Consider the following 70775-nt stretch of genomic DNA (forward strand, 5'->3'; position numbering starts at 1 on the left):
GCAAAAGTTGTTAAACTATAGATCTTTAATTGGTACTTCTCATTGAACTAAAAATCACTAATTTCCAACAAAATTTCCTCAGAATTTGACCAGTCGATAATATAACCCTTATCGACAAGTCAAATTCTTACAAAATATATGTCGAAAATTTGCGATTTTCTAGTAAAGTTGTCTAGTTGTGCCTTGGTGGGTGATGCCTAGGTGATTTATAATCTGCTGTAAATGCAACATATTCAGCATTATCTTTGCCTCCAGACTGTGAGAGTGGACGTCTGCTCAGAATTTGTTCTCCACCAGTATTTGCCTATGAAAATTCCAATAGTAATAATTAAAAGAGATTAAGTTCTACGCATTGTGGACGCAAGAAAATATTTACACAATCAAGTCATTTATCGTATGCTGACAAGTAAATTTCATGATAAGCATTAATTTGTAATCATGTAAAAATGTAACAAATTTGCAACACAGGTTAAAATTCATTGATCGTATAAAAGATTTTTTATACCATCAATGTATACATAATAAAAATGTTACTAGTGTATTAAATCATAATTAAGTATGTACTTTAATCTAAAAATAAGTAGTAGATGATATGTGTTGGTTAGGTCACTTATAAGGTATATAATTGCATGCAAAGAAATTCTATGGCATTATTAATTATTAATCATTTTTTTATTTGGTAAAACATGATAACATATTAATAGAGCTTAATATGCATCATTACAAGAGAGTAGCAGAGCAGTATACCCACTAGTAGAGTTTGGGGGAGGATTATTACCATAATACAATATTACATTTATTCGAGTCGGGAGGTACTCATTTAAATCTAACAAAAAGAATTTCTACTTTATCTGCTTTTATCTTTCCGAAAACAAACAATGATGAAACTAACACCTCCTACCATATGTTAATATATATATATATCCTATATTAAAAGGACACAACCGAAATGAATGTTTTTTAATTACAAACGTACCAAGGCCTCTCTCTTTAGTACTGAATTGCGTCTTTTGGTTGCAATTTTGCCACCTACAAATAAAATTTCAAATAAAAATATAGGATATTAACACCACAAAAGAACCACTATTTTCCTACTAAATTTCTGATTGAAAAATGTTCAGTTCCACGCATATTCAGATTGAATCGGTGAGACAAGAAAAAATAGTAATATTTTCATATGGAAAAATTAGAAAGTTTCTCACTATTTCAATGAGAATCTGTTTTTCACCATGAACTTTCCTACTGAGCTAATTCAATGGAAAATGAGTGAAAAAAACCATATATTAGCGCGCACATATATTTCCCACTGATTTGCGATGAAAAAAAAACTTTATTTCTAGTAGTATAAGTCATGGACGCATTGAATATTAGTTAATTAATGATACATACCTTGGTAAGAACTTGTGCTTGGCAGAATTTGAGCAATTAGGATTAGGATTAGTAGTAAGCTTAAAATCCTACTAGGTACCAACATATTGTTGTTAACTAACTTAATTTTTTGGAAGGGGTATGTTTGTTTTTTGAAGCATTTAAAGACAAGAGAATGAATGAATATAAAGTGATCTTTATAATATGAAGGATATACAAGTCAAAAACATATGTTACAAATACCAATAACTTTCCACGTTTGAACAAATCCCAAGTCAAAGCACAAGACTAGTAGTCCAAATTTTTACCTTCAAATTTACGTTAACAAATGAAGTGTGTACATTTAGAAAAGGGGACCAAGTTTATTTGCATGAATTCCAATGATAAAGTTTTTTTTTTTTTTTGTGAAAAGTTGTGATGATCCATGTGTCAGTGCAAGTTATGAGTACTAGGATCTCGAAATTATTGAAAAATATTTTGAAAAATTCTCTTAAAATTCATCAACAATAATATAGTAGCATCCTCGTAACAGCAAAATCAAAAATTTCATCAAAGATGTTTAAAATCTATTACATGTATATGAAAATAATTTTTAACATGTAATTTTGTATACATAGTATAATTTTTCAGCGAAGTACCTATGGCTACACACCACTTAGCACCGACTATATATGCATGGTCATCTCATTTTCTTTTTCATTTAGAGTGTGTTAATTGGTAAGAATTAGGAAAATACTTTTCATCATAAAAATATTCTTTTTGGAGAATACTTTTCTATAAAGTATAGTGATTCTTTTGTATAAGTATTTTTTGGGTTTTATATATAATTAAAAAAATTATTTTAGAAATATTTGTAGATTAAAAATATTGTTTTAAGGAAAATTTGTATATAATCTACGTAAAATATTATAGAAGGTAGAAGTGTGGGTAAATATTAGAAATATATGTATCTTCTTAGCCCTCTAACCATATAATCTACGTAAATATTATACATGGTAGCTATGACGGGGTAGGGATAGGATATTGTTGGAGGGCAGAGAAGATACCGTCATTTTCCTCATTTTGAAGAAACTTATTTTCCTACCTACCAAACACATCCTTAAGCATATTATATTATATTATATTCCGCTAAGCTCAATTAATTCACATTCATATCGAAAAATCGCACTATACATGTAAATTATTCAAATAAGATTCATAAATAGTCACTTTTCAAACTCCTAAAATAGTGAGAATAGAGCATCACATGCGTAATTTTAAATTTACGATAATGACTATTTTTGAAAGATAGAATCGAACGAAGATGTATTGAAGTTGGAATGTGGAACCGTTATAAATGGGGAGTTGAAAGTGTTGGGGAATGAGAAATGTTGTACTATGTACGTGCAAAGAAAGTTACAAGTGTTTCGTGCTTGTCTGCCGCCATGCACTCAACGAGAACAACTTTTCTCTTTTCTCTTTGCCAATGTCTTGATTGAATCTACTTCACTTTTGTCATGTGTTTATCTTATTCTTAAAAAGGAATTTTGTTTCTCATTCTTCTTTGCTAATCTACAAAATTACATGAACTAGAGACAAAAAAAAAGTGTGTACAATGCAAGTGGACTAAAATTCATCATCTTGTTATTTTAGTAACGCACCGTTAACGCTCAGGGTATTTGAGGATCGAAAGATGGACAGAGGATAATTTTGTATCGGTCTAAATAGTTAAAAGATATTTTAGGCCTTTATTATTATCTTTTTTTCATGGGTTAAAGTTGAAACGTTGACCGAAGGTTAAGTTTATACGAGTTTGAGTATACCCTTCTTCTACTTTTGAATCTAAAAATATCCTTTAACATTTGTTTTTGGACTCAAACAAAACATACCCTTGAAACTATGTCTTTCCCTGAGGCGGACCCACATGATTTGGTGGGGTGCACGTGCATCCATCGACTTCGATAAAAAAAATACGTATATCTAATATGATATGATTAATGAAAATACCCTTGTGCTGCTGGTACAAGCTAGAGAAACCATCCGCTAGATCAAGATTTGAATTCAACTACTGCTCGATTTCACTGTTTTAATTTTAAGTGCACCCAAGTGGATTAAAAGTTTTGCGGGCTTAGGCAATCCAAACCCATTGACATCCCTTGTCATTGGGCTACATGTTAGATTGAAATGGGCTAAATAACAGCTATAACCCCACTCACGTAAAAATTGTTTTCTTACTGTTTGTTTAAATACCTAACAAAATTTTCTTTATGCTGTCTATAAATAAGATATCAAACAAAAATAATGTCTTTCAAAAATATTGTAAGAAGAATTCACATCGATAATTTCAAGCCCAAATCTTAGATGGGTACTGAGTCATTAACTAGCCCAAACTTAAATGGATTGGACGAATTATAACTTCACGGACTAATTTCATCACCTCTAATTCGAGTAATTTAGAGGAATGACATTCAAAATAGTAAGATGGTTTTCAACATTTTACCCCATGAACAGAACTTCAAATTCAATAAGTTTCGCTCCATGGACAACACTTTTGGTGTTTGCTCATGAGCTCAACGCGAATCACAAGGTCAAGACTACCCATTTTCAACGTCATTTGATGTCATTTACAATGAGAAGTTCAACAGTTCATTTTTCCACGAACATACTAGTTATATTAGGATGTCACTAAGAGAGTTAACCTGTGCCCCTTTACTATTACCACGGGGCATCGAAAAATATGTACAAACCAAAATCATATCAAAGACAACATTTTACTTGTTGCCTTCCAAGTCCATCCCCTTCAGAAACTCAAACATATTTTCGTCACACTCTACGATTAGACATTATGGATTTGACCAAGTCCACTATCCGAACATAGTCATAAAATAGAGAAGAATCTTTACCTTCGAGTCCATCTCGAGTCACTCTGTTACTTCCAGTAAGGTTGTTGCACGGGCTTCCTCCAATTACTAAATCGAATCCTCCAAATGAATCGATCATTTGCTCCAAGTCGTCTCCGTTCAGCTGCTGTATATCATTGAAATCTATAAGATTCCCCTTTTGATTTGTTTGCTCCCACCAGCTTCTCAGAATATTCCTGTTGACTTCAGCTATCTCTACGGAAACCACATTGTTCAATGGAATACCGAGACGATATAGAGCAACTTCAGCACCGCCAATTCCAGAAAATAGTGATAAAACATTGATACCATTTGGATACAAGTCTTTCAACACCGATAAATGGTATGCCACTGTGTCGACCTAATAAAAATATTTCGATCTAAGTACCATGTTAAAAATTATTATAACAATAAACTTTAAGAAGGTTAAGGCTTATGGCTAACCTGGAACGCGTTACCAAGCGACTTGTATCTATCGGTCCTACTTATACCGCCTCCACGGGTATGATTCCGTGGAAATCCCATTAGCATTTCAAATTCATCAGTCTCCAAAGGAGAAACTTTGTTTCTACCAACCCACAGCAAATTCCACTTCCGACATTCGTCTAGAACATACTTTTGCACCATCAACGGTGGCTCATCATCAAAGTTCTCCATCGCTTTCATAGCTTTCCTGATTCTATCAGCTAACCTTGCACTCCCAATAGATGTTTGCAAACAATTTAACTTTGTTCGTGTATCCCAAGATGGCCACCATTTCTTCGTTAGAGGAAACGCCTCATGAATGGTACGTGGAGGAAGTGGAAGTAAAGGAAATCTATCTTCAATTGGTAGATTATGAATATATCCCCTTTTTCTTGCGGTAGCGCAAAAATATTTCGAGTCAACAAACTCAGGCTCAATATCGTAAAGGAATCTTGACATGGTGTCCCACACACCCTTTGGAGCTAGAGCAACATTTTCATAATAGAAAAAAGGGGGGCCAATAGCTTGCTCTGGCAGAGTTCTTTGCACAATAGCTGGTAAGGATTCCGTAGGAACCCCGAATCCAATCATAGGTCTGGGCAAATGAATTGGCTCTTCATCTGTAATCGCCTTTTGCTTTTTCCTTACGCGAAGTTCATTATACATCTTCCTCTTGTATCCACCACTATTTAGTTTTGGCTGTCCCAGTGAAAGGATGCATCAATTCAACGAGAAATGATATTGCTAATATGTAGTTACAAATGCGAACAAAGTAAAACAGATTGTTACATCACACGAGTCCATTTAAAAATACTGCAAGAGGAAAACAGACCTTTTCATCTTCGGGCAGATAGACGTCTTCTTCTCTTGCCATTTGAGCAGCACACATGAAATCTATCAACTCCGAAAACGATGCTTCTGGACCTAGAAAGTTGTGCAGAAGACATTTAATAATCTGGAAATGAAATCAAAAATAGGTATCGCGATTCCAAAAAGATATTTAGGTATATTGCAGAGTTAATAAGCAGATTTTGTCCTAGATACAACAGAGGACAAAACACATAAAAAATTATACGAACCACATCTCTCCATCGCTATGGAAGCCTCCTCCGCGGGGTATCCCATATTTGCTAGGAATAATAATGAATTCTCGTTTTCAGACAAAGAACTGTTGTCGTCATTCAAGTAACTCTGTTTAGCAGAATTCTATCACACATAGTACACGGAAAATGACAGAAAATGTTAGAAAACTCATAACAGGATTCAGGACCAGCAAACATCCTTAATGGTAAAAGAAGTATAAATTAGTTGATGAACAGATGCGCGGAATAAAATGACTAGATGTATATTTTTGAAAAAAAGACAAACCAGATTGACTATTTCTACGCCACGACTAGACAGTGAAAAGTACAATGGAGAGTAATGATTGAGGATAACATACCATACAATTGTCCGAGTCCGAGGACCAACTATCATCTTCATAAACATCAACCAAAAAGTTCTCGTTGTATTGAGAAGAGCTATCATCAGAACTAATGCTGGGTTCCATCTGTGCGCTCGTACTAGGCTGTTCTTCAGGAGAATCTTCAAGTGCCTGCTACATCCAAAGACAAACAAAAAGTACGATTCGTGGTACTAAAGTTTATGCAAATAAAGATCATAATTTTTCTATTTTTGTTTCCTCTTCTATTCTAGTGAAAAATGAAACGATAGAAGAAAATCGTCATTACAATGAAGACAGATAAAAGTTCAGCATATTCTAACACAATTGGCATCATACATTGCACAGTCACCACCTAGGGAAACGTTCAAATGACAGAATATCGTCATCGGTTAATAGCCGTCCATTTAAACCGCTGACTGATCTAAGAAAACCTTATGCAAGTGGCGGAACGTATAGGCAGTTATAAGTAGAGAAAAAGGTGGTTGGCAAACAATGAGGCAGATACTACACACCTTGAATGTCAAAAGAGCATCTAGCACCAAACCTTCATTCTCTCCTGTGTCTCAAGTCCAACAACATCAATACGACAATTGAAAAATCAATTCTTTAGTTGTATAAAGACACTGACAATTGAAATACCATTTTGCTCTATCGCTTTTGCAATAGATTCTTCAGGAAATCCCATCACAATAAATTGTTGAATGAGCTTGGATTGACAGGGTACCGATGATGAGCTTGCCTTCACGTACGAGAAGACCAAAAGAGGCCATAAATTGAGATGCAATGACCTCGACAACAAATATCGCTAGGTATCGAATACAAGGATTAAAGCATATACCTCCCCATGACCACTAACAGTATTATGTCCAACATTTCTTAAATTTGTGCACGAGGAAAATGTTGCATCCGGTATTTCTTGTATTTCTAATTCATCTTCAGTATCCCAGTCAATGTTGTCATTGTCTTCTCCAGAAAAGTTGTTATCCTGAACGCGATTGAAAAAAAAAAATTCAAACAAAGAACAAATGTCGCTCTGCCATTTACCAAAATATGAATAAACAAGGACCATAGACTTTCATTTCTGATCTATATGACCAGAATGAAATTAAAAAAACTGCAGTGTCTTAAAGAATCAAGAAACGAGATAGAACTTACCATTTTTAAAGGTAATTCCTCAAAAAGAACTCCGAACTCTTCGGCGACAAGAATAAATCATCACCCTACATAACACCAGAAGGTACGTAAACGTGAGCTACTGACATTAAAGTTCCACAGAGCAAGAAAATCAAATCTCACACAAAAAACTCGAAATCATTTTTCTTCATGTCTTGATATAAAAGCAGGATTCAGGAAGACATAACACTTATACACTACATCAAAAATGATCTCTAACAACAATTAATTGACAACAATAGTTTAATTGCTGCTAAATATGTATTTTTAGTGGCATGTAACACTCTTTGTAAATGTCCCTAAAGCTTATAACGACATTGAATCTAACAGCAATTAACTAATGCCGGTAAAAACTTTATTAGCACTCTTTGTTAATGTATACTTATTACCACTAAAAGTTAGTTGTTTTTATTGTAGTAATACTGGATACATTTTCTAATAAATTAAACATTAACACAAAATCAAATTATTAGTTCACCACAAAATGGCTTCCACAAACATTTGAAGAAAATGAAAGAATCTAGTCCAAAATATGCAGATTATAACCTATACACAATTTTCTCTAAACTTGTGTTTGCTTCAATTTGCATTTCTTATCCTCCAACTAAAAGTCGATGCATTAATAGACACGAGGGAGTTGCTCAAATGGTAAGCACCCTCACTCCCAACCTTAAGATAATTCAGTTGAACCTTGTCGCACGGTTATACATTTGAAACTTGAAACAATCTAAGTTTCTAGCGAAGAACAAATTTTGTAGTTAAACAGCAAAATACATCACTAATCCTACTTAACCACAAATTTTCGTTATCGATAGACCAGCAACGAAATTCATAGCTAATTCTAGTGTTTCTAATAGTACGACTCTTCACTTTAAGGCGTTGCAAAAAGTCCTTGAGGTTGTGTGTTCTAGTCCTACTAGCCTCACAACTATATTTTTACTACAACCATTGACACCCCTTAATGACAATCATGGATCCGCTGCTGATCATGACAACATGGTTAGTGTAGGTGTGGGATTCATACGGGATACAGGGCAGAGCTACAACAAACTAATAAAACTCTCAAAATCCGTAGGACTACATTATACATGTTCTCAAAACCCATAGGATTATACACTATACATGTAACCAAGTTATAAACCTCTATTTACAAAGTTCTAAACCTGTTATAGTAAAAAATAACTAGCCAAATATTGAAAAATTGTAAGAAGAACTAAATCATCACAAAATTTTCCATTGCATATCATTTAGAAACTAATTAATTAACACAAACTATATAACAAAACAGATGCATGCAAATATTTTTAAAAATAAACAAAATCAACCAACACTTACCAAAATTTAGTTGTCGAGATATACTTAACTACCTAATAGACGAATTATATTGTTATTACATGCATTTTTTTCAGAGTAGAAGTGTAGAAAGTGATGAAAAAAATCAGCTTTTTTCACAAAGCAAAAGAACAAACAGAGGATAACCAAACATGTAAGGACAGAGTAGTCATTTGAAAGCACCACCTGTTTTAATGCAGGCACACGTGTCTCCTTATTAGCAAATGAACTTTTTTTTAGTAAATGACACATGGCTCGATTTGGTTCGATTTTTATTTTTTTATCTTATCTTCTATACATGAATAACAACATACTTCCACGTAGTTCAGTATATAAATTTTATTTTTATCTTAAATAAAAGTAAAAAGATATTTTTAATATATTTTTTATTTAGGTTATTTAAGATAAGAAAAAATAGGATTTACACTTTTAATTAAACTAGGTAATGTTGCCCGTGCTAGGCACGGGCACGGGCCCAATAATATAAATGGTATGTTTTGGGCTAATAACGGAGATTTTGAAGCGATTGTTTGCGTGGATAAAGGAATAAGTTTTTTTATCACAAACTTGTACTTTATTTGACGCTATTCAAGGCACAATAAGACTATCCACATACAACATTTTTGAAATATTTTATGTTGTCAATTATCATGATTTATAGTATTTTTACGATAGATTCACTTAAAGAATGAGTGGAATTTTTTCCCTTTTTTTTCAAAACATATTTTATGTTGTCAATTATCATGATTTATAATATTTTTACGCATTTTTTAAATATAAAAAACCCAAAAAAAAAAAAGACAAATAAATTAAAATTGACCCAATATATGTTATTTTTGTTGTCTCAATTTATGTCACACAAATAAAATTTGGAGAGTCATCCATATTTTAATTATTTTTTTTAAAATGTTTTAAGTTATTAATTATTGTGATTTATAATATTTTGATGTAACTTTCAAATAACCAACATTACTGGTCAGTTTGTCCTAATTTATGTGATATGGATAAAAATACAAAATTAACCCTTTTAAAATGTCTTTCAAATATTTTAAGTTGTTAATTATTATTATTTATAATACTTTTTTGGTAATTTTAAAATGATATGTGTTATTTTTTCTATCCTAATATATGTGAGCCTGAAAGAATTCTGAGAGTGAACTTATTTTATTATATAGCTTTTAAATATTTTAAATTGGTAATTATTCTAATTTTTAATGCTTTTTAAGTCATTTGTAAATGATATATGTTGCTTCATTTGTCCCATTTTATATAGTATAAATAAAATTCCCGAAACCAACTAAATTTTTAATATATTTTTTAAAATATTTTAAATTATTAATTATTGCGATTTATAATATTAAAAAAAAAGTACAAAACTTGTATCAGCCTAAAAAATGACCACGATAATTCGAAGCCTACAGAAAGCAATATGGTTGTACGTAATTTTTAAATACTTAATATATATTACTCCACTTGTCTCAATGTATGTAGCATTGATAAAATTTCAAGATTCAATCAAATGTTGTTAATTGTTAACATTTATAATACATTTTACGTAGTTTTGAATAATTTCACATTAAACAATACATATTACTACTTTTGTCTCATTTTATGTGACATTGATAGATTAATTTTAAGAATCAGTCAATTTATTTTTTCTGTTTTTTTAATAAATATTTTAAGTGGTCAAAATCACGATTTATTGTATTTTATACATAATTTTTAACGATAGATTAATTTCAAGAATTAATCAAATTTTTTTATATGTATTTATTTTTGAAATATTTTATGTTGTCAATTATCATGATTTATAGTATTTTTACGCAATTTTTAAATATAAAAAAAATTAAGACAAATAAATTAAAATGGGCGCAATATATGTTATTTTTGTTGTCTCAATTTATGTGACACAAATGAAATTTGAAGAGTCATCCAAATTTGCATTTTAAAAAAAAATGTTCTAAGTTATTAATTATTGTGATTTATAATATTTTTATGTAACTTTCAAATAACTTACATTGCTGGTCACTTTGTCCTAATTTACGTGATATGGATAAACTTACAAAATTAACCCTTTTAAAATGTCTTTCAGATATTTGAAGTTGTTAAGTATTATTATTTATAATACTTTTTTGGTAATTTTGAAATGATATATGTTATTTTTTCTGTCCCAATATATGTGACCCGGATAGAATTTTGAGAGTCAACCTATTTTATTATATATCTTTTAAATATTAAATATTTTAAGTCATTTGTAAATGATTTATTATATTATATTATTATATATTATATTATATTTTTTTTTTATATATATATATATATATATATATATATTATATTTATTTCTACTATATAATAAAAGGGGTTTTATTATGATATTATATAATAGTAGAATATATATTATATAAACTCCCTTTTATTATATAGTAGAAATTACAATTACAAAATTAACCTTTTTAAAATGTCTTTAAGATATTTGAAGTTGTTAATTATTATTATTTATAATACTTTTTTGGTAATTTTAAAATGATATATGTTATTTTTTCTGTCCCAATATATGTGACCCGGATAGAATTTTGAGAGTGAACCTATTTTATTATATATCCTTTAAATATGAAATATTTGAAGTCATTTGTAAAAATAAGAGAATATATTATATAAACTCCCTTATAGTAGAAAAATAAATATATATTATATAGTAGAAAAAATGATTTATTATATTATATATTATATATTATATAGGGAGTTTATGATTGGACATCACAATGTCCCATCATAAACGCCCTCTTACATAATAAGAGAATATTTATTAAATTTATATCTTTTATCGCCTATATTATGTGAGATTCGACCTTAATCTCATTTGGGTTAGTATTGTGATTTGTGCCTATGATCGTGTTATATTATCTTAAGGTATAATTGTAAGCGTATTAATTATGTACGTACCCCTTATTATTTGTTGTACTCTGAATCTTTTAGATATTCATTGACAATTTGACATTATATTATTACTATTAAATTATGCAATTTAATCATCTAAAACAAAATAATCAAAAAACTATTACAAAAATAAAATCACTTTAAATAGCGAAATAATTAAATATGATAATTTTGAGACATAGGCATTATGATAAAATATGAAGATCAATGACACGAGAAGATGTAAAATTCAATTATATATTTTAAAAAGAAATCTTAAGTGATTATCCCCTCCCCCCACCCCACACCCCCACACGGTGTTTTTAAATAGTAAATATAGAATACTACGACTTGTTATTTGAGTTACTCTCAATTTTCTTATTTCTACATATTAAAAAGGCAATTAAAATTCATTCATTTATTAAGGAATTACAAAGGATAACAGTGTTAACTAGAGTAATTTGACACTTTATTTAAAATTATTAAGCGAACCTTAAGAATTGAGCGTTGAACGTGTTTAGGACATATAATATATCATCATCCGTGCAGCCAAAAGAGATTTTCATAGTATTTGTGGTCTAAATAATGGTATTAGGTCTAAAACCCCACTTGCACTGAGGTGAACACTTGAACTAATGTTTTATTGGTTTACATTTTCTTCAAAGTATTTGTTGTGATTGAATGATACATTACATATAGAAAAAGCATTATTCATTGTCATAATTTGTAATGTGGGAAATTAAGAAAAGCATATAGGTTGTTGGGACTTAATTTTTGATGAAATAAGTAACATGCATGAAGCAAACATGGAAATATTATTTGTAAAACAAATTTAGTAGTATAAGTTCTTGATTTGACAGGACACTGTACATACATTTTAATTAGCACTAAAACACAAAAAGAAATATATATAGGTTTATATTGACAATTTCTGAACAGTGACTACTAAACTATAAACAATTAAAAATGACTAATCCTTTTTTCTAATTAAATTGTCACTCTCACTCTAACAAAAATAATTTTTAGTGGCAATAAAAGTTGTTAAAACTTGAAAGATAAAGAATAATGTCATAACTTATAATTATTAGTTCTATATATGTCAATTATAAAATTTTCACTTAATAAAAAGTGTTAAAATCTTTACCGGCATTAATTAACTGTTTGCCTAATGTCGCTATAGTCTTTAGGAACATTTACAAAGAGTGTTAATTGCTGCAAAAAATACATATAACGACAATTAAACTATTGCAATTAATTAATTGCCGCTAAAAATAAAAATAAAAAATAATGATTGATCTCGGTGATAACTCAATTCAATTTGTATTATATTATGTTAAATAATTTCTATGGTTTATTACTTAATTTTGTCAAACATTCTTAATGCAGAACACTTATAAGATTAAAATAATTGAGTTTATGGTATAATAAATTCAATCGAGTAGGAATCTTTATTTCTGAAAAGACTAATTCCTACACTTGGAATTAAAAACTCAGTCAAGTTTTCAATAATATTTTAAAGATCCAACGAACCACTTCTTCAATTTATTTTTTTAATTTTTATTTTAAAAGGTGAATTTGTGATTTAGACCCCGAAACATTAACAAATTCAAGTTTTGGTCCTTATAATTAACTGGTTAAACACATTTAACCTTCAATTTATTCAAATATGAGGATAATATAATTCTAAAAATGTCATATCCCGTGTGTAAATGGACCAAAAATACTTACTCTGATCCCTCCGTCCTAAAATACTTATCATTTGTCGATTTGACTAATATTTAAAGCTAAATTGAAATAGATTAATTTACTATTTTAAAATTAAAATCTTAAATATTCGAAAACTACATGAAAAATAATAAAATCAGAAGAACCAAAAATAAGAATTCATCAATAATTGAGGATCGAAATTGCAATTTTCCTTTCTTAAAACATTTTCTCAAAAGGAGTAGCTTGAGATAGAAGTATATAAGAAGGTACTCCATAATGAAATTCACATAGAATTAATCAAACTTTTCCCCATCACATAAAAGTCAAAATATATTAGTATATATCAACCACTTTACATGCACAAAATTTAATTGAAAGACTAGCTTATTTCCTTTTTTTTCTTCTTGAAAGATGTCTAAGCCAAATGCAAGAAGATATGCATTAGAGAAATACAATAGAGAGAAAGAGCCAGTAATTAGCAATAATTATGGGAATAACTTGTTTTATTTATCCAAACATTTGAAGAAAGTTTACCCAATAGAGCTTCACAAAACTTGTTCACACACATTTATAAATGATTTTTCTTCTCCATTGGATCATAAAAAAAGAGAAATTCTAGATAACAATATTGTTGTTCCACAAGTTATTCCATGTCCTAATGAGAAAGAGCTTATGAGGTGTAGCTGGATAACTAATAGCACAGGTAAATTTCATCTAGCATTACTCTTTTTCTCATTTCACTACAAGAAAATATGAAATTTATCGAAAATTCCTAGCTAATTTGTCACTAAAAGGCTTCTAGCTAACTGAATTTTCTTATAATTCGTCGCTAATATGTAGCTAATTAAGGAGATTATTAGCATGAAAATTTTGTTGTTTAGTTATGAAATTTTATCGATCGTTAATTCCTTATTTTCAGATAGTATTTTTTTCCTTTGATTTTTGAAACTATATATATATATATATATATATATATATATATATTCTTTCTTTGAATCTACTTGTTTGGGATTGAATCATATTATTTTTTTCACATAATTTCCTATCAAAAGTGATTATATTCCTAGAGCTCGAACACAAGATCTATCATTAAGGTCGAAGAATATTTATCACCAGTATACAAAAATAACCTTGACTAACAGAATTTAAATACACCTTTGATCTTGCAATATGAGTGAAATACACCCCTAAATTCTCGTCAAGTTTAGGGTGTTTTCAATTACACTTCTCTCGGCTTTTTATTAATTAAGAGTTTCATGCTTCTACAAGAGTTTGAGACCACTTGCTATGTTATGTGGCAGATCAGGGTGTATCTAAGTTTAGTTAGTCAAGTAGAGTGGTGTTTTTAATGCTGTCAATAGTTCGGGGACAATACTAATAATTCGCGTCAAGTTCAGAAATGTTTTCAATACATCTCGATTTAATCTATTATAACTAGTTAACATTAAAAAGAAAATGTTAGTATATATACATATTACATATATTCTTTTTTCATAACTTAGTAGTGTGTCTTATATGCCTTGATAGTACATTATATTCTTGAATGACAAAACAAAATTGGGCATGAAAGTACAACTTAATTGGATTATTGATCCTCTTAAGTACCAAAGTAAATTTTGGAAACTAAAGACTCATTGAGTTTGCTATGTATTTATATATACAGATAAGGTTTATGTGCAATTCCATGATGAATGCTGGGGTGTTCCAGTCTATGATGACCAGTAAGTAATCTAATATATAATTCATGAAAGAATATAAACAGTTTTCAAATATCATTTTTCACTTAAAAAAAAACGATTTGCTTCTTCACAATTTTCATGATCAAACGAGACCTAATTGGCCAAGTGTGCACACACTGCAGTCAATTGTTTGAGCTACTTTCTTTGGCTGGCTTGTTGATGGATTTCAACTGGACTGAAATTTTAAAGATAAGAGAACAAATAAGGTACATACTTCTAGTTTGTTAGTAGCTTTTATTTATTTATTTATTTATTATTATTATTACTATATATACAATGAACAAAGCACCAATTATCCAGTGGTAGAAATATATCTTGTCACATTAAAGATGGGAGTTCAAATTCTAGATTGTGCATTTCAGAGAGAAGGAGTCTTGGCGTAACTGGTATTGCTTCCATGTAATCAGGAGATAACATGATCAAATCATGAAAATAACCTTTTGCAGAAATGGAGGATAAAATTATGTACAGTAGACCAATGATCTAGTGGGCCATAGAAATGTATCCTATCACATTAAAGTCAAGATTCCAATTTTCAATGGTGCATTTCAGAGAAGGGGCACCTTGGATTAACTAGTACAGTTGTTCCCATGTGACCAAGAGGTCACGAGTCCAAACCGTGGAAACAACCTCTTACATAAATGCAAGATAAGATTGTGTACAATAAGTCCTTATAATTCGATCCTTCTCTGGACCCCATATACAACAGAAACTTTAGTGCACCGAACTACACTTATTTATTCATATAGATATATACAATGTCCACGTACAAATTATATATTGTTCAATATTCCTTATGATATCATGTGATAATTATATTATGCAGAGAAGCCTTTGTTGGATTCAATGCAAAGCAAGTGGCTGAAATGGGAGAGAAGGAGATTAATGAATTGGTCTCCAATGTGTCCCTCATGTTGGCTGAAAATAGAGTTAGATCAATAGTTGGCAATGCCAAATGCATAGTCAAGGTAAGTCTATAGAGTTAGATCAATAGTTGGTAAAATAAAACATTACCAAGAAGTATGAAAAAAGGAAATATATAAATAGTAGCGATAACAGCAACGAAATAATATAAAATGAAGATCAGTAATACATAACATATGAAGAAAAGCCATTATAAACTTTATCCGCTATAACAACATAATATCACAAAACTATTTTCGTCTTTTAAAGTTACTAAATTATATAAGTGTAGTTTTGTGATTTTATTGTTATATATAGTGGATAAAGGTAAGATATTTTAATATGACAAAAGTACTTTTGTTACTTTATATTATACTAATTTCAATTACTTTAAATGTATCAAAAAATATTTCTGACTTTAGTGTTATAGTGAACAAGTCAATGACCATATACAAAGGTAAATTAAGTACCATCTTTACCAAATCAAGTTGGTAAACTTATATTCTACATTAAATTTAATTTGACATGGTAGATAATCGTCTGATTTATTTTCAAGTTATTATGGACAATTATATATTTACATTGTCAGTGCATAAAAGTCAAATTGATTAGTTTATTATTAAAATGCAGATTGGGGAGGAATTTGGATCTTTCAGTTGCTACATGTGGAACCATATGAATTATAAAGCAATAATTAACAGATTTAGAAATGCAAGAAATGTACCATTAAGAAGTCCAAAAGCAGAAGCAATTAGCAAAGATTTAGTGAAGAGAGGATTAAGGCATGTTGGTCCAGTTGTTATTAATTCATTCATGCAAGCTGCTGGAATGACTATTGATCATTTGATTTATTGTTTTAGACATAAAGAATGTCTTAATCTTGCTGAAAGACCTTGGAGGCATGTTTAAAACATATTATTAAATTGTAATTCCCACAAAAAAATTACAATTTTCGCTTTGTTCTTCTTTTTGTAAGTGTATTTTTAATATATCAAGACTTTTTTTTAGAAAAATTATGTGGTATATCAAATTTATACTCTGTAGCAAAAATTACTATTCGTAGCTACATTTTGAATTTTATAGCAAATCCCTTTACCTAAAAAGATAGGGGCATTGAGCCTCCTATGCTACAACTCAACCCAAGGTATTCATTTATGTTCCTCTATCTAGCTCCTATTCGGAGTCAGGGCATATCTAGGGAGGTTCTGCGGGTTCACATGAATTCATCTTCTCCTCTTTAGATTATATATAGATATTAGTATTATATTATTATTATTTTTTTTAAAAGTACTTAAATATAGATGCATGAAGTGGTTTTCTGGTGATGGTACAAGTAAATGTCATAAAATATAATTATGTTATATTGAAATACACTAATCATTGACTTGAGTTAAACTTGAACATCTACTTAATCACTCTCTCTAGCTTAAGTTGCAAGGGATAAAACAAATGTTGGGTGACAGCCTATATAGAAAGGTTGTGTTTTTGATGCAGACTTGCACCAAATCTTATCTTATCTGCTTTATCTCTTTTTATCTGTTTAACATCAAAATCTGTCTTTTCAACTTAGATTAGCTGTACGCACCAAATCGACAACACTTGAACAAACTATACTTTACTGTCCTACTTATCATGAGTTAGAAGGATTTGGTAGTATCTTTTACGATATATATTATCATCTTTATAGTGTTTTTTAAACAAAAGTTCTATCAACTTCTACGAACAATAATAATGATATACTCAATGTAGTTCCATAAATGAAATCTGGGGAGCTAAGATTTTTATAGTGTGTATGCAGCAGCCAAGGTAAAGGTGGAGAGACAATTTTTAATTTAAGGATCTACGGCCCAAGTAACGCATATAAAAAAATAACATAGAAAGGAAATACAATACTGGAAATAATGGAGAAAAAAACAAATATATGATAACCTAAACAAAAGGTAATATCGACTACAATAATATTTCACTAAAACAATCAAGTTTGTTTTTAAACCAACTTTCCTATTATGTATAATATTCTATTATATCAATAAAAAAAAAATCTGGTCAAATGAAGAGATTTGACTGCACTCCGATCCCTTATATTTCACTTTTGTTGATTTGAGTTTACATCTCAATATCAAATTAATTTAATTAGTAAGTACTACTTTATTATATGGATTCCACTTAATTTTTCTTCAATGATGTTAAGTATTAAACTATATCAATCATTAAAGAGGCAACTAGTTTCTTATAGGGACCCAACCTGCACTTTTTTGTTGCCTTTACTATAATGGTGTTGCTTAGCGTGTAACAAGTGTTGTCTTCCTTTTCCACCTGAAAGAGAATACAAATATACAACCTGGACTTACATGACAATATGCCAAAAGACACAACTCAATATATTTTATTCTTTTTATTACAAGAAAACCCGCAGCCGCTACTCTTTGGATGCGCACAGAATAAAACTCTCGCTCCTATGCAATAAATAGCTCACAAACCACATAGAAGAGGTAACCCGCATTAGGCAAGCCCGGTGCGACGAGCTCAACCCAAAAGGCAAACCCCTTGCTTTCGCTGGCAAAGGGGTTTCGAACTTGAGACCTCCAACATGAAAGTCCCAAGCCAAAACCACTGGGCCACCCCGAAGGGTAAGACACAACTCAATATATTGTTTGATGGAAACACAACACAAACCACTAAACAGGTAAATCAAAAAGAAAATCCATGTCTAAAGCAAGTTGAGGCATAGAAATCATAAGAAGGCATCCAATATGTACATAACTTGTCGTTTCTCGAATTACATTCTACAAATTATTTATCTAACAAAGAGTTAAAAAGGGGGGAAAGATTGAAGATAACAAGAAAACAGAAAATCTACAACCAATTCTACTCAGCCCTTCAACTCGGCTGTCTCCAAAAATATTTACAGCATATTCTAACGTTCCTACTCCCGCACTCTATCACAACTTCGTTCAGTCTTATTTAGGCATAAGTCATACTTAATATAGTAATACCTCGATTCTCAAAACTGGCAAGAAGTTCCAAGCCTTTGCATCTGCCTCTGACCAAGGGTGATAGACTTGCGTTTGGCAAAAGCTGGGTAAAGAAGCTCTTCAAACTTCTCTAGAAACAAACCCCACTCGACGTCATTCATATCTGATACCTTCACAAAGGTGACACTTGCAGGAAGCTGCTCATTTGCACTGCGATGTCCAGAGGAAGAACTAGACAGATAGCCGTTTTCTGGTTTTGTTCCTGAGATAGTAGGATATTTCAGTTTCTTCTCACCTAAGCTGGTGTTCTTGAGAGACATTGAAAGTTTTGACACAGCAATGTTCTTTGTTGGGGAAGGAACATAATTAAAGCTCTTCTCGTCTTCTTCGTCCCTTTCCACTTCCTCAATACTTTCATCTAGTTTAGAGAGTGGGAAGCAGCCATTTCCTCCAATTGGGAGATGAAATGGGTTTCTATTCGTGAAATCCTGAGAGATTAATTTGGGACTAGACTCATATCCAGAATCTTCGCAATCTATGTCAAACTGAAACTCGTTATCCACTTCAGTCTTAGGAGAAAGAATTTCCCTCTCAGCAGTCAGGCTTCTTGCCTCCAAACAAACAACTTCGAGCTCACTTGGTTTCTCCTCCCCACTGCGGAATTCCCTGGTCATCATCTCACCAATTTCCGCAAGACAGAGACCATAAGCAGCAGCTTCCTTGAGAAAAATGGTGGAAAGGACCAAGACACGAAGGCAAGCCTCGCGAATCATAGGGAGTTCACTTCGTAGCATATCAGAGTCTTGAATAGGATCAAGTTTCTTTATGTACTCAAGTTCATCATCTGTGAACGGAATAGATGCCTGGGGCCAATGGATCCACTCAAAATACGGATCTTCCAAGCTCTCTGGAAGACAGAGCCCATGATCAATGGGGATGAGCTCTACTTGACCAAACCTTCCAATACCGTCAAGCTTCCTAACTAAAAGATTCCCTGCATGTCTATCTGTGTTAAAAATCCTAATGTCTAATATTCCAATGCGATGCACTGCAGCAACGGCAAAATTTGAGGTTCCATGGTCACTAGCATCAAAATCATGGGGAACAAACTGTTGAAAAGATGCAATCTTGCTCACAAGTTGCTTCTTGCTGTGAGGCTTGTCTCCATTTACATCATCATTGACATTAAAGACTGAGTGAGTGATTTTCACCAATGCAGTAGCTGGCACATTGGCAAAATGATCATTGTCAAGAAGATATGCAGCGACCTCCCTATACCCTGTTTCCCCAACTCTGACTGATCGTTTTAAGCCTGGCTGCCCAAGGGCTTTGCCCACAAATCCTTTAGGATTGTTTGGAGCAAATGGTTCTTCATCTGTGGGCTTAACAATAGCAACACTCTCACCTCTGCTATTTCTGAAAACATACCCCCCTCCAAGTCCACCATGAACAGGAAGTGGATCTACTCCAGTCTTTATTGCCTTCACAATTTCCTGGATAAGTTGCTTTGTCTCAGCAAAGCGACCTACATTTCCCAGTATTTCAATGGGACCACTTTGATCTCTTGGTTGGATATGATCCTTCCCTGTGGGTAAAAGGCATGGAGTTGATGAACTTCGATGCATAAAGTTCCTTCTCAGCAGTAGAGGTGAATCATTGCGAACAGCACTAAGGTCATTATTCAACACCCTATCACCAAATGTCAAAGAACTTTCCTCAACTGGAAAGTTAAGTGCAAGCTGCAACCTTCTTTTCACAGTATGTGCATTGTCGCTGCGTTCTAACTCCATCCCCAGTACACAACCAGTCTCGGTTTGAACAAAAACACGTCTCCTCCCAGTCGATCTCCCTTCCATCCTACCTTTCCCATGGTACTCCCCGCCAAGTGGGCTCTTGAAGATTGCCACAGCCATCTGGGTCTGAACAGGACAATTATCCAGGTTACGAGACATAAAAGGTCAAGAAACACAGTTGGGCGTCACAATCAACAAAAGAGATGGCAGCAGAAGAGAGCTTTCCACGCACTCTCAGTTGAGCACCAAACTCAGAAGCGGATTGTTAGCACGTCAGGAAATGATTCAATCTGGAAACAATCATCAATGTGCAAACAGGAACCAAAACCAACCCAGATGATGCCACAGGCAACAGAAAATATCACTATCACATCAACAATGGGACAATAAGAGATCAAGAATCTCAAGTGTTACATTAGAAGAGCCATCTTATGATGTGGATAAGACAGTGCCAAAGATCTGCAAAGAGATATAAAACAAAATCAGAATACAACATGGATTAATTCATGCCATTAGTCAAGAAATGTTATAAGAGCACTACAAGGTTATTCATGTCATGGATGACCAAAACAACCAAATAGAAAATATAAAAAAGATGTAAGTGACATTCACTGTGACAGTAAGGAATTTATTTACATCAGCTCCCCCCCCCCCCCCCCCCCCCCAAGTTTGAGATTGAAACGCAGTTATGGTGGTGTATTTGACCAGTTGTACTAGGCTGGTCATCCATATTTTTCTAAGCTAACAACTCAAGCTTACTACAACTCTACCCAGTTGGACCAGTATAAAAGGTAAACCCAATACGAACAGATTCACTGATTTGCAGATGACACCAGTATGGTAGCACTAGGCTCCTGACCCTGTCACTGATTTTCTAATTCCTCAGCACTTAGGAAATAGGAAACATAACTAACACAAGGCTTTCAAATCTTGAAAAGCATCTATTATGTGCTAACGTCAATGCTAAGCTATAAACCACTTGAAACTGAAACTCGCTAAAAACACGTTCTACATAAAGAACTTAGTTAATTACACAGATGGCACTATCTCCTATCAAAACACGCTGCTTTATCGCTAAAACAGCGTGATTTTCGAGTAATTAGTTACACTCTTCCCTAAGATTACTAGTACTCAATCTCTCATTTCTAAAGATCTACGAAAAGATAGATTTTTGTACAAAGACTCGATCTTTTCTTCCTTTCAGGGATGACTGTGGTATTCAAACCACCTTGCATAAACCTCATATTTTTCCACCAGCTACCTGCTAACCTAACCTCCACCATCACAGCTACAAACACTTAAAACTAAACCTCATTTCAAACACATTAAATACACAAAATTCATAGAATCTAATTAATTTACTCAAATGACACTCTTTAACACTCTGCTATTGCTTAAATAAAGTGTTATTCAAACAATTAAGAGACATTTCTTAGCATTCAACTGAAGCACTCTCACATTCATTCAATAACACAAAAAAAAATTACAAATCTTAAACAGGTAAACTCAAATCATGTAACAAAACCTTCAAATACAACCAATCTAATTAATTTCTCAAAAATATAATCATTTATTACACTCTACTGTATTATTAATTCTCATTTTCATTCAATAACTGGAAAAAAAATCAGATAAAATGCGAATAAAACTCAGATAAACCAGAACGAACATCGAAGGACCAATGAATCAGGAATAAAATCAACATAATGAAATGAAGCAACAAAACAAAACCTTACCGGAAAAACAGATCTGAGGATAATGCCTTTCTTCTAGCTCGCCGGCGATGGAAGATTCAGATAACTTTTCAACCGTATGATTCAGATATAAAGAAGATTCAACGGCTACGATTCACTCCAAAATCACCAAAAAACCCTTCTATTCCTTATTGCTGTTTGTAGCTTTCAGCTTCTTCTTCTTTATGGCTATATATGCATGCGTATGTATAATGTATCTATATATTCATTTCTATATTTTTGTTAATTCCATTTTTACCCTTTACTTAACTATGGTTTGTTCTCCACCAGTGGAGACACGTTTTGCGGGAATCATGGTTTGGTTAGTTAATAACTATGGTTCAAAAATTTGGAAGCATCTGGAATAATGGATTTACAGCCGTTAGATTATAAATGGACGGTAGGATGAATAGGAGATGGTGACGTGGAGGTATGTGATTAGAAAGTGACGTGGCATGGTCAGCGGGAATGTGTGAATTTCCGGAAATGACCCTTATGGGGACCACAGAGATATTTTTATCTTTTACTTGAAGTTAAAAATTGAATTTGATTAGATTAATTAAATTAAGTTGATATTATTATGTTAATATTATTTCAAAAGAGAAGTGTATGAAGATTGACTAAGATACTGTCCAGATTCTTTTATTGAATATCAACTGAAAAAAAAATGTGTCTAAATTCTTTTTTCTAGAAAGTTAATGTATTTAGTAAGATAAATAATTTTTTATTTATGACTGTCAGAAGAAAATTAGAATAGTATCTTAGAAGAGGCGACTTTATTGTCAAGTAATTAATTAAATTTACTTTTGAATATTAGTGTGAAAGAAATTTCTTCATTGACTAAGATATTCTCTAGATTCTTTCACTGAATATCAATGTAAAGAAAATGTGTCTAAATTCTTTTTCTAGAAAGTTAATATGTGTAATATCATAAACAAGTTTTTATTTATGACTTATCTTACCAATAATTTGATATTATCTTAATATTGTTAAAAGAAAATATACAAATTTTTTATTCATTGTAAGAAAGAATTCCTCACTTATGAACACTGATAATTTTATATTATATTGTGTATAAGGATATAGTTGAAGAGATGTGTTTTTTACGTAAAGAGTTGGATTCAATTCTTGTTTAGAATTTATTGAACTATATATTGTGATTGAGTTATTATATTATGTAGGAGATAAAGTTAAAAAAAATTACTGCTAAACCGTAAAAAGTTTTATTACAATAAATAACAAGATATCTAATTCGCGCCTCAACCAAAAGGGAGCAAAATGAGCAGCAAATTGGCACTAGGCAGTAAAAATATAAAGTATTACAACTAATTCTGAAAGTCTTATCTATTTGTCTAACTTAAAGAATCTCAAACTATTTACAGAAACAGTATCTGGGGGATATTATAAGATTTTGTTAGTATTATTATTATTGTTAATTATTATAAAAAAACAAAGTGCAACATTTAAATTTAAATAATAAAAGATACTGGCAAATCTTTGTCACATGTGGGTAGTATATCAACTTTAATATAAACTGCAAGAAGTATATAATATACTATATATTAAACTCGATTCTTTGGATTTAGTCAAATTAACAATAAAGGTTATTAATTTCCTTTTCGTTAGACCTATTAAACAGCTATTAATAAGTCGATTTAAAGACTATAGTACATTATTTTTCTGTCTCAAATTATTTATCGTATTTTTATTTTACATATTTCTTTAAAAATTATCCACATTCATATCTCAAAATATCATTTTTTTTCATTAAAATATTTTATGAATCACGATAGATAATTTGAGATGGACGGTATATCAATTTAAAGCTTTTCTTTTCATTTATTTATTCTTGTGGGTGAAATAAATGTCACAACTACTGAAAATTAATTAAACTACCTAATATTGTGAAGAAAATTTACTGCTACTCTTCAGATATATTTTAAAAATTATCTTTCTCCAACTTGTTGCGATTTTTTTCTTATTTTTTACTCAGTTCTTTTTCCACTGTCATTGCCATATAGTGATATAAACACGATAAAATTATTTACAATTTTATATTATTTAAAATTTATGTATTATTAATTTATTATATGGTCAGATTCAGTGTTATCGTAACTACACAATTTGTGGTCCGCCATCTCTTTTTGGAGTATTTTAATTTTTTGTACCCCACATTTGCCCCATAGTACAAACAACTCCTTGTGCCGTTATGCCTCTAGTTTTGGGGAATAGTGGGTACCTTTTTTTAAGGAAAATAAAATAATTGAAATTGCATCTGATTAAAATTATTTTAAAAAATTTGGGATAAGGGTCTGAAAAATACCCCAATTAACTTTGATCGAATTTGTTGTTGATGCGATACTAAACTTTCATGAGGACCTATTACCTCCCTAGACTATTTAATATTGTATTTTAAACATATATATTTTCCCATGTGGACATAAAAAATAATGCAAAATTATAAATAGTAATGTGTCCAGGGCACATATATACCTTTAAAATACACTATTAAATAGTTCAGGGGTAAAAGTACGGTATTAAATAGTCTAGGGAGGTAATAGGTCCTCATGAAAATTTAGTATTGCAACAGCAAATTCGACCAAAGTTGAATATTTTTCAGACCATTATCTCAAAATATTTCATCCAGCACAATTCTAGTTAGTTAATATTTTGAATCTAGCAATGCAATGAGTCATTTTTTTTTATCTCTTGTTATCATTCCATAAAATAAGTCGGTTATTAAATCTGAGGGTAGCTTAATATTATTAGCATATATTTTTTTAATTTATCATTGGTATATATTAAAGTTTGATTAATTAAAATTTACATCGTATAAAATTTCACTTGGAAAAAAGTAATCCTATCAAAAAAAATAATATTTAAAACTTGTATTCAAGACTTTTTTTAATAAATAATTTAATTCACCGCACTACATTTAACGATAATAGTAATATTATTGGCATTTCAATGTGCACACACAGAAATAGAAGAAAAAAAAAGTGAGTGAAGAAAATAATTGGATAAAGACAAGTTCTGTGCATACATAGAGGCCAGAGCAGCAAATAGTAAAATAGCCGATTTTAAGGAACGATATAATGAGGATATCATAATTTAAGGATAGAATTTAATTTATTTATTTTTATTATTACTTTATATAACTTTGTAAGGGAGTATAATTTTTGACGTGTCCTCTTTAAAATATAATGGCCTAAATAATCGTACAATTCAAATAATTTCATATTAGTTAAAAACTTCAAATTTTCATCAAAAGAATATTTTATTTTCTTCAATATAAAATTATTCGTTTTTATACTGTAAATAAATTGACAGACTTGAATTTTTTTCTTCAGTCTTAACTCTCACTTTCATTACATTAACCTCGAAATATACAGACAAATATAATATAATATTCCAACATAAAGATGAAAACATCTTTTATAAAAGTGTACGATTATTATTTTTTACAAGTAAATGTCAAGAACTCAAGACGGTAGATAGTTATTTGAGGTATAATGCGATAATTAGTAGAATATAATGTGAATAACAGAACATGACCAGTAACAACATGAGTTATAAAGATTAATAATGACATTACTTTCTTTGATAAATTTGATAAAATTCAATAATTTTAATGTTATATTATAACTCAATAAATATTTAAAATTTATAAAAATTAAAATTCTGATTCCGCTCGCCAAATAAGGTAGGTATTTCAGTGGGCGAGGAAGCACATGGATTCTTCCTGTTTTTGTGCTTTTGGGGCCATTTAGCTTATTCTGTCTTATGTACTACGTTCGATAGTGGTTGGATTTTGTACATATTTATACGTATGCAGTGGCAGAGTTAGAATTTTTAATAAGGGAGTTTAAAATTTGAAGAAATAAACACACAAAGTAATTGAAGGGAATTCGATATCTACTATATATACCTAAAAAATTATTTTAACCATGTATAAATAATATAATTTTCCGCCGAAGAGAGTTCGGATGAACCCTAGCAATAAGGTGGGTCCACCACTGTAATATATATATATAACCTAGCTACGGATTAAATACAAGTTTTATCTGTGTGCCTGTCTGCCAATCATCCATTATTGGATTATCCTCTTCAAATCAGACCTATGTATCTAGACACTATATATGACTCATATCGTATTTTCGTAGAGATAGAAGTTTTTTTTACGTATAATATATAAATGTACCATTTAATTTAGTTTTAGTTAATATTTATATTTTGCAATTATGAATGTGCATAAGTAGGTAATAGACATTTATAAAGTTTGTATAATATTGAATAAGTAGACAAATACGTGCAGCAATAGGCAATAGTTTGTATATATATGTATAAGATTTTTGTATATGAGATGTTGGATGGTGCTTGCAAAAAAACAAAACAATGTATTTAAAATACGTGAAAAATATGTGTGCAATGCAAATGTATGAATTTTATTTTTTTTTACAAAAGTTAAGTAGTCTATATATTTATTTATTGAAAGATACAACACTTATTTTAAACAATTTGGCTATTTTAGATATAAATATAAAAATTCATTGGGTTATACTTATTGTAAATTAAGCTTGGGAAGTATACATGTGTATCTTTTGGGGAACTTACGTAAATGTACATTCCGATCATCTAGTTTATTAATCTGACCAAAGATTTAAGTATATACTCCTCTGTCCCATTTTATATGGCAACATTTGATCGGGTACAGAGTTTAAAAAATGAAAGAAGACTTTGAAATGTTTACCAAATTACCCTTCAAAATATAGTCCTATTAAAATTTAAAAGGAAAACATACAAATTCTATTTATTTTTTTTAAAAAAAGGTAGACTCCCTTTTCTCTCTCTCATCATAAATGTATTGGTGAAATAAAGTATATATATTACTATATTTTTTGGTTTCCCACACTCTTGTTCGGAGCCCATATTTGAGCTCCGATTAAATTCGGATTGCGCTCTGCAAGGCCCATTCGGGGGTGGCGCTCCCAACAAGATTTTCTCTATACCCAGGGCTCGAACCCGAGACCTCTGGTTAAGGGTGAAACACTCCCACCAGTGCACCACAATCCATGTTGGTCCCCGAGTTACTATATAATCCTCTTCATTGTTAAAATATGTATAAATAATACATTATTTATGGAGTACTATTAATTTTATATACACACTATTACACCCATATATATACAAATGTATATATATTGTATAAGTAATGTATATGCTTTATATAATTATATGTAAATACATCAAATTACTATAAATTGTAGTTGAATATTATTAGCTACATGTCCATTGTTAATATAAATTGAGCTCCAGCCTCCATATATCGATGAACTCAACAATTTAGGTCCATTTTATGCAATTAATTGAAGCTCATGCGATAAATAATTAGAGATAATTACAGTTATAAAATCTTCCGCAAATTTTCAATTGAATTTTGAATTCTCCTTTAACGGAGAATAGCCATTTGCATATTGCTTCCCTAATGTATCCAAAATTGTTTTCTCAATATCAACAATGACATTTATGAGAATTATCTTTTAATAAAAATGTTGACTATTAAAACAAAATAATAGTTTCAAATAATCAAAAAATAATAAAATGTAAAATAAACAATAAAGTGAATAAAAAATGACGTCCTTAATTACCCGTTCAACTATTTAAACACATATTAACAAAAGGGTCAAAAAATGACATTCTCATACCTCGACTAATACTATTTTCACCACCTCTAGCTAAAATATTGTATTACTTCCTTCCATAAAGAAAGGGTTGTGAGTGTTGTCAGTTCGAAGGTGTATTTGATGGAAATCTTTAAGTTTGAGCATATAACGATTCAATTTTGGAAAGAGCTAGCTATGCAAGTTTCTATCGTTTTAAACTTTACAAAAGAAGGCTAAACCAAGACAGAAAAAAGAAGAAGGTTAGGCTTTAAATGATACCCCTATTTAGCGACATTTTTGGTGGATGATTCGGAGATGTATCACCTAGCTAACCTAGAGAAGGAAGGAAGAATAGTCTTAGCCCCAACAAACTGATTCATTACTACTCACCATGAGGGCACCGTCTTGTACAAAACAACGATAGTTGACCCTTTATCTTCTTCTATCAGATAGACTTCGTAAAATGTCCCCAACTTATTTCTATAATTTGATAGCAATGCATTAAGATAAACATATATTAGGAAGATTGAGAAAAGTCTCTGTCACACATAAATATTATTAGTTTTAAAAAAATATGTTGTTCTGATCGGTGTTCAATAGCATGTATTGGTATATTGACACAATAAGCGTGCAAGACTATTTTCATAATCTTTTTACACCAATTGCAATGATTTCCTTATCAATTTCACTAAGATTTCCATCAATAATCGATCATATATCTTCATTGTTTCTTTAAGATGTCATACCTTAAAATGTAGTAGCATAACAATGAAATTCAAGATAGTGATCCAAAGAAAAAAAATAAAGAAACAAGCCACATGATTACTATCTTTTGGTTCTAACACGTCACACATAAAAAAGGAGGAGGAGGTAAAATCGTTCTCCATGCCACTAGACTTTTCAAAGGATTTTAAATGCAAAAATTATAGTTAAGAATTTTGTGAATAATTTAGGGTGGTTCTAATATATTTTTTCTTTTGGAATTATTATTATGGGAAAAGGTAGAAGTACCTCCCTAGACTATGACCGAAATCTCAGGGACACATTTTAACTGAACTAAGGTCCTATTACCCCCAGAACTCATTTTTTTGGTAATTTTGTACATCTTTTTGGCTTACGTGGCATCCAAATTTATCTCATGTACCTCAACTGCGTGGAGTCACGGGGTGTGCCATATAAGCCAAAAGGTGTACAATATTATATATAAAATGAGTTCGGGGGTAATAAGACCTTAGTTTAGTTAAGGTGTGTCTCTGGGATTTCGGTCATAGTCTAGGGGTACTTGTGCCTTCTCCGTATTATTATTACTTAGTAGAAATGATAAATTAAAAAAAAAAAAAAACAGGAAAAAGAACAAAAAGACAAAAAAAAGCCTCTTCACACTTAATTGCCTATCCTTTTTAGGGGTGTGCATCAGTCGATTCGGTTTGGTTTTATGTATTATCGATTCGATTTATCGATTTTAAATACGCTAAATCAATAACGAATCAATAAGATATTTTTTTATCGATTTTCGGTTTATTGATTTTGGTCCTTAACGATTCAGTTTTCGATTTAACCAAAAAGGAAAGGAAAAATTACAAGAATATACTATTTAAGAACTTAATTAACAATATATGTATATACTTCTTTTTATTTACAAAAAAGTTAGGTTTTTAATTACAAACATGACAAAATATTTAATTTTCGTTTTTTTAATTTATATATTTTATTTTTCGATTTATTTCTTTTTTGGGGGGGATTATGTGCTAAATTTATGGGATTGATAATTACTGTTTACTTTTTAGTTTCCAACCATAATTAAACTCTTTTATATTATTTTTTTGCCTATATATTGAATTTTTGATTTTTTTTAAAAATATATTACTATCCGGTTTATTTCCTTTTTTTTTTTGGGGGGGGGGGGGGTTATGTGCTAAATTTATGGGATTGATAATTATTGTTTACTTTTTGTCTCTCCAATCATAATTCCTAATTATACTCTTTTATATTATTATTTTTTTGCTCATATATTGATTTTTCTCTCTCTTAATATTTTATTCAATCAAATCAATCATTAATTGTAGCCTTCTCTCACCTCTTTAATATTGTTTTCATACAAATATCATTTTCCTTTATTATGACCAAAATTTTTTAAAAAAATTGAAATTTTGTAAGTTATTTACATTATTTTTTTTGACAAAATATATTAATTTGTTATGGTATGACTTAAATAACCATTTGAATCTAGAAAGTTTAATAAAGAAATTAAAAACTTGCATATTATATAGATTTCGTATAACTTTGATGTTAAGTCTTACATAATATTATAAAAATCACAGTTTTCATTGATTAAAATTTACAACTATTTCATAACCATTTACATATATAAATTTGTGCATAAAGAGACAAGTTAATATTAAAAACATGCAAACAAGAATGTGATATCATTCGATACACCAATAATACGATTCATCGTACCAACATAAACCTAAAAGTTTTAATTACATAATGTTTTAAGTAAAAAAAAAACACTGCTATTAAGCCTGATGCACAAATTTGGGACAAGCTTCTTGTTATGCCCGGTGTACCACATTTACTAAAAGTGACTTTCATTCTCTTGCATTTTCCTTCGTTGAGTCCCCTCTTACGATCATTATTTGGTGTTCGCGTCATATATCACTCCTTCAATAATGTAATCCACGAGCTTGCCTGTTGTTAGATTAAAAAATAATTAGCTAAATTATTAAATAAGTATTACATCTATAACATGATACAAATTAAAATATATAAGAAATTAAGCAATACATACATAATAAGAATGGTATTTTCACTGTAATCAAATTAGATAGATTGGTATATATAATATTATTATCTATATAAAAATTGTAATCATGTTGGTATACAAAATGATTTTACGAACGAAATTAGTTTTCTGATTTTTTTATTGTTTGGGTATGAAGTATACCAACACAAAACAATAAGTATTTTAACCAGCTTAATAATTATTTAAATTATTGTCTATAAACATCCCAAAAGACACTATCAACTACACCCATTTATGTACCAAAAAAATATCACGAAAGTTGGTGTTTATATACAACCTAAAATTCACGATTTATGATGTTTATTAAAAACATAATATACACTATCAATTACACCAAATCATCTAAACCAAGTAAACTATCAATTACACCTAATATTATATCGAAAATTATTAATGGAATTTAAAGTTTAGATACGAATTAAAATAGACCATCATTTTCATCAATTCATTTACCAAAAAGATACCAGTAATTTGTTGTCTATAAACAACCCAAAACACACTATCAACCATACCAATAGATGTACCCAAAAATTATCACAAAAGTTGTGGTTTATATACGAACTAAAATCTAACAATTACATAAAAAAAAATTCAACGAATTCTGATTCTTATTACAAACATAATATACAATACCAACTACACCAACTAAACTATCAATTAGACCTAATATGTACCAAGAAACCCTACATATTAAAAAATATCAGCAATTTTTGTCTATATACAGTCAAAACGCACAATCAAGCACACCAATAAATGTATCCAAAATTTATCACGAAAGTTGTGGTCTATATACGAACTAAAATATAACAATTACATCAAAAAATTCAACGAATTCGGGTTAATATTACAAACATAATATACAATACCAACACCAAATGACCTACACCAACTAAACTATCAATTAGACCTAATATGTAGCAAAAAAACCCCCCACATATAACCACATCAAATACCAAAAAAAAAAATCACAAATTTGGTATTTAACAACAACGTAATATACACTATCAATTATACAACTCAACCCATAAAAGAGATTTTTTAAAGGAACGATCTTAAATGCACCATCATATTCAATCCTAATATAACAAGATTTCGAAGTAAAATTAAATAACTAAACACCTAATTTTATTTTTAACACAAAAACATATAACAAGATTACTAGTGATGATCACAAAAAATATACATGTTCGCATCGTTTGTCGTGTTGAATTAGAATTGAAAAACTATTTGTATCCATAATTGAACAATCGAGTAATGGGGAGAAAGAGAGTTTTAGTTTGGTTTAAAAACCTTTTTTTATCAGAGATAATATATAACCAATCTGAGTAAATCGTGGAATGTAAAAGAATTGGATAAAATCAGGGAATGGGAAGAAAAACGTGGTTGATTATTATATAGTACTTTAAAAAGAATATTAATTCCTATTTTTGAAAAAAAAAACTATTGTTATTTTGTTGAAAAAATAAACTATTGCTATATATTGGTTATTAAGGTACTTAATTTGTATACTTAAGTTTTTTACCCAAAAGAAAATGCTTATAAAACAAACATATGATTTCTCTAATAAATTTGACATGACAAGACAATAATGCAACTTTACAAAAACTCATAAAATAGAAATAATAATAACAAACATGAAAATAACTATACATGTGTATAACACAAAGGGAAATCAAGAGGAATATGATTCTTACTTTAGGTTTTGACGATTTGTATAATGTGAAGTTGTGAACTCAAAGTCACAGTGAAATATGAATTGATGGCTAAACGACAAAGACATAACTATTAAGATATTGAGATTAATATTTACTAATATGTATGCATATGTAAAAGTAGTAGATTACTATAGTCTTAACTCTTAATGGGTTATCGATTTACCCAATAAGCCAATATTGAAAACCAATACCGAATTGATAACCCAATATTATTTTTTTATAAAACCATTAAGAAACCGTTAACCCAATAACCCAATAGCAATAAACCAATAACACTTTTTTCGATTCGATTTTTGCATACCCCTAATCCTTTTAGGTTGAGAATCATCAAATGCATATGAATTACTCCATTAAGCTGTCAACATTATACTTTTTACTCAATTTAATTAACTTTCAAAGCTAAATTGTATAACATTAATTTGATAAAAAAATTAGATATTCAAAATTATATTATATAAAAAATTAAATTATTCAAAATTATTATTTTTATATTAATATAATAAAAAAATACATGTTAAAACGATAATTTAAGAACATATTATTTTACTCTAAAAATAAATCGATGAAATAGTTTTAATATATATAATTAAAAAATAAATCACATGAGTCATGAGAACAATTTATTTTTACTTTTACTTTTAAAAAAACACTCAAATTCCCAAAAAGCCAATTTTCGACTTTCACCACCACAATCAAGAACTCGCAGCAGTAACCCAAATCCCAATTTCTCCAAAGAACTCAAATTCCCAGAAAAAAAGATGTAATCTTTCTTCTCTTCTTCATATGGGGTTTTAATTTTTTTTCATTATTTTGTTTAGATCTCTGTATTGATATGAAAAATGGTCTATTTTGAGTCTATGGATGCAAAAATGAATCATATAGTTGATTTTAACTAGTTTAGCATTAAGGGGTGATTTTTTTTTTTACTGTAATAAATCTATGTTTCTTGTTATAGTTGTGTTGTATTTGCAAAGATTTCTGAGTTTCATTATTTTTTTTTGCAGAGAACACAATGAAAGCTGTGAAGGGTCATCAAGAAGAGGAAGAAGAGGAGGAAGATGAGATTAGTATTATTAAGAAAGATGCCACACCTTCTAGTAGTAATACCAAAGGTCTGTTAAGTTTTATTTGTTTTTTTTTCCTGATTTTTGTAGTTGAAAGATTGGATTTTTATTGTTGAAGATATAAGTTGAGCTGGATTTTGAGGTGTAAAAATGAAAAATACTGAATCTTGTTTTGTGGATGTATTATTGTGGAAGAAACAGATGGAAAAAGTAATGAGAAGGCTAATGCACTAAGGTCTAAACATTCAGTGACTGAGCAGCGTCGAAGGAGCAAGATCAATGAGAGGTTGGTTAATCCGTAAATTCTGTTTGAACTTATGGTTAATTGAAGTTTTAGCTTTTCCTATGAGTTTGTGAGGACTTTAGGTCTTTGACGTTGATTGAGTGGAGTTCTGGTATATAATGGTGTGATACATGGACAAAGACTGTAAATGTGAAGTGATTATTTAACAGAACTTGCAACTAGCTTGACATTGACTGTCTGAAGAAATAAGCAGAAGCCGGTTTCAGCGCTAAATAGCTTAAGTTTTTTCCGTCATAGCTGAAGAATTTTGTTTTGGAATGAAATGAGCCTGAACGCAGCAGAATGATTATAGAGGGTTTAATTACCGAACCAATTAGTCTGGAATTGTGGGATTGAGGTGTAGATTGATTGATTAAGTCAATTACTTTCAGCCAAGAGTAGTTGCTGATTGAGTTTGAGAAGAAATTATAGTAAAATAAATATTTGGGAGGCTTGAGAAGAAAATTACATCAGGCTCTAAGTTCAGAGATTGATTAGCAGTCTAGTATTTAATGTACTCGAGATAATAACAATCAAGTGTAAGTTTGTCGTTCTTTAATAAATTTGAGAAAATAGGCAGTGTGACCAGCCATTGTTCTGTTAAACGTCGGATGATAAATGTGATTTGGCTTGTGTTGGTGGATTCCCAACAACAAAGTTGCACCAACTTATGATAGCTAACTATGCCTTGATTGAGTAAGGAGTGATTAAAAATGTTTTGTTATGGTGAAAGCTGGAAACCAAAAGGAATAAATGGGAAATTGATTTAGAGGAATGATTGCACATATTATCCGTTGTATCTATCACTGCAATGCTTTCATTATCTTCTTGGGTTGATTCAGTTTTATATGTCAGAATATTCACTTAGTTCAAAATATACTTGTTTCTAAAGGCTAGTAGTCAATGTTTTATATGAAGTTCTAAAGTATGAATCTCCAAATGAACCTACATGCTTATTCTTCAAATGCTGTCCCACACTCCTAACTTGCTAAAGTAATTCAGTTCTGGAAAGCGCTACTCTCTTTTGTGTTTCAGCTGACAGTATATCGGCAATCCTCCTGATTTTGTGGATTCATATATTTATTGTGTGGATTAGTCCTTCTGCGGTATCTCTTGCTTTTATTTGTTTGTTTGTTATGATTTCCAAATGTCCTCCTTTTCCACGTCATCGATTGTTTTAAACTAATTGTTTGTGTTGCAAAGTCTCAGTGATTCTTATATGGCACTTTCAAGAAAAGGAAATGAAAACCTCATTTCAATGTATTTAGAAGTATGAATCTTGTAAATAATTTCCAAGTATCTTACTTATGAGTGTGCTTGGTATGACTGAAGTCAGTTTTGCAGAAAAATGTTTTCCATTAGGATGTCATTTTTTTTTTTGAGAATGGTAAAGTTGTATTCATCAGCAATGAGGGTATGCTGGCAACCAAACAAAAAAATTCCAAGGCGAAGTAGTCATGATTACAAATAGCCTAGGAAATCTACTAACTGATTTACATCATCTATACCCTCTTCTTTACACCAAAAATATAGAGTATTAATGCAGTTTTCTTTAACTTTCTGCATTGGGTTAGTAATATTCTTAAAGCACCTATTGTTTCTTTCCTTCCAAATTGACCACCATATGCAAGATGGAACTAGATTCCACCATTTTTTCTGTGTTTTACTTCCCCCTCTTCTCATCCAACAGTTTAATAGGTCAGCAGTATGCTCAGGCACCACCCAAGGATCTTGAATAATGCTTTGAAACAGATACCATATCTGGGCAGTCACTCTACAGTGAAGGAACAAATGATTGTTTGTTTCCTCCTTCTCATGGCAAAAGAAGCACCTAGAAACAATCTGAAATCCTCTTTTTTTCAGTCTCTCCTGAGTCAGACATGCTCTTCTGCACACTAACCATGTGAAACACTTTATCTTGGTTGGGGTGTTGGATTTCCAGATTTGTTTCCAAGGTCCAGCAATCTCCCCCGGCTGTGTTGCCAGGTCTCTTTTGTACATTCTTCCAACAGAGAATTCCCCATCCCTATCATGTTTCCATCTGATTGCATCAGGATTAGTGTTGAGTCCCGGAAAATCTTCCAACCTCTGCAGTAAATTGGCTACTCTATCCACCTCCCAGTCATTTAAGAGCCTCCTAAGGGTTATATTCCACCCTTGTTGAGACCACATCTCAGCAATAGATGCTCCAGGGTTGTCACAAAAAGAGTACAAATCTGCAAAGTCCTCCATGAGGGAGTTCTGTCCTATCCACTTGTCTTTCCAAAAAAGGATCCTAGTCCCTCACCCACCTTGTAGCATATGTTCCTCGTTAGTTTTGGCCACAAATTTCTGATAGACCTCCAAACTGAGACCCCATAGGTGCTGGTCACAGTGTTGGATGTCCATGAATCAGTTTGTCCATACTTGCTAACAATAACATCCTTCCACAGAGCTTGCCCCTCTTTACCAAACCTCCATAGCCATTTTGACAGTAAACACCTATTTTGCAGACCTAGATTCTTAATGCCAAGACCTCCTGATTTCTTGCTTAGTTGGGCAGTTTGCCATTTGACCAAGTGAATGCCCTTTCCTTCCTTGTTGCCCAGCCAAAGAAAATCTCTCCTTAGTTTATCCAATCTGTCTTCCACCTTAGCAGGTAGGGGGAAGAGAGACATAACGTAAGTAGGGAGAGCATCTAAGACAGAATTGATCATTGTTATTCTTCCTCCCAGAGATAGGTATTGTGTCTTCCAGGTGGCTAATTTTTTCTCAGTCTTCTCCACAATTCCATCCCATATTACTAATTCTTTGTGGTTGTTACCCAATGGCATCCCTAGATATGTAGTTGGGAGATTTTCCATCTTACAACTCAAAATATTTGCTAAACACTGGATGTTAGCTACGTCCTTGACTTGAAACATGCTGCTTTTTCTCCAGTTCACAGAAAGCCCTGACACTGCCTCAAAGATTACTAATATTATTCTGATGAAACACACCTGCTCAGCCTTGGCCTCACAGAAGATCACAGTATCATCTGCATACAGTAATTGGCAAATTTGTAGATCTTCCTCAGCTTGGTTACCCACTTTGAACCCTTTTAACCATTTCTTCTGAGTGGCCACCCTTATCATACTATTGAGTCCTTCCATAGCTAGAATAAAGAGGAAAGGAGAGAGAGGATCACCCTGCCTCAACCCCCTTTCTGAGGGAAAAAAACCAGCAGGTTCTCCATTAATCAATATAGAGAACCTGACAGTTTTAATGCAAAATCCTATCCACTTCAGCCATTTCTCTCCAAACCCCATTTGTCTCAGGATGTTAATAAGGAAATCCCAGTTCATATGATCATAGGCTTTCTCAATATCAAGCTTACACATGATTCCTGGGGTTTCACCTTTAATCCTTGAATCTACACATTCACTAGCTATTAGAGCTGCATCTAGGATCTGTCTGCCCTGTATGAAGGCCATTTGATGTTTGTTGACTAGCTTGCTGATTACTTTTTTCACTCTTTCTGCCAGAAGCTTGGCAAAAATTTTATAGACTCCACCAATAAGACTTATTGGTCTAAAGTCTCTAAGTTCAGTTGCCCCTGGCTTCTTTGGAATAAGGGCCACATAGGTGGCATTAAGGCTCCTCTCAAACTCTTGTCTTTCGTGAAAGTGGTTTACTGCATTCATAAAATCAAACTTAAGCACCTCCCAAAAACTCTGAAAAAAACACATGGGGAAGCCATCAGGGCCAGGTGCCTTGTCACTGGCACATGACTTGATGCACTTCAAAACTTCAGCCTCCTCAAAGTGAGTTTGCAACCAATCTCTTTCTTCCTCAGTAATAGTTTCCAAGCCTTGCAACTTAAATTCCGGTCTCCACTGTTCAGTCTCTGTGTACAACTTTTGATAAAAGTTGATGATTTCTCCTTTAATATCTTCTGGATCTGAGATAGAGTTTCCTTCCACCACCAAAGTGTCAATAGAATTAAATCTTTTGTGAGCTGTTGCAACCCTATGGAAAATTTTTGTGTTTTTATCACCTTTTTTAAGCCATTGTATTCGAGATCTTTGTCTCCACGCTATTTCTTCTTGTTTGGCAACCTCCTCAAATTCCATGGCTAGATGAACCTTTTGGAGTAGTTCATCCTCTGAGAGTAATCTCAGCTCCTGCGTCTTTTCCATCTCTGCTAACTGTTGGAGGATTTCCTCCTTTTTACGTTTCCAATCATTTCTATGTGTCATTCTCCATTCTTTCAATTTTTGCTTCAACATCTTTAGTTTAACAGCTAAGATGTAAGAACCTGTGCCATTTATATTGAAAGACAACCACCATTCCTTAATCTTATCAGCAAAACCGTCCACCCTCAGCCACCATTGCTCAAATTTGAAATAGGACTTATTCAAATTCCGTTCCCCACAATCAAGCATGATGGGGTTATGATCAGAACCTATTCTGGGCAGCAAGTTTTGTTTGATCCGAGTGAAAGATTCATCCCATTGAGATGAATATAAAAACCTATCAATTCTGGAAGCTGAGCTATGGCCATCTCCTCTTCTCCAAGTGAAGGATCCCCCCAAAAGCGGGGGGTCCACGAATTCCATCGCATTTATCCATTCCGTGAACTCCTGCATGTCCCCTGTTATTCTGTGTCCTTCTGATCTTTCATTTGGGTACCTTGTGACATTAAAGTCACCACAAGATATCCACGGGCCACTGCATACCTCCTTGATGATGCTCAACTCTTGCCACAACTCTCTTCTAGACACAGTATCACAGGAAGCATACACTGCACTAAGGAACCAAGTAAGAACTTGGTTGATGCCATCAAATTTTATTGTTAGACTCTGGTTGGTAGTTGACACGACTTCCCCTCTCCAATATCTCTTGTCCCACATTACAACTATCCCCCCACTTCTACCCGTTGCATTCAGATGACACTCCCCCATCCACCTGTTCTGCCACAACTGCCTAAAAACATGAGTTTCCTTTTCTGTCAGTTTCGTCTCTACTAACACATATATATCTGCCCCCCATTGTTGTATTATTCTCCTCACTAACCTCCTCTTATATTCACAATTTACCCCCCTCACATTCTAGCTGAAAATTTTCAGCTTCATTGATAACTGGCTGATGTTGTCCTCCCTCTACTCCTTGGCTCACCTTCTTTAAATTTAACATGGAATTCCAGGTTCTTAATCTCTTTTGGAGTGAGTTTCTTACCACTGGTGGATGCAATAGATGCTGCCTTTTGTGTTAATTCACCCCTTTTTTGATCAATTCTTAAAAAAAGATCAAAGGCCACCTTATCGCAGCCTTCAAAGGCAGCCCCAAACAATTGGCTGAGCTTTAGGACATTTGACTGGACCCAAAGAGAAGCTTTATCTTCAATTTCTTGCTCCGAGAGGGAATCATTGATTTGGAGAGGCAGTGGTTCTTCGAAGTTCGTCAATTGCCCAACTCCTTCATCACCTCGAGGTCCCGCTTCCCTATCAGAATAATTAAGACTTTCCCCTCCCCCATATTCCTCAATAATAGCCACAGGTCTGTTCTCCCCCTCCATTGAACCATCCCCTCTCTCTTTAGCACATTCTAGGGGTCCAGGAGAGAGGCTTTCCAGCATGCCAAGTTCTTCCTCAGAGAGACATGGTCTCGGTGAAGGCGTAGCCTCTTGCCCGAGAATATCATCGATGAAAGGCTCTGCTTCAGGAGTTTTTGAAGTGTGGAGACATTGGACTTCCTTCATTCCTGACTCTTTATTATTTTTTAAATGGCCCAAAAGGCCCAACAGGCCCAACTGCTCTTTAATTAAATCAGGCCCCATCTTTTGAATTAGGGCAACCACGTGCCCTTCAGTCAAAACCGCGTGGTCCTCTTTTCTTTTTGAAATAAAAGTCTCCTGCAAGCCTTTGTCCGCATTGTACTTTCCATTATCCAATGGGTAATTGGTCTGAGAGGTCCCCATCAAGCTTGATTCACCTCGAAGGGGTTGTTTCCTTGCTTCTCGGTGTTCGAGGACTTTATCACTGCTGGGCCTGAACCTCGCCGGAGCTTCACACCATACTGGCAAGGTGAACGTGAACTCGCCGTCGTCGACCTCAACTGTTGTCGGTATCTCTTCCATAGGTCCTCTGACTCTAATCCGAGCCCATCTCAAGTGGTTTCGAAGTTGGGTTTCCTCTTCTGTCTCCAGCCACCCGCCACACTGGTCTCCTATGTCTTTCATTACTTCATCCGACCATAGTTGAAGAGGGAGCCCTAAGATGCGAATCCAAAACCAATCAAATTTCTTTTGCATCGGAATGGCCCCTGTCGTAGGGGACCACCATTCTAACTCCATGCAGTGATTATTTCTCATCCATCTTCCTGCTAGGACATTTTCAGCATCTCGTCTTGATTGAAATTCGAACAGAAACTGGATCCCATTCAAATCGAAAATTTGGATGTTGAAAATGCCCTGCCAATTCTGATGAACCCATTTTCGAAGGTCATTGCGAGTTGGGATCTCGTCACAGCCAGGAAAGCATCCCACCAGACTTCTTCTCAGCGGATCTGTATCATCCTCGTTGTTGTTCTTCTCCAAAGACTGTAATGAATAGTTTGCCGACCATCTATTCCTAAGGATTGCATCCTTGTAACTCCCCTTTCCTTTGTCCCCTTTTGTACTTGTTCCCCCTGTATTACCATTCAATTTCTGTACCTGTTTGGTATCATTAATGAAAGGCTCAATTTTTTGCAATACATTGGTCCACCCTTCATTAAATGCGTTCTCCGGAAGAATAATCACAGATCTCTCCTTTCCATTAACTGTAATAACAGACAGAAACCTCCCAAACGTATTGAACTTTAGATTGCAATAAATATGTGTAGTCCTATCTCTGCATTTCCAAGCTTTAAAGGATTTTCCTTTGATATCTGAAGCCTCCTGAAATCTTTCACACAGCCAAAAAAGAGCAGCTCTGCTAAGCTTCATCCTGCGCATATATAATCTTGCATCCTCCACCCATTCAAACCAGGTTCCTGAAGGGAGATGTGACTTTGTCAAATCATAAGACTTTCCCCCAAGTCGGAAATAGATCCTATCAGCCATCTAAAAGAAAGAAGATGTGTGTCGTTTTAAAAAGGGAAAAGAAAGGATTAGGTCTCCGGTGAAGGAAGTTCACCGGAGGTGGTGTAGCTCAGGGCCAGAAGGGTCCCTAAGCTTTTACCTAGGGAAACGTGCCTGGGAGCAATTTTAAAATTCAAAAGACCGACTTATATAGAAAACTTAACTCCATTAGGATGTCATTTTGTGGTGTTTGGTTACCAGAAAATGTTTTCCATTTACCATAGGAAAGGGAAAATGTTTCTTCAACTTTCAACTTCATGTTACTTGCTTCAACTAACACTAAAACATTATTATTGATCTTTTCTATTAAAAAATTTCATTTGAACAATCACTAATTTGCTAAAGTTATTATTGATGTTTAGTATATACTTTTCAGAGAATATTTTTCACTCACCAACCACACAACAAAAAACATAATATTTTCTATAAGAATATTTTTCCATGAGAATGACTTCCATCATACCAAGTACATTTGTAGTCTTTTGTAATTATTGACTTCTTATTGGCTTACTTTTATTTTTTAATTCCTTGAAGGATAAACATGTTGAGATCTTAAGAGTGTCAAATAATCTATTAAACTACAGTTGTTTAGAACAAAAGTCATGAAATATAACCGTTGTTGCTCGAACTCTTCAAAAATGCAGTTGTGTGCATGTTGGATCCTCCAAAAGTAGTGCAGTTTTGGATGATTTTACATGGGTGGGACATCATTTTCGGAGAGTCTGAGCAACTTAGCATATAACAGTAGGTTATTACGATACTTTTGAGGTTTAGTCGATATGTTAATCTAAGTATAGTGGAACTGGGGAAGCATCTGGATGGAATTTTGATGAGATCTTTGAGTTTTTGGGTGTGGCTGCATATTGTATAGGCTGCATCAGATAACATGTTAAACTCCATCTACAGAAATGACATGAAATTTGAGTGAAGCTTCTGGCTAATGCGTGATTTTAGTGTGTGTGAAAGAGAGAGAAGATCAGTCGTATCTTCCTCAGGTCAATAAATGGAGCTGAGGTTATTATTAAAACCGCTAGTAGAAAACTGAGATAACTAGTTATAACATGAAAGGACGAATTTAAGTGAAAATTATTTTTTGAAACAAGTGTGTAGAAAGCATTTACCTAGGTTTCAATTTTTTGCAAAATAGGAGGATACAGAAAAATCTCTAGTCACACCTTGTCACCCTATCCTACAAGTTTCCAGCTGAAATAGTATATTGGGTCTTAAATAAGTTGTGTACAATGGCTGAAAGGAGCTGAGAAAAGCTTTAGGATTCAAAGCATAGATCAAACTATCAAAGAAGAATATAAAAATAAATAAAATAAAGAAATAGATCAAAGAAGAGAATAGGGGGTTTAGACTCCAGTGATATTTATGGTATTTGTGGGAAGGTTCTAAGGTTTAAGCAATGAAATGAGATGGTTTTCGAGCCGCATAATGATACTCATATTTGCAGAGAAGGAAAGCCTAGGAAGTTCTCTTAGAACTTAAAACTCTGTAAAAATCAAAACTAATATTTACAAAAAGCATCTAAAGAAGTTACAGAAAATTCTGATAACTGATGAGCTCCATTATTACATAGTAAATACTTAACAGGATACTAATTTTCCTATTCCTCCGGGAATCGCTAAACAGTGCGACTAAGTTAGTTGTTGATGTCAAGTTACTAACTCTATTCCCGGAGAAGTAAATTTCTTAAATAACCGGTCAAGCTACTCATGAAAATGGAATAGTTTCCGTTGAAGTCTTTAAGTTGAACACTTCTTTCCTATGGGGTTTCCTCTTCTTACTTAATGTGGTTTGGAAATGAAGCGTAGAATGACTATATTGATCTTAGGTATTTGAAGATTATTTGCTCAAATCTATCTAAAATGCTTGAGAAATTCAGTATTGTTCTAAAGCTTATTTGGGTAATCTAGATTTCAGATATTGAGAGATCTGATACCCCATACCGATCAAAAGCGAGACACTGCGTCATTCTTGTTGGAGGTACATTCTATTAGTTGAAAACCAGTTTACCCTTTGCTTGATTTGTTCTTTTTTCTTTTAAGTTTTGATCTCTTGGTGATAGTTGATATTTGTATGCAGGTAATTCAGTACGTACAGTATTTACAGGAGAAGGTACAGAAGTATGAAGGATCATATCAGCCTTGGAGCTCAGAGCCTACAAAGCTTATGCCATGGGTAAATTCCTCTAGCTAGTTTCGTGACATATCAATTTTCTTATCAAAGGTTTTTAGTTGTGAACTTTGGGTTGCATTTTCAAGCTCTCTGTAAGAAAGACTTATTCTTCTTGAATTTGGGGTTTGCCTTCTGGGTCGAGCTCGTCGCACCGGGCTTGCCTAGTGCGGGTTACCTCTCCTATGTGGTTTGCGAGCTATTGCATAGGAGTCGGGGTTTTACCCTGTGCGCACCCAAAGGGTAGCGGCTGCGGGTTTCCCTTGTCATAAAAAAAAAAGAAAGACTTATTCTTCTTACATAGAACACTCATGCTTCAGGTTATTATATGATAATCAACTTACAAAGTGGAGATTAATGTGGAAAGTCTTGCTTATATTGCTAGCTAATCCAATATACTAAACATCATAAACTTACTGAATAATGCATAGGCTACCGATATTGCTGCATAAATAAAGGATACATCTTACCTTACTCTTTTTCATTAGAGTGCTGCATTTTTCGCACCGACACTGCAAATCATTCTTGAGTGTGGCCAAAATGGGGAGAGAAAAGCAGATGGTAAGAAACACTGAAAGCTGTGACCTCTTAGTCTCCAGTGTCCATATTGATTTCTTCCTAATATTCTCTGTCCATCTCTCTCTCTTACACACACACTCACACACATGCGTGATGCACAAAAACATAAACACCACCCTGAGATGAACATTGATGTGCACGTATTTCACATTATACTTGTATACAGATAGATCCATGATTAGGCTATGTCTGTGCTTTCATTTTGTGGCCCATTCTTTTTGTTGTGTATCTGTTCATTGCTACTTCCGTGAATGTATGCATGGCTGTGCTTGCTCCTGATTTTCTGGATTTACACTCAAGTAAGATCAATTTTGACTTTGTTCTTCATATGAACTTGATTATTGTTTTTTTTTCCTAATAAGATAAGTAAATTAACCAAGTAAAAAGCTCCAACTGGATACTCAAAAACTATACCAACGCGTTGCTGCTGCAGTTACATGTGTATAAAGTCTAGCATTTCCAGTGCTGTCAAAATCATATACATCATTAATTCTACAAAAAAAATGCACCTATATTTAAAAAAAAAATCTGCAGTTTTCTTTCCTTCAAAGCACCTGTAGTTCCTTTTAACTACAATGTCCATAATATGCATACTGGGACTCTCCTTCATAGTGTCCTCTCTGTTTCTCCGTAATCTGTCCTCCCCAAAATTGTGTGGTTTCCTTCAGGGTTCTCAATGTAGCATCTGTTGCACAAGTGGAAGCCCCCTGCTAATCATCTAGAGTCCAAAAGGCTTCTTTTGTAGCAATCGATCTGAAACATGGAACTTTTGGTGGTACAGATAACTTTTTGCGGTACTTCATCTTCCATGGCCATCTGTCGTTGTCAGTAATTTATAACAACATCCCACTGTGAACCTGCCATCCTTCCTTGCTTTCCACCATAGTTTGTCTGGTTTCTGGGTTAACTCCTTGATGTTTTTTGTGTTTCCAAAAATTTGAGTGACCCTTTGTCTTTTAGTCTTGAGAATATCTTCTAAGCCGTATATTCCATCTGCCAGTCCTGTTTCTGGCAGCTGTACTTCAGTATTTACAGCAATGCGATACAAATCAAGGGATTTAACTCCATGAATTGTATTCCTTCCCAGCGTCTTTTAGTCCTGAGAATATCTTCTAAACCGTATATTCCATCTATTGCCAGTCCTGCTTCTGGCAGCTGTACTTCAGTATTTACAGCAATGCATTACAAAGGATTTAACTCCATGAAATGTGTTCCTTCCCAGCCATATCTCTTTCCATAGTCTAGTTTCTGTCACTTCTCATTCAATAAGATTAGTTTTAGCTTCATTATTTATTTGTATTGTGTCTTTACTCCTGTAAGATTATAATAGGTCCCCTCTTGTTCCATTTTCTTCCCTTCTCTGAAGAGTTCAAGTCCACAGGTACAGTTTGGCAATGATTTTTCTGATAAATGTGATTTGGGCAATGAAAAGTCCATAGGTGCAACTTAGGCTATGACTTGTGTCTCTTCTTGTTCCAAGCAGTAACAGTGGTATGACTGAATATGTTCATGAGGAAGCTGTTTTTGTTTGTAGTTAAAAGTTCTTTTTATATGGTCCAGAGAAACAGTCATTGGCGCATGCAAAGTTTACCAGCACAGCCACATGCCTTGAAGAATGGTAGTGGTCCAGAATCAACATACCTGGGAAGGTTTGATGAAAATCTCGCAACTGTTACTTCTACAATGCAACCAAATCAGCAGAATCCAATTGAATCTCATACTAGCAGGGATGTATCATTTAAAGCAATTGATCAACAAAATGAACTAGCTAACAAGTCAATCACAACACCCATTCCTCTTCAGGCCAGTATGCCGATGCCAGTGCCAAACAATAGTGCTTTCTCAGAGCCTCAACTCAGACCAGTGTCTGATCAATGTCCTAACACAATTGATGCTCTGAATCACGACGAGGATGAGGAAATAGATGGAGGCAGAATCAGCCTTTCAAGTTCCTACTCGCAGGGGTGAGTAATTATCTAACTTTTACAGTTGGGAATGTATAGAGTTAATCAAAATGCGGTCTCTCCATGTCTTATTTGCTCACTTTTGATTCTCTTCAATTGTTAGTAATCTCTGTTTCTTGTTTCTTTTATGTGGGACATGCTGTTAATATGGATATTCAGTTGTAGCATCCTCTGCAATATCCTCAGTTTCTTGTGGATGTCTTTTTATTATGTTAAGCTTGTCCAACTCTCATCACTCATCTGCAACTTTTACGAACTTGTAAATTCTACATTGTTTGGCTAGTGAACAAACCACTAGGCTGAAAGTACTGTGTGTGTGTGTGTGAAAATTGTGGCGGCCTTAAACTTATTCGACTACTTGGTAAAGATAGTTGAGGGAAAATAACACAGATTAATGTGAGAAGCAGAAATATAAAGAGCAGGAAAGTTAATGACACGGCTATGTTTCTATACTGGTTCGGAACCAATGTGGTATCCTTGTCCAGTCCCCTTGGTTGCAAGGAGCTTCTCTTTACCACTTGCTATTTTGTTTACACAACGTGTGGTTTTGAATTCCTGCACCACCAACGATTAACAGCTGGTTTTCATGTTCTAGCTCACCATCGAACAACTTCTTTTGGTTTTGTAGAACTATCTTTGACATAACCAGATCTCTCTATGTGTTTCTCTCTTTTCTTTTATCACTGTAAATCTACAATTGTTTGTGAAATGCAGAGCTTTGAGAAGAATAAGGAAGGTCTTGAGAGGAATGTAAGATATGTAACTCCCTCATTGCTGACCCTATTTTTCCTCCAATTTGAATCATCTTAGTTGTTGAGTCTTCATAGTTGATTTCCATAAAAATTGACCAAACTTTGCGGGTGACGATTTTGATTGAGTATTCAAGACTCTTTTCCTTGTTTGTCTTGACATCCCGGATCCTTTGCTGGACTGGATGAGATTGTGTATAGGTACATTTATCACAATAGGCTGTGAGAGAGAGATTTCAGTTTTGGCAGCCCAAGATATTTCGCTCAAGATCCTTTTATTTGATTGGAATCTTAAGAGATTCTCCTTAGATGTAGGTCTTCTTTTCCAGATTATTTGGGATACAATGTCTTCCACTTCGATTGATCTTGTGTGATTGAATCTTTCCATGTACCAACGTTCTGGATGTCTTCTTATGGTCTTGACTGATCTTGTGTGATTGAGTCCTTCCTTTTATCAAAGAATCTTCTTTTGGACTTTGACAAGTCTTGTGTAATTGAGGCTTTCCTTTGATGGACTTCTCTATCAGTACTCTGGAGGTTCTCCCTTTTTTGTAGCTCATCAAATCTTCCTGATATGCAGGCCTTATGGTGATAGCCACCTTGCTTGTATGCTTGGTTCCTTTTGGGTTGTTTGTCTTAAATGGAGTATTTGTGCCTCATTTTCTTCCTTCTTGCCACATAAATAATATAGTCAGTAGTTGATTACTTTGTCATTGTCAAAATCTAGACTTAACATAAGCAAGTTACCCTGTCCTGTCCTGGGAGGCAAATACTTGAGTTCGGGGACCTTACCGGTACATCATAATGTTCCTATTTAGTTTTGAGAAGATGCATTTCATGCTGCATGTTTACTTGAACCAATTCAACAAGTTGTTTTCTTCTTGTGTTTCATATGTTCAATCGCATTTCAAATTATGGCATATTGAGTTCAGCATATTGCCAAAAGTACGGTTCATTCTCATCTTTGTTATTGAGAAATGAACCCAGTAAAGCTGTAGTGGAGAATGATATCTTAAGTAAGAACCAAGTGTGTGAATTTATACATACATATCTATTTTATATAAAGGTGGCTTTCGGGCTTAGCTTGTGTGCATCTCGTGTAGAATACCGGCTACCTCCCACCCTTCCTTCTTTTTGCATTTCTACTTTCATATGCATGTAGAACAGATGTAGTCAGTTATCTATTATCAATGTTTCATCCAGGGTTGTTACAGGACTTGTGATATCTCTGGATTGGCTTGCCTTGATGTCAACATTATATTTCTACTGATCATTGATTTGGTCTAATCAGGTTTCTAACTTCGTTGTCGCAAGCGCTGCAGAGTACCGGTCTAGATCTTTCAAAGGCTACTATCTCAGTGCAGATTGATTTTGGGAAGCGTGCAAACCAAGCAATGACCTCAGGACCATCTATTGCGAAGGTATGAATCTTTTCCAACTTGTTTCAAACGAGAAGCAAATATGTTCGAGACAATGAACTGCACCCACTCACCTATCGTCTTCCTTGAGGCGCATGAGCATCCTAGATTAATCCTTTAGCGCTTCACCTACTCTCCACTGTACACTTAACTATTCATTTGCATTTAACTCTAGGATGACGAGAATCCTACTCTCTCTGGTCATCAACATACGGATCATTTCAGAGAGGCAAGCAATGATGAAGATTTGAACCAAGCTCAAAAGAGGCTGAAGATATAGATATTACAATAGCTTGGTCATTCCCAGCTAAATCAACTTAGTTTTGTGTTACCTTATGCTTCAATAGAAGTTTATATGTATATCCCATTTGTTTTTTCGTCCCCAAATCATGTTCATAGAAATGCATCCTTTTTTCTTCTCTTCCCTTTTCATTTTGATGTTTTTTTTTCTTCTTCGTAGGGGTGATTTCATCTTCCTTGTGTTTGGTTTAATCTCGCGATATTCAGATTTACCAAGAGGTTAATAATTGATATCTAGAACAGTATGCTGCAGATCTCTTTTTTTCGACTTCACCTTTATTTTATAGGGTAAAAGCTATATGCAAAATAGACACAATGTCCTTCATAAGGAACATTATTGTATTAGAGAACTTGCAGGAAGAGTCATTTTGCACATTATCTGTTAATTTGCAGGGAATTACGCCTAGATTTCGTCTCATGAGCAAATTTTCAAGGTCAAAAGTCAAAACTCGTATTTCCTGCCTATATGGCAAGCAGGCTACTCACCTCCAAGGACATTCTTGTAAATCACCTGTTAAACTGCAAGTAATAAAGTTCATATGAAATATGATAATGATGATGATGATGGAGAAAAAAGTCAAAAAGGACATTAAGAGAGAAAATGATGAATTACCTAACAGAGTTGATGATGAAAGTGACATTCTGTATGAGACCTCAGAATTTATTACAATTAAAGGAACATAAAGAGGGAGGAATAGACTAGATACACAGCATAAAGTAACTTGCTCCGTTTTAATTTGTTTTTTTTTAAAAAATCTCGTTCTATTTTTGTCAAAAAAAATTCACATGATATGTTTGAAATTACAATAATACAGAACATTTTGGTACATTCTACATATCTTTAATTTAAAGTTATGAGATTCAAAAGTTCTCTTTATTTTTTTAAACTTCATATCAAATCAAAATTTGACAAACGTATTGAAAAATCGATATACGTAAGAGTTGTGGTAGGTGAAAGTCCTAACGGTTATAGTTCCTCCATACGAATTTGTAAGATATTACTCTAATTGTGAGATGTTTCAAGAAAGTTCATACTATTTTCAGGAGAGTCTCGAAACAACGATAAAGGATTTTTATTGTTGAATGATTATATTGAAGGATAGAACATAATATAAGGAAAACAAGGGGTTAATTGAGTCTACATTTCACTGCCTCCACTTTTTAAGATCATAACAAACTCAAAGAGCCCTCCTTCTAAACCTATCACCAATAACATGTCATTCATTCCTAAGAATATCAACATGTAACTAACAAAGGATGATGAAATGATGTAACTGAAAACTCTACAAAAAGAAACAAAAAGGACTTAGAATTTACAACAGAGAAGGCTTTGTCTCCAACCCTTATAATGTCTCCGTTCTGCCTTCGCCATTCTTACTGGACTACTGTTCCATTCAGATTGTAAGCTGTTAAGATACGATAAACACAAGGAAAATGTTAGTAAAAACCGACAGCTACTGGAAGACGATGGGAAAAAGGAGTGTAGTATAAGATGTCGCAAACAATTACACTGGGAAGGCGAAGGATCTGGCACTGGTTGTGCTGCTATCTGACCGAAGAGATATGTTACCCGAATGTGTTATATGCCCTGAGTAAGAAATCAAACCAGATGCAGGTCCAAAACTTGCCTCTCCATTTGCAAAATGACCATGCACACCGAGGGGGATACTACCACAGTTCTTCTCCTCGAGATTAGCAACATTTGGGGGGTCGGCGTGAATACTGCTATTGCAGGAGTCTACACTATTGGCAAAATGAACTTGAGTAGCAGCTGAAAAGCTGTCAGAACTCCCATCCTTTTGACCGGAGACGGCCTCTAATTTATGGGATTGTTCAGGCAAGTGTTTGTCACTTTTCGCCACGCTGCTACTTAAAGCCAGCTCAGTCAAGTTGAAGTCGCAAGTAATAGCTCCAGATTCCGACTTGCTATTGTTAGAGAAGTTGCTACCTGGTCCATTGTTGTTTGTTCCATCAGCTGCCGAGACTGTGTTTTGGCTGTTGAAAGCTACTACAAAAGTAGGTATCTGCAATTCAAGAGAAATTACATTCGCAATCAAGTTTTACCACGGGAATGTATCTAAAAAACATGCACATAGAGTTATTAACCATATGGTATCTTAGGTGAATTCATAAATATAACATAATCAAACCTGATTAGCCTGCTGTGCTGATTGATCAGCATCAGAGTTCGATTCCTTAAAATTCTGAATGTCGGATTCTTTTTCTGATATGTTTGTAGCTTTTGCCGTTGTAGTATCTTTTGATCCAAAAATCTTCATCACATCCAGAGAAGAATCCTTGTCAGCATCTTTGCTCATATTATCTTCCAAGAAGGGGTTTATACCATTTGGACCAAGTGATTTAGTATCCTCATCTTCTTTAGTTGTATGATGATCAACAGAAATTTTGACGGCATTTTCGACTGATGAATCTTTGGACTCACCGGATGAGACCAATTCACTGTCAACACCTTCCCTTGTGTTTCTAGGCTGATGTTCGTCAACAGCTAGAGAAATAGACGAGTCAGGTTGATGATATTTCCTGCTTTCAGTCACAATTTTATCCATGAGAGGTACACCCTCATCCATGCATATGTCTTTCATAATGTTATAGTTATTCTCTTTGTAGCAAATTGTCGATTCAGGCAATTTGAATTCCAGGACACCCTTATCGGTGTATAAATGAGTGTTTGTACCAAACAACTCTGAAAGAGAGGTAAATTGTGCACTAGAGACCACAGTTTCCTTTTCTTTATCGTCGAAGAAATTCACAATTATAGGGTCCTCAAATTTGGGAATACTCCAGGGGTGATCTCTATCTGCTGTATCACATGCAAAAGGATTTCCATTTCTCTTGCAAGATGTTAAATTAGACAGGGCTTCGTTCGGATCATCTTTCAGAAGTGAAGCTCTAATTTCATGTTTGTTATTTCTTGAAATATCTTCGAAAAATACAGAGTCATCAAGTTCCTGAACATTCCAAAATTCGCTCCTCTCCTTTTCACACGCCAAAGAGTCTTTAGTGCCATCACGACCATTTGAATCAAGTAGATCTTTCGTTGGCAAGACTAAAGACTTAGAGTCCTTGCAACCATTTGAGTGAGTTAACATTTCATCCGGATTTTCCATCATCATAGCCTTCTATTTAGCGTGTTAAGTCACTGTCATTGCATTCAAATGTTTCAGAATCATGCACAACTGAGACAAACAGATGATCGATTATCACAGACGAGTTTAACTTCTCAATGCAAGAACCAAGTTGAGAGATAATATATATATATCGAGTCGTGTTTAGATTCCATAACTAGACAAAGGATTTGAACAAAGTCGATGGATGAAACGATAATAAAAAAACATGCATCAGATTAATCCACTAATGAGGTTGAAACCTACGAAAGATGTATCTTAGCATCAGCGGCAAATTGCAGAAATAAGAGATTAGTACTCACAAGCTTTCAAATAGTACATCAGTGGATCAAATCTTGAGGAATACACACAAGCAGTGAGGTAGATACAGCTCAGAAACCTGCGACAACAGAATTTACAAATATATTTAGGAGGAATTGGCCGTGAATGATTGTAACTTTAGCAACATATTCGAGCTAAATAAATGAAGCAGCAGAAAACAACATAGCATAACAGGGCAAGCCTTCTAGTCATTATAACGAGAAGGCAGCGGCCAAAAATGCACTATAAATCAATCTAACACTGCCTCAATCCCAGACTAATTAGTACGGACGGATATATGAATCCTCTATAACCAACCATACCACTCTATAGCGCCACCACCACCAACAACAACAACAACATACACTATCAAACAAATCTCTGACCAAATACAATAGGAAGCCCAAAAAAGGAACTAGAATAGCAGTGAACCAGTTTCAAATACGACTGACTATCCATATCAACGGGTAGATCTAATGCATTTTGCGCGCGATAAACATGAGGAACTGTTGAAAATAGTTCAGATCATCTAACATGAGTTCAAGAACAAATCGACTGATTTTCAGTTACAAAGGATTCACACAAACTAAAAATAATCTTTTTTTAAAAAAACCCAACAAAAGTGCATGATGATCTCAATTAAATACAACAACATACTTAACGTAATCTCATAAGTGGGGTCTGGAGAGGCTGTGTGTATGCAGACCTTAGAGAGATTGTTTATCTCAATCAAATATGCCAGAAAATAACAAAAAAAAAAGAAGAAAAAAAGCAAGTTGCCTCACTTCCTGTACAAAAAACTACTTTTTTAATGCTTAATAGCCTAAATCATGCTGCTTGACTCTCCAAAACAGTTGTTGCCCTCGTGTCAGATCCTTCACCATCTCATCGACTTTTTTTAAGAGTCCGAGCAACATAGACATTAGATCCTAACTTTGTCAATAGATGATGAAAAAGACACATTTCACTTTGAACTTTTTGTACAAAGCTTTTTTTTTTTTAACGGCTAAAACACAAATCCCATCTTCTAAGTCAAATGACCATTCCCCACCATTTATGTTTTGTCCTTTAGTTCTATTAAATAAATTAGTATTAATCACTTCTAACTAGATCTAATCCTAATTAGTAGCAATAATAATATTTTAATTCACCCCCTCAAAAAAATTAATAAAAAATTACTACTAGAAAACAATGAAAAAGGCCTTACATTCTGGCAGGTTCTTATCAGATCCCAAGAAAATTCACAATCTCATTACCAATAAATAATCTAGTTACTAGTATTTTAATTTCTTTAGTCATATGATTAACCATGTTCACAATATCAAGAAATAAAAATCAAAGAACATAACAAGAAAAAAACAATCATAGTTTATATTATTCAGACTTTTCAAAAATATTATCATACCTTAGAGAAAATGCACTATTTTAGATGATCTGACACGAGATTTTGAGGAAAGATAAATGGAGAAGGAAAAGGTAAATGAAGATATAAAATCCTAAAAGGTGAAATCAACACAAAAATATAGGGGAGAAATGGCAAGAAAAAGTCAGCCGTTTTAATTAGGAAATAAAAAAACAAAATGAATTGAATGTGAAAGAAATATAATTTTTAACTGGAATAACTGTTTCACTCGTAATCAGATTTCTCACGTTCCAACCTTGAGACGTAACAAGCAAATCTTGTTGGGAGTGTCTCTTCTGAATATACTTATAATGCGCAATTTAAATTTAATCGAAATTCCAATTTAGACTCCGAACGAGCCAATGTGTTACTTTCTCTCTCTAAATGCAATTAATACTCACTTATTTCCTACACACTCTCTACATGTATATACACGTGTCCTCTGCTTGCACATATTTATGATTATAGAGAGAGGGTCTAAATTTCTAGATATTTTAGTGTAGGGTGTTCATCATTTGAATTAAATTAATTTTATTTGAATTTGGTTTTATAATTTTAAAAATTGATAATATTTTGATTTTTGTTTAAAGAAATCAAAGAAATAATATATACTTTTTGAAAATTTATCGTTATTAGTTAATTGTCATGAAATCAAGTTATAAATTTTAGCATTAATAATTAAGCTATTGTTATTTTATTAATTATTGTTAAAAATTATGGGAACATGCATTTAAAACAGTGCACGAATAATAGTGACTTATAAATGGAGAATTGAACAGAACAGAAAAATAAAAAAAAATATTTTTTTTACAGAGGTAGGTCAACAATATTTAACTATTGGTTATACATAACATATAAATTAAAAAAAAAAAAGTCGCTTACCGGAAAACAGAGTACCGCCGCCGTCCGCCCTGTTGTAAACAGATTACCACCGCCGTCCGCCCTGTTCCGGCGTGTCGTTTGCATAAATCAAATTCTGACTTAGATCCAGAAAATAGTCTTTATCATATATTTATAGTAAGTATAAATAAATTTGGGTGTGGTTTAGAAAATGTTAGAGAATTTTTAGTATTTTTTTAGGTGAAAATGAAATAAGAAAAAAGAAGAATGGAATTGGAAGAGCTGACTTTAATTTTCGTATGGAGGGGAGAAGAGAGGGTCAAAAAAGCTGAAATGGGGACTCACTTATTAAAGTGTATACTTTTTGGGTGAGGGTGGAGCTACAAGGCAAGCTAGTATTAAATTTATCGAGTTTTATAATTTTAGCTCAAATATTATATTTATATTACAATATAATAAATATGTAAATAAAAACTAATTTTGGAATCTTGGTAAGGTTATTTTAAAATTTAGAACTCGTATGAATTTATTTGGTTAAAAATAAGTTATTTTTGTAATTTTCTCCTAATCAAGCCCTACCAAACGAGCTCTTAAAGTTTAAATCTGGCTTTGCCTTTAATTTGAATGTATTTTCATACATAGATAAGTTAAGAAAAAGTTAATCACATCATCCTTCTTCTGATTTTACACATCACTCTCAATAGAAATAAACTTAGAATTTTATGATTTATTTGAAGCTAATATGTATATAATAAAATGAGATGGTTAACTCATCTGCATAATGAATACTTGAGAAACACGTATAAAATTTTGATAATGTATTTAGACATTTAGTTATCATTCATTATATTTTGAGTATTCAAATAAAATTTGTAACAAATTTAAGAAGTTATCGATGAATTCCGTTATTTGTACAACGCTTTTGGTCAGAGAGATTTTATTGCGTCTGTCTAATTCTTTTCTCTCTTACGTTGATAATTTGCCATAAATATATTGTTGTTTTTTTATTTATGGGGTATCCTTTTTCTTGTATTATTATATAGTCAATCTGTACATGTAGGTAATTTATTGATGGTTATTTGGGACCATTTCTATTTCTGTTGTACTGCAAATTTTTCATGATGCCCCCACTTCTTTTCTTCTTTTTCAACTACTACTTATTTAACCACTCAATTATATTTTTTATCTAAATATTCGAATTTTTTTTAGTTACACCTACTTGTCAATGCTCGTGAATTTATAACCAAGTGTTGGAGGGATGACTAATGGAGCGGGGTGAGTCGATTATAGGGAAACTTTGTTTAAATTAGGTGAAAATTTTAATATTCTGTGTGAATGGGTGTTACGTATTGTTTCATAATCTATTGTATTATATTGTATTGTGTTGTTCTGATAAAATTAGTGTCTGGATAGATTGTATAGATCTCCGTCGTTACATAACTAAAAAATAAAATAGAATTATTAAATAATAAGTAAAGAAAAAATGATAAAAAAATATTAAGGTAACAACGCAATCACACCAAATCGATCCTTACATAAAATGTCTCTTTTCATTGTTACCTAACAATGAATTTAAATAATACGGCACAATATAATTTAAATAACAATCAACCCAAACAATGTATTTAAACTAACAATACAATATAGTACAACGGATAACAACCGTCCAAACAAGGTGTAACTCATTTAGTATAACATAATCTAATGTTTTTCATAATGAGGATTCAAGGTTTCATATCTATCTGATTTTCAACTTGTATTTTGAAAATATTAAGCGAATTGTGATTATAATTGTAAACTTGAAGTTGGACCTCTTATTGTGTTGCTTATGCTTATTTTAGGGACAAACAAAAGATAGAAAATTTGTTTAAATTCACATAAATGCGTGTAGATTAATTTTGTTAAAAATATATATTTTTAACTTTCTCTGTCTCTAGCTTTCACTGATTCAACTAATCTAGACGATAACATGAGGTGAGCTTAAATGAAGAAAACAAATATGTATACTAAGTAAGGATTAAATGGAGAAACATTGTTATCAGTACGTAAAAATGTAGATTACATCATCTAATTTATGACTTCAAGATTATTGTCGTTGTCAATGTAAAACACAATGCATGAAAGTACTAGATAGATCGGGACAAGGGGTTCATCTGAATTTTCTTTGACAGAAAATTACACTAAATATATAAAATTAAAATTACTTTTTAGGTATATATAACATATGTTGAATATCTTTTGAAATCGATATTGCTTCAACCTACTCTACAATTACATCTAATCACAAAAAACGTATGGAAGTTGTTGACCTTTAACAACTTCACCAGTAATAAGTAACTTGCTTAAAATGTTCAGAATCAGCGGAAGTCACCTGGCTTGCCAATTTTAATGTTCTGTGCACCTAGGAATTCAATGATCGCGTTCTTCTGCCAGCTCTTGAAACTCCTGCAACGATATTCAAGTATAACAAAATCGTGTTATTCTAAGTAAACGAAAAAGGAAAAAGAGGACGTTAACAATTAAAATGTTACTGAGATAAACAATGTAGTGATGTTTTGTGAGAAGTGTTTACTCCACACTAACCGTCAGGTGTTCTTGATCTTATACTAGCTTCTAATGACATGCTAATTAGAACTTACGGCTTTATCAGAGGTTGGAAGGCAACAATGTATCTCTATTCATCTCTGAAGCCTGCAACGCTCATTATATCCTAGCTACTCGTTTTGATTGTTTTGTACTCAACAGTCGGAAGAAAATTGTTGTACTTCAGTAGTAAACATGATGGGGAGACTAATGACTGGTCAGGAGTGGTAATCTTGTCATAGTTTCTTTTCTCTTGACAGCTGAAAAGTTTCTGCCAGAAATATTTTACAGAACCCTAACGTAGGGCTAATAGTGTGGATATATAATAATTAAAGAGGGTTTAAGATTTAAGTGACTAGCTAAGTGATAAAAGCAAGTTCCTGGCAACTGTGTCATCAATGGAATTGTTTGAAGTGTTGGTGAGAGGAGATCAATCGCAACAGAGTTATGGAGAAGCTAGAAAAAGAGCTTGGGCGTTGGGCAAAGTGTCCCCGATGCACCATTATTGGATGGAGGGGAGTCATTATGATCCTGAAAAAGGACTCTAGACAAAGATTTTATTGTTCTTTCCAGATAACAAGTCATTAGAAAAGCTCAGTCTTTTTTTTAACTTCAAGATTACGACAAAGAAAAAATAGATTTAAATATTCAACGTGTTGAGAAGAATGAAGTCTACCTAACATTGAAAATAAATAGCGTATGTAAATGTGCACTCCGATTCTGGAAAACTGCAGCTTCTTCCATTTTAAGATCATATTTTCATTTTCTATCATATGATTATTACTCTGTAACAATATGCTCAAATAGATGGTCGTTCAATAAAAGAATGAAGATCGATCACTTGGAAAATTTAAGCTTACTAAGATGGTCACCCTTTGATGCAACATATTTTCAGTCTTAAAATTCCTATCTAGTCGGTTCACCCTGGCTCTAAAAAGTGGTCCTTACGCTCCAGAGTGGAAGAGGTAGATTCAGTGAAAGTTCAAGTGATACTAGTGCTGGTTGGGAATTGGTATCTTTCTTTTATTTCTTTCATAGTGTAGAACCAAATATAAAAAAAAAAATATCTTTTTTTTTTGTTGCAAATGAACTTACTTCTGATCAAGATGTGCCAGAATTTCTCCACCAGGAAAACCTGCTTTAGTAGCATCATATGCTGCTCTAATTGAGTGTTTCCAAGTTCCAGCAATATCTTGTGCATTTACTTTACCTTTTGATGGACCAGGATCTTCCATCGGTAAGGAGTAACCAGAGAGGAGTTGGCCCACCCAACAACCGTCCTTCCTGTGAGCGAACGAAAACAAATTAAACCAAACTTATGCTGGAATATAGCTTCTGTTTCATAATGTAGCAACATTGGATTACTTCATGCAGTTGGTGTAAACAAAGCTAAAGAGTCATTAGGTTCTAAAAGAGCAGCTGAAACAAATCAACCATTTTATAATCTGCTCAATAGATAACTTTAAAAGCAAAGTAAGAAGATACAGAAAACAAATCCTTTTAATCAAAGATATAGAGGTAATAAACAATTTAGTAACCAAATTACTTACTTTATCACATCTGTATGGCGTGGCACATAATGTCCTCCACCAATCCCTAGAAGGACTTTGTTATTTGCAGACGTACTGGACGGCAACGAAATGACTTGTCAATTAAGAATAATACAGAAGACATCGTTTACAAACAAATAAAATTAACAGCTAGATAAGATAACCATTCATTCAAACTACAGTCTGTCTAGCTAATCTCAAAGAGTTAATTTATAAGGTGCAAAAATTGTGGACAACAAAACCATAGGACTGGCAGAACAGAGATTAACAGAGTCTGGGTTTACCAAATTCACTCCTCGATCAAAACCAGAACCAGGAAGTGCAAGTTGGTTAGCCTCTTGATTATCATGCTGGTCACGTTGGACCATTTTATACTTTAAAAAGGCTTTCTCATGCTCCAAATAGGAGATCATATTCTGCTCTGTTGCAGCCTCATTAACAACATGTGGCTTCTTGCTGAGAACTTCCAAAGTTATAAAGAAGAGCACGACTACATAAAGCTTGTGAAGGCTATGGGAGAATGAAAAAAAAGGTCTTGAAGAAACCAAAATTCCTTCTTGCTTCATTTTACATGAGAGAAGCTTCAGAAGAAAAGAGTAAACGGATACTCTGAAGATGAGGCTCTAAATTCCAGAAAAAAAACTTAAGTAGGACGCCGGTGCGCATTGGCTCAGGTCGATATTTGATTATGACATATTTTGCAAGTAACTGGAATGAAATGAGCAGGTCGCTAATAGATATATTTTTTTTTATGACAAGGAAAACCCGCAGCCGCTACCTATTGGGTGTGCACTGGGTAAAATCCCCGCTCCTATGCAATAACTCGCAAACCACACAGGAGAGGTAACCCGCACTAGGCAATCCCGGTGCGACGAGCTTGACCCAGAAGGCAAACCTGTGGGTCGCATGTTGATGGGAACAGAAGACTAATAAGTTGCAAGGAAAGAACAATAAAAAATTATGAATCCAGATATGAGAACTGAAAAAATAAAATAAGGGAGCTCTGCCTCTGAAATCAATGCTAGCAATAGTAAAAGTAACATAAGGAAGAATGTGGGTTTGCAATATAAATGTGTCCCCAAAACTTCACCTTTGCTGTACTCAGTTTCTTTTCTTTGCTTGGGAGGTGGGGTAAGGATTAGGACGTTGTCGATACACACACTCAATTCTAACAATTTACTTCGTCAGAGAGAAGAGAATGCTCAGTCAAAAGAAGAGCCTAGGATGTTTGAGGGATATAGGGGAAAAACTTGCAGATGTAAATGATACCTGCTCCAGTTTCCAACAGGAGGACCTCCTCCAAGTCCAAGTCCTTCCCAGACTAACTGTGAGTACAACATGTATGTGTTAGAGAAAATCAAAATACATAAGCGTTGATGTTTTTGGATAGACCAGACGGATACCATAAGAGAACTAAATAAACCAAAGAAAGTCCTTCGCAGACCAACTAAAGTTGCAAATATAAGACTTCCAAGATAGAAACATCCTTGACCAGTAAAGCAGCCAATAACAAAGCAAAACTCACCAGAGCAACAACTTGAGCAGCATCTGGCCTCCTCCAGTACTCCTCAGTGCTACCTAGATCAAGCAAGTAATTAGTTTCACAAACCACATAGCTGATGAAGTAAGTGATGGAGTAAAACTTGTGCTATTGTTGAAGCAGAGAAAAGAGATAACTAGTAGAGAAAAAGGGGACACAATAACTATATAGACTCAGCATTCTAATTGTGCACAAAATTAATGGCATCCCACTCCAAATCACTATAAAAAGGAAAAAAACAAAGAAAAAAGGGTAGAGATGAACAGAGAGAAATCTAAAAACAGAGTTAGTCTATATCAGCCTAAGTATATAAAAGGGATACTATCCTAGAAGCAATAAAATGGACACACAAAAAAAATGAAGCAATCTGGTGCTTGCCTAAGTAGAACTGTAGAAGTCTTGTGAACCTATCTCCTTCAACTATCAAATTGAGTCTTGCATAATTTGGTTATTATTATGTTAGAAAAGCCAAGGAATACCCCAGAAAGAGAAAAAAGAGTGTCTACACTACAGAAAAGAGTTCAATGTGAACCAAGGCAATGGCTTAGTTATCTGCTTTATAACTGACTTACAACCCAATTGGACACCTCTGCTTGCTTAGCATTTAGGAAGATTTACCTTGTTCCCTCATCCTTACATTTCTCTCTGTGAAAACTTCCTGTTCTTAATCTTGTGTTTCTTCCTCTCTATTTGAACACTATGATCTTCTTTCATATTAAAATTATAGAAGGGGAAAGAAAAATAAGCTAATACGTAATCACTAATCAGTGCTGGTACCATTTTCTTCTACCCAATTTTAGATTTTACTTGAATCATATGTAACTCTGCTGCAATTGGTATAGTAAACTTCTAGATCTCCCTTCTGTTCCATTTATGGCCTGTTTATCTGACAAATGCAGAATTTTGTGGACCTCTTGGAAATTATGGAGCTTTAATTCCACTTAATAAGTGCTATATAACATGAATGCATAAGACATGAAATAGAGCACATTGAACTATTTTTTTTTATGGGGTGAACTCCAATTTTAAGGAGGAACTAAAAGTAAACCAATAAATAGTACTTCATGAAGCTTACCTATCTCGATAAACATTGTTGGCTTAGTTGTCACGGGTCCATGATGAGTAGCTTCAAAGGTGATCTATACCAGCAAGGAAACAATAGTATTAGTATTCACTCCATATTACATGTCAAGTAGAGGCAAAATGGAAAACAAAAGAAAGAAGTTATTTGGTGAAAATTGCCAGGATTATCTAGCAGAAGAATAATTTTTTTAAGAGCCATGAAGTTTGATCATAGAACTGGTATAGAAAAGAGCCATACTTCAAATTCGGGAATGAGATTATGAGATTCAGCAATTTTATTCAAAAGAATCATCCATGGCCCCATCCTTGGATTTGGTGGAGCCGCCCACCCTGGCTTCCCTCCTTGTGGTGGAACATCCCCCTCTTTCAAATGTGGCACCCCTAACAAACATTGAACATAATTAGGACCTCATTAAGGTGCTGCAAATATCTAAGTTCCATACATCAAATTTTACCATACTCTCTACCAATTTATAAACATTCTTTCCATGTTAGGAAGCTTCGTCATGTTTGATAACCATTCAAATAATGATATTATCCTAATCAGTTTTTACAACTTCTAAGAATTCAAATACATTTAAATATACTAGTTCTATAATATTGCTTTTCAGTAATATAATACTCCATCCCTACAAAACTTATATACCACTCTCTTCATTTTGGTGATGTTCAAAATGATTGACACCATTAACTATACTCCTTCCGTTTCAATTTATTTCTCCTACTTTCCTTTTTAGTCCGTTTAAAAAAAAGAATGTCTCTTACCCTTTGTGGCAACTCTTTAGACCACAAGATTAAAGGACATTTTGATACCTTGTACATATCTTTAGTTTAAGATGACAAGATTCAAAAGTCTTCTTTACTTTTTTAAACCCCATGCCAAGTCGAAACCACACAAACAAATTGAAACAGAGGGAGTATTTTCCTTCATTTCTTAAAAAGGTGGTGTTTTGCTTGGTATGTCGCACTTAGACTAATCCAGTTATGTAGCTTCTGCATCCTATCAGCACATATAGAGGACAACTCTATTCACCAAACTTAGACAAATGGAGTCACCTAGCCTTTTTTTGCCTCTACTGTAATTTGAACTATGTTGTTCCCACCAACTTTATTGAAAGCTAGGTCACACATTATAGTAGTAATATATTCATCAGCACAATTAATTTTCAACACAGTATATATAATCCAACACCCTCATATAAAATGAGACAAGAGATTTACAATTACACAGAGGCAGATGCAGCTTTATAGCAAAATTGCAAACAATTAATAGGTCTGAACCCATAAATTTTAAAATATAACAAGTTCAAATGCTAATAACCTTAAAATTGAGCTCATAGAATTTAAATTCTGAATCAACCTCTATTATGCTACATACCAATGGGGTGAATGGTGAGAGCGGGGCGGTTAGACACAGCAGTGTGTTTACTAAGGAAGATAACCTCATCGACCGTCTGACCAGTAGCATTCTCCCAACGTTGATCCAAATCATCTTCTTCAACAATGCCTTTGTCATGCTCCAATAGCCTGACATCGCCATTACTGAAACTTCTGATACATTGATCCAAGGTGGTCCCGGGTTGCCAACCTGGCATAGCTAACAGCTCCTTCGCCGGACAATTTGATGCCGGATCCACCGTCGTCGCCACCACTAGCTTCACCATTTTCGCTGGCTTTTCTGAGACTGCAGATTCTGTGGGTATTTTCTGTGGGAAATTTTTCGCAGAGCATTTATATATAGTTTGGATTTAAAAAGATCGACGGTCCTGCTGGCGCCACACTGGCAGTAGTTAGGCGCTTTTTTGCGTGTCAAAATTTAAGACTCAAATTTTTGCATTTACATATTTGATTTTTGATATGCTTTATTTGAATTAAAAGTCTATGAAAATATTATCAAAATGGTAGAAGAAAAGAATATTGAAAACATTCCTAGTGTTGGTGTAGATTATTGATAATCTTAAAAACACTCCTTTGCTTGATTAAATTGAACTTAAATATATCCCCGGTCTTGCAACATGAGTGATATACACTCGTAAATTCTCATCAAGTTTAGAGGTGTTTTCAACACTTTTCTCGGCTTTTTATCATGCTCGTATAAGAGTTTGAAACCATTTGTTATGTTATGTGACTGATCTGAGATATATCGGGGGTGTATTTAAGTTTCGTTAGACAATTAGAAAGGTGCTTTTAAGGCTATGAATAGTTTAAAGATAAAACTAATAATTTGCGTCAAGTTTAAGGGTGTTTTCAATATTTCTCTCACCTCCAACTTCGACATGAATTATTAATTTCATTCTAAACTGTTAACAGCCTTAAAAATATCCTTTTATTTGACTGATTAAACTTAAATACACACTCGATCTTGCAACAAGAATGAAAATACACCCCTAAATTCTCAATAAATTTAGGATTGTCTTCAATACTTTTCTCAACTTTTTATTAAAAATTTCATGCTTCTACAAAAATTTGAGATTTCTTGTTATGTCATCAATCTAAAGTTAGTCAAAGTAAAAAATATTTTTAAAACTACCGATAATTCGAAAACAAAGTTAATAATTCTACGAGTTTAAAAAGTATTTTCAATACTCGTAAAAAAGAAACTAATTAAAAGATGGCAAACATTTTCTCTTTTTTTACGCTGAAGGACACATGTTGTTGTACGCCTCCAAGTTATCTTTCATAGTTATGGCACCAAAACCCCAGCGCATTCGTCACTGTAAGTTCTCACTTCCAACAATAAACCCTAATTCTCTCTTCTCAAGGAATAATAAAGTTTGAATTTTTGGTTCATTTTTTGTTGAATAGTGGTGGGAACAACTTGGCAAAGCGCAATGAAGAAGGCGAGAACAATGAGTACTGAAACTGACACTGAATTATCAATGAAAGATGGCTTCTCTAAATATGCTGATTACCTCAATAACCTGGTTAAGTTTCTTCCTTTTTGTTTTCTTGATTCACTTGTATATGTCTGTGTCGTGATTTAAAGCTATTTATTTGCGTTTTCCTTAAATTTGGGTGATTGAATTGGTGTGTTTTAGGAGTATAAAAGGTAGTAATTTAGGGTTTGTCTTCGGTATGAAGGAAAATGTTTACCATGGGAGGTGGAGGTAGGGGTGTGGGATGGTGGGGATAAGGGCTATGGGGAGAGGTGAAGATGAGGTGTGTTGGAGGGTGGGGAGGAAACAACCAATGTGGAATGTCGGAACTTATTTTCCCTGCTGCTTTCATCAGGGAAGTCATTTTTCATTGGAAAATGTTTCCCTTCATGCCGAATACACTCTTAGTTGTGATTATTTTTGAAAATGTCACTGAAGTAGGCTAGAATTTGAAGAATTCGTCGACCTAGAACATGACCAGAGGGTGGTACCTGTTCTTGTGTATTTTGGGTAGAAATTGGTTTTTGTTCAGTTCTACTAAGGAGTTGCTAAGCTACCGGAAGAATGTGTGGAAAAGAAATGTTGCGGAGGATTGGTGGCAGATCATCCCAACTTGTATCTGGTGGACAATATGCCCAGACATTTTGAAGACAAGCAATACCATTAAGAAAATTAGTCTTTTTTACTTTTGGTGTAAACAGAACATGTCGGGGGAAGCAAGAGACTTGATAGATTTGTTTGGCAATGTTTAAATGCATGGTTTTTTTTTAATAGGAGTCCTTTTTACCTTTTGAAACTGTAAAAGAACCCTCTTAACATGTTTTTGATGTTAAGAATACAACTGGTTACCTATAGTTTTCCCCAAATCCCATAGTTTTACAACTTGATATGTAAAATGTGGCTTTCATGTGGTCAAGTTTCCAGGTCTAGTTTCACCAGCCACAACGTTCTTGCAAACTTAATGCAGGAAAATGTAAAAGTATGTTTGTAGAACTTCTGTTGTTTACTACAACCAAATGGTATTGGTATTCAGCTAAGCAGGAGAGAAGTGAACTGGAAATTCTGTAGTCAAATTAAGATCATATGGTTTGGATGGCGAACATTTGAACGAACTTACTATCATGTTTTCAGCTTGTGCCACTTATTTTGAGAGTCAAATATTTTCCCAATCTAAACATCATATAGCAATGCAAAAATTTGTGCTTTATTGAATGGATGGCTCTGTTCACCTATCAAAAACCAGAAAAAAGGAAGATTATTTACTTTTGATAATTTTAGAGAGAAGGAAGTTTATTTGTGAAAAGATGAATGTATTTTCTATGTACCTACCGCTGATTTTGCAGTTATACATATCCAGATGACTCTCTTGTCAAAACTAGAGAATACATGTCTGAGTATGTGCAGAAAGTCAAGATGATATGTATTCTTTTGTTTCATTTTTGCTATGTAGAGGAGATTGAGTCACTAGTTGATATGATAGGTTCCTTGTGAAGCTGTAGTCCTAAGCATGGTTGGGTTTTTGTAATTGTAGATAGCACTGTGATGGTGCATATCTAATACATATTTATATATATACATGTTAGTTGTTACCAGTTTCAAAAAAAACATGTCTGAGTATGTTCATGCTTGAAGAGATAAATCTCTGTTTCAAATTCAAGTTCTAGTTTGAAAAGAGAAAGTTCTTGAGTGAGGATTGATGGCATAGAACACTTACACAAATTATTCTTGCTAGTTTCTGAATAAGTTCTTATGTTAGCTGCTTATAGCTTTAAACAAATTGATGATGGAGAAAAGTCACTTTTGAGTATAGAAGAATCAAAATTCACATGGAATTGTGATATATGAATTCTGTTTGTGTATGATGCAGAATGATAAGCGAGAAAGGGTGGTGAAAGCCAGCCGTGATATTACTATGAACAGCAAGAAGGTCATTTTTCAAGTGCACAGGTATCAAATCTGTCGCTGCCCATGAATTTTCTTGTGGAGCTGGTGATGCTCTATTTTTCTCTTTTATGCTTCTTGTTGTATCATATATGCGCTGTGCAGATGGTTGTATGTGGTCTTCAGTATACCTGGGTCCTGGATCTATGCATTGCTGCTGTAAATCATTTTTCTCGCACATTCTTGCTAATGTATGGCTTGAAATCTTATCATCTTCAAGGCAGTTTTCCACATGAACAACATGTTTGAAACTGATGCTTGTGTCTCAATGTGTATGTAGTATGCCAGTACCAGCACAGTTTCTATTTGTGCTTATTTAACCTATGCAGTCAAAACATGTCAAATGTTGGATAGCTATTTATCTTCATCTGCTCCACTTTGTTGAATTTTATGTAAGGTGAAAGATTATCTTAGTTTTTTGTTCTTCCCTTCTTCACTAACAGAATGAGCAAGCAGAACAAAGAGGAAGTTCTGGATAAAGCAGTAAAAGATCTGGCAGCTGTGACTGATCAATATTTGTCCCGGCTAGTTAAGGAACTGCAAGGGACTGATTTCTGGAAGCTAAGACGAGCATATTCTCCTGGGGTGGGTCAGTTGGTCTTATTTTGCTTCTAAAGACTTAGAAATATCCTAATTTGACTTGGCTTCTGTGCTCTTCCAACTTGTAGGTTCAAGAATATGTTGAAGCTGCAACACTTTGTAATTTCTGCAAGACAGGGACTCTATTAACTCTTGATGAGATGAATGCGACCTTGCTCCCATTAAGTGATCCTTCTGTTGAACCCTTGCAGATTAACATCTTAGACTATATCTTAGGGGTAAGCGTCTCATCTGTTTGTATTTTTCAAGTTAAGCAATGCTAAGAAATATTGCCATATTGCTAACTTTTCCACTTTAGCTTGCGGACTTGACAGGAGAATTAATGAGGTTAGCAATCGGTCGAATTTCAGAAGGGGAACTTGATTTTGCAGAGAAGATCTGCAGTTTTGTGCGTGAAATTTACAGGAACCTTACTCTTATTGCCCCGGAGATGGATGACAGTTCAGACATGAAACAGAAAATGGAAACAATGCTCCAGAGTGTGATGAAGATAGAAAATGGTATAGTCTTCAGCTGTTGTCTACGACCAATTTCTTTCTCTTTGTACCTTAGTTCTAACCTAACTACTTAAATACTGCTTTAGGACAGTGTAAACACAACTGTTTTTAAGCAATTCTGTCAGGCAGTAATCTTTTTGTTTTCAGTCTCAGGGGTTTGTTCATTTCAAACTGTGTATATTCATAAGTTTTTTCTTATCAGTAATATATTCAAAAGCTTTTAATTGGATGCACAGGAAATAAATCGTTATCCAAAATTTGCATGTGCTCTGGCTACCGAATAATTTAAATCATTCTCGTGTGTGGTTCACCTTGGTGTTCCATGTATAATAACTGTAATTTAAGTTCTCATTCAATGTTTGACACTTTTGACTAATTACAATTGAGTAATATATTCAATTATTTTGTTGCACTAGGTAGTCGGGTATGCAGATTCCATCTGGAACCTGTAAAGGAGACTTGATATTCTGGTGTTTCCTGCAGCTTTTAGTGGATATTTTACCTTTCATAAAGCATCCTATTTTAAAACAATATGTTTGCGTTTAATTTATTGTTTTAGTTTGAGCTTGTGCAGTCAATATCTGTATTTAGTTGTGGACGAAGTGGAAATAGTTAGTTACTAGTAACTGAATCTGGAAAAAACTCGAGGCGTATCTCTTATGCAACTGATTGTTCTGCAGCTTGTTTTAGTGTTCATGTAAGAGGATCGGAGTATATTCCCCTTCTTGGATCTGCTGACACCAGTTATCCACTGTTGGGCATGCCAGACATTGAATGAAGAAGTAATTATCTACTTTGTTAAGAGTGTTTACAGAAGTTATTATGCCTTGTACTAACTTAATTATGCTGCAATTTCTTATTGAAGGCAGAAAGATAAGTTTTTGAAGTTGTTGATGCAGCTCTCCCAGCCTGCATATGCACACGGTGCAGAGCGTCTTTGTAGGGTGCTTTTGCAAGGTACCTGGGTGCAACGATTTGCGTCTTTGTAGTAGAAATGACAGATTTTGTAATTACTCCAGTCCTCCTACTGAACTTTGTAGCGGAGATTGTATAGCTTACAAGTACTCTATTTCTTCCTTCTGACCTCCAAGATGGATACCTTATTCGCGAAATGGTTGCCGGAGTTTGTTTTCTAAGATGATTTTAGACTAGTATACACTCTTTATTTACCCAGAAGGTATTCTGAATCAATGTTTTTTCTGTTGTTATTATTGTATTTCATAGCTTTTGAAACTTACATCTTCTTTCTGCCTTACAGAAAAAAAGAGGATACATGTTCATTATTTTTTGGCTTGATACACAGTCAACATCATACTCAATGAAACTTCACAAGTGGAGTTTGGGTAAGGTAGAATGTACACAGACCTTATCACTGTTTCGTGGAGGTAGATAAACTACCCTCGGTTCAAGTGAAGAGGCAACCCCATAAACTTGTTAGGATATTATTCCCTTTAGACACTTGAACTAGGTCTTATTTCAATTTAACACCTCCTAATAAAGTGTTTCAATTGGATACTTAAAATTCAAATTTTGAAGAAAAAAACATATTTTGATTTTTACTTATTCACTTTAGCATATCAAGATAAACATAATTCTCTGAATCATTTCTTTGAAATTATATATCAATTAATATGCATAGTATAGTAAAACATATACTTCATGAGCATGAATGGAGTGAGTATAAATAATAAATTCTTTGCCTTTAACCCAAAAGAAAAAGGAAGATTTGTTGGGAATGTAATTAAACTGTTATATTGTGGCTAGGTTTCATAGCTATCCCTAAGTAGCTGTACATTTATCTTGGAAATGTATTAAGTAGTAATAATATGCAAAATCAGAAAGAAGAAAGAAAATAGCGACCATAAATTTCCATAGCTAACAAACAAAAATATCATGCTACTCTTATTTAGCTACAGATTAGCTATAAATTACCCAAATATAATTCAATTAACTAGGGGCTATTTAGCAATGAATTAGTTGGGGATTTTCGACAAATTTCTAAACTAATTCCATATTTTCTAGTAATGATAGTAATAGTAATGTAATCAAATTTAGCGTTTCAAATTAATAAAATTAACTTAGTAAATACACTCTTAATAAAAGCTTTGTTAAAGATTAATTGTGTCAAATCAACATAAATCAAGTAATATGAAACAAAGTTATACATAAATTTTAAAAAAATCTAACAGGAAAAGTCACTACTCATCATGCATATCTAGAAGCTAGAACTACTAAGACAAGCAAGTCTATATAGCAAAACAAATAAATAAATACTGTATAAATGAGCAAGTAGAATAAACCCTACAAGAAACAATTTCTTAGGGAAAAACAGAAGATACTCTCTCCGTTCAAATTTATTCGATGTTGTTTAGAATGAAATTTAAGAAAGAAAGACTATTAAAATATGTGATTGTAGTATCTCATTAAGAGTAAAATAAACAGTTAAGTGAAATAGTTACTCCCTTCGTATAAAAAAGAATGATCTACTTTTCTTTTTCGCTTGTTTAAAATACAATGAAACCTTTCCTTTTTTGACAATACTATAATTTCAATTTTCCATGTGACATGCATGTTTAACGCCACAAGATTAAAGAGCATTTTAGTACTTTTGACATAGCTTTAATTCAAGATTACAAGATTGAAAAATCTTCTTTATTTTCTTAAACTTCGTGTCAAGTCAAACTAGGTCATTCTTTTTTAAACGGAGAGTACTAAATATGAAAATATGTCATTTTTCAAAGACTAACTACTCCCTCCGTCCCATTTTATTTGAGTTAGTTTGACTCAACACAAAGTTTAAGAAAGAAAGACTTGTGAAACATGTGATCTAAACTAAGTGATAAATATTTGTGTGACTATAAATCATTTCATTAAGGGTAAAATATATATTTTAAAGTTAAATTACTACTTAACATAGAAATGTGCCATTTTTTTTTATACCGATGACTACACAGAAAAGTAAGTCATTAGACAGATTAAAAAGAAACTTCAGCATTGTGTGAGAAAATAATCAAAGGAACTTCAGCATCACAAAACACATAGATTTCTTGAGCTTTCTTCACCAAATTAAACCAACTCTTCTTTAATTTTTAATAATTTACCTAAAAATAGAAACCCTGAACTTGTTGTTTACCTCACACAAAGGAATTAACCCTTGGTACCACCTTCTTTTATATTACAACAAAAAGTGAACAAAAACCCATTTTTGTGAAATGTAAAAGAACAAACTACCACTCAGTACTTATTCATGTTTGACTTGACACCCTGCTTAAAAAAAAAAACACTCATTTTATCACCTCTAATTATTATAAGCAATCTAAATATTAGAAATTAAATGAATAACACTTAATAAAAAGGTTTTTAAGTGTATATAAATATGTTAATGAGTTACACATGAGTTAGCTAAAATATATATTCTCCCTAGATGAGCTAGTAATTATCGCAAGGTTACTAAAACAAGCTAACTTATTATGCGTAAATGACCTAATTATTAATCTATTAGAGATAAGTCCATCCTTGTCATTAGCAAGTTACATAAAATAATAAATTAGTGAACAAAGAGTGACATGAAAATGGAGAGGAATATTAGGTTAAGAAAGAAAATGAGAGGTTGTCTGAAAAAGCAAGTACATGATAATAAAAGGATATAAGACATGATATGGGAGGTGACAATGATAACCACAATATATAACTAATGTTATGTGTTTAAGGATTTGTTGTCTAGTATTGATTGGCTACACAACTATTTCCTTTAATACATGTTGGATATACTATGAACCCTAACAGTTATTACACAAGTTTTAGTACAATATGTTAACTCTAGTTAGCTCACTCAAATATCTACTCTTTATACATCTTTAATTTGTGCCTTTAACTTTTCCAGGGCTATGAACATCATTATTATATTTTCATATTCTCTCTTGACAAAGTCTTAGTTCTTTTTTTTTTCTTTTTTTCTATTGATATTTCTAAGTCCAAACAAGATTTTCTCCATATTCAGGGATTGAACTCGAGACCTTTAATTAAGAATGAAGTAGTTTCACCACTCACCACAACTCATGTTGATCTAATTCTTTCTTTTAGTTTCTTGACAAAGTCTAGTTCTTTCTTCTTCTTTTTTCTCATTTGGTGTCTGGAGTCCATATTGAAGCCCTAAGAGTGGCGCTCCAAACAACATTTTGCCCATA

The 70775-nt window shown here is 33.2% G+C and overlaps 7 protein-coding genes across 10 annotated transcripts; 3 read left to right on the forward strand and 4 right to left on the reverse strand.

The window, feature by feature from the left end:
• Positions 1 to 4076: 4076 nt before the first annotated feature.
• LOC125828208 (DNA (cytosine-5)-methyltransferase DRM2-like) lies at positions 4077 to 7414 on the reverse strand. 2 transcript variants are annotated; one of them, XM_049507527.1, is made up of 9 exons: positions 7312 to 7414; positions 6995 to 7141; positions 6796 to 6895; positions 6669 to 6712; positions 6154 to 6309; positions 5792 to 5918; positions 5545 to 5636; positions 4692 to 5411; positions 4077 to 4608 (listed from the first exon to the last, which is right to left on the reverse strand). In XM_049507527.1, the coding sequence occupies exons 1-9, from the start codon at positions 7312 to 7314 to the stop codon at positions 4171 to 4173; spliced, it is 1827 nt and encodes a 608-aa protein (XP_049363484.1). In that variant the 5' UTR covers positions 7315 to 7414; the 3' UTR covers positions 4077 to 4170. The 2 variants fall into 2 exon arrangements, with proteins under 2 accessions (XP_049363484.1, XP_049363485.1); XM_049507528.1 differs by having other exon boundaries at positions 4150 to 4608; positions 6154 to 6306.
• A 6284-nt stretch (positions 7415 to 13698) lies between these two features.
• Positions 13699 to 16838, forward strand: LOC125828205 (uncharacterized). Its single transcript, XM_049507522.1, has 5 exons — positions 13699 to 13990; positions 14951 to 15008; positions 15149 to 15232; positions 15853 to 15994; positions 16560 to 16838. Exons 1-5 carry the CDS (start codon positions 13699 to 13701, stop codon positions 16836 to 16838), a joined length of 855 nt encoding a protein of 284 aa, XP_049363479.1.
• A 1825-nt stretch (positions 16839 to 18663) lies between these two features.
• Positions 18664 to 22607, reverse strand: LOC125828090 (phosphatidylinositol 4-kinase gamma 7-like). Of its 2 annotated transcripts, none has more exons than XM_049507393.1 (2): positions 22434 to 22607; positions 18664 to 21156 (listed from the first exon to the last, which is right to left on the reverse strand). In XM_049507393.1, exon 2 carries the CDS (start codon positions 20854 to 20856, stop codon positions 18934 to 18936), a length of 1923 nt encoding a protein of 640 aa, XP_049363350.1. In that variant the 5' UTR covers positions 20857 to 21156; positions 22434 to 22607; the 3' UTR covers positions 18664 to 18933. The 2 variants fall into 2 exon arrangements, with proteins under 2 accessions (XP_049363350.1, XP_049363351.1); XM_049507394.1 differs by having other exon boundaries at positions 18664 to 20823; positions 22434 to 22561.
• Positions 22608 to 33260: 10653 nt separating this feature from the next.
• LOC125828206 (transcription factor BIM2-like) lies at positions 33261 to 48362 on the forward strand. 2 transcript variants are annotated; one of them, XM_049507523.1, is made up of 8 exons: positions 33261 to 33374; positions 33619 to 33726; positions 33874 to 33964; positions 42962 to 43031; positions 43131 to 43226; positions 45360 to 45763; positions 47804 to 47933; positions 48106 to 48362. In XM_049507523.1, exons 2-8 carry the CDS (start codon positions 33627 to 33629, stop codon positions 48208 to 48210), a joined length of 996 nt encoding a protein of 331 aa, XP_049363480.1. In that variant the 5' UTR covers positions 33261 to 33374; positions 33619 to 33626; the 3' UTR covers positions 48211 to 48362. The 2 variants fall into 2 exon arrangements, with proteins under 2 accessions (XP_049363480.1, XP_049363481.1); XM_049507524.1 differs by having other exon boundaries at positions 33880 to 33964.
• A 943-nt stretch (positions 48363 to 49305) lies between these two features.
• On the reverse strand, positions 49306 to 51446 carry LOC125828209 (uncharacterized). Its single transcript, XM_049507529.1, has 3 exons — positions 50381 to 51446; positions 49740 to 50254; positions 49306 to 49636 (listed from the first exon to the last, which is right to left on the reverse strand). The coding sequence occupies exons 1-3, from the start codon at positions 51362 to 51364 to the stop codon at positions 49537 to 49539; spliced, it is 1599 nt and encodes a 532-aa protein (XP_049363486.1). The 5' UTR covers positions 51365 to 51446; the 3' UTR covers positions 49306 to 49536.
• A 4507-nt stretch (positions 51447 to 55953) lies between these two features.
• Positions 55954 to 62407, reverse strand: LOC125828207 (D-aminoacyl-tRNA deacylase-like). Its single transcript, XM_049507526.1, has 8 exons — positions 62053 to 62407; positions 60913 to 61055; positions 60667 to 60730; positions 59577 to 59629; positions 59321 to 59376; positions 58052 to 58126; positions 57597 to 57785; positions 55954 to 56363 (listed from the first exon to the last, which is right to left on the reverse strand). Exons 1-8 carry the CDS (start codon positions 62336 to 62338, stop codon positions 56276 to 56278), a joined length of 954 nt encoding a protein of 317 aa, XP_049363483.1. The 5' UTR covers positions 62339 to 62407; the 3' UTR covers positions 55954 to 56275.
• An 859-nt stretch (positions 62408 to 63266) lies between these two features.
• LOC125828092 (uncharacterized) lies at positions 63267 to 67825 on the forward strand. Its single transcript, XM_049507398.1, has 8 exons — positions 63267 to 63390; positions 63480 to 63598; positions 65418 to 65497; positions 65935 to 66076; positions 66160 to 66309; positions 66390 to 66591; positions 67269 to 67370; positions 67454 to 67825. Exons 1-7 carry the CDS (start codon positions 63324 to 63326, stop codon positions 67364 to 67366), a joined length of 858 nt encoding a protein of 285 aa, XP_049363355.1. The 5' UTR covers positions 63267 to 63323; the 3' UTR covers positions 67367 to 67370; positions 67454 to 67825.
• The last annotated feature ends 2950 nt before the right edge of the window (positions 67826 to 70775 follow it).

Source organism: Solanum verrucosum, unplaced genomic scaffold (assembly GCF_900185275.1).
Source record: "Solanum verrucosum unplaced genomic scaffold, falcon-dt-bn FXZP01000053.1, whole genome shotgun sequence".
NCBI classification, from domain to species: domain Eukaryota; kingdom Viridiplantae; phylum Streptophyta; class Magnoliopsida; order Solanales; family Solanaceae; genus Solanum; species Solanum verrucosum.

Excerpts from the sequence above, each read along its gene's own strand:
- LOC125828208 (XM_049507527.1), bottom strand. Across the intron at positions 6,896-6,994 it reads CTGTTAGTGGTCATGGGGAG|GCAAGCTCATCATCGGTACC; the intron begins GTATATGCTTTA and ends TCGTACGTGAAG. Across the intron at positions 6,310-6,668 it reads ATGCTCTTTTGACATTCAAG|CAGGCACTTGAAGATTCTCC; the intron begins GTGTGTAGTATC and ends CTTTGGATGTAG.
- LOC125828209 (XM_049507529.1), bottom strand. The coding sequence starts at position 51,364 with ATGATGATGGAAAATCCGGATGAAATGTTAACTCACTCAAATGGTTGC. Across the intron at positions 50,255-50,380 it reads CAGCACAGCAGGCTAATCAG|ATACCTACTTTTGTAGTAGC; the intron begins GTTTGATTATGT and ends CTTGAATTGCAG. Across the intron at positions 49,637-49,739 it reads AGATCCTTCGCCTTCCCAGT|CTTACAATCTGAATGGAACA; the intron begins GTAATTGTTTGC and ends GTATCTTAACAG.
- LOC125828090 (XM_049507393.1), bottom strand. The coding sequence starts at position 20,856 with ATGTCTCGTAACCTGGATAATTGTCCTGTTCAGACCCAGATGGCTGTG.
- LOC125828207 (XM_049507526.1), bottom strand. The coding sequence starts at position 62,338 with ATGGTGAAGCTAGTGGTGGCGACGACGGTGGATCCGGCATCAAATTGT. Across the intron at positions 59,377-59,576 it reads CTGCTCAAGTTGTTGCTCTG|TTAGTCTGGGAAGGACTTGG; the intron begins GTGAGTTTTGCT and ends TTGTACTCACAG. Across the intron at positions 58,127-59,320 it reads CCTGTTGGAAACTGGAGCAG|TACGTCTGCAAATAACAAAG; the intron begins GTATCATTTACA and ends GTTGCCGTCCAG.
- LOC125828206 (XM_049507523.1), top strand. The coding sequence starts at position 33,627 with ATGAAAGCTGTGAAGGGTCATCAAGAAGAGGAAGAAGAGGAGGAAGAT. Across the intron at positions 33,727-33,873 it reads TTCTAGTAGTAATACCAAAG|AAACAGATGGAAAAAGTAAT; the intron begins GTCTGTTAAGTT and ends TTATTGTGGAAG. Across the intron at positions 43,227-45,359 it reads CTACAAAGCTTATGCCATGG|AGAAACAGTCATTGGCGCAT; the intron begins GTAAATTCCTCT and ends TATATGGTCCAG.
- LOC125828205 (XM_049507522.1), top strand. The coding sequence starts at position 13,699 with ATGTCTAAGCCAAATGCAAGAAGATATGCATTAGAGAAATACAATAGA. Across the intron at positions 13,991-14,950 it reads CTGGATAACTAATAGCACAG|ATAAGGTTTATGTGCAATTC; the intron begins GTAAATTTCATC and ends TTATATATACAG. Across the intron at positions 15,233-15,852 it reads AAGATAAGAGAACAAATAAG|AGAAGCCTTTGTTGGATTCA; the intron begins GTACATACTTCT and ends TATATTATGCAG.
- LOC125828092 (XM_049507398.1), top strand. The coding sequence starts at position 63,324 with ATGTTGTTGTACGCCTCCAAGTTATCTTTCATAGTTATGGCACCAAAA. Across the intron at positions 65,498-65,934 it reads GTCATTTTTCAAGTGCACAG|AATGAGCAAGCAGAACAAAG; the intron begins GTATCAAATCTG and ends CTTCACTAACAG. Across the intron at positions 66,077-66,159 it reads GACGAGCATATTCTCCTGGG|GTTCAAGAATATGTTGAAGC; the intron begins GTGGGTCAGTTG and ends TCCAACTTGTAG.